The sequence below is a fragment of the Silene latifolia genome, chromosome X (assembly GCF_048544455.1).
Source record: "Silene latifolia isolate original U9 population chromosome X, ASM4854445v1, whole genome shotgun sequence".
Classification (NCBI taxonomy): domain Eukaryota; kingdom Viridiplantae; phylum Streptophyta; class Magnoliopsida; order Caryophyllales; family Caryophyllaceae; genus Silene; species Silene latifolia.
The window spans coordinates 5,964,335-6,035,362 of record NC_133537.1 but is presented as its reverse complement, the minus strand read 5'-3'; the positions used below and the strand labels follow the sequence as shown (position 1 = coordinate 6,035,362).

The following is a 71,028-nucleotide window of genomic DNA, read 5'->3' as shown; positions in this document are numbered from 1 at the left end:
TAGGAATGATCCTTTTTATCTTGTCTCAGTGGGTGCCCCGACCTTGGGCGGAGTACGCTGGAGCGCCTCCTTTTGTGGCTGAGGTCCTTCGACCTAGGAGCTCGGGCCGACTGCTGTTGAGGACGTCGATGGGTCCTATGTGGTACTTGGGCGAGCGTTTGGCTCGTCAGTGCTCACGAGACGTGTTGACGGTTCCCGTCGATCCTCCCAGGACGATGTTTAGGGAGCCTTCTGAGGCTGAGAGGGAGGCGGACTTGGCTGGTGCTAGTGGCGACGACCTTCTTCTCCTTGGCGAGGACTACTCGGCGTTCCTTTACGGGAGGTTGGCGTACTGGCTGGTGGTGGTGAGTATCTTTTATTTTTCCTTTTGATTTGATTTTTTTGAGAATCATGATGAAAGATCATCGATTGATGAGAACCATTTATCTTTGTAGGAGGTCGAGGCGGCGGGCATCGAGCCCCCAGAGTACCCGGAGACCCTTGAGTACACTGACGCGACCAGGAGGACGACGATCTCCGAGCTGCGTGACTTTGACGTAGCTGTGACGGATCTTGGCTCGACGATCGGCGATCGATTCGGAGGGTGAGCCTCTAACTTGTATAACCTTTTGTGTAAGAACACACTTGATTGAGTTGTTAATGTGTTGAGAATTTCTTTTTGAAAATGCAGGTTGCGCCGTCTCGGTTTGTGGCGTTATGGAGGGTGGCCAACCGGCTGCGAGCTACTGCAGTCGAGGCGCTTGTCGGCGGTCGAGGTCGTCAGGTATGAACCTTATACCTATTTCATTTTTGATTTTTTTGATTTTCTGATTTCGCTTGAAACAATTGACATGAGCCAATTTATTGTTTACAGGGTGACCGCGGGCTGGAGCAAAAGTTGACCCAGTCTCGGGAGGAGACAGCTCGCGTGTTGAGGGAGCTCGAGGTTCGGGATGCCGAGATCGCCGCTCTTATGGCGAGAGTTGCAGAGTTGGAGGGCGCCCAGCGGTAGTTTTGTGTAGCTTTTGTCGTATTTTGCACATTTGTACATTGATTTTTAACATTTTTGGACTTTGTTTGGGGCTCGAGCCCCCCAGTTTGTTGTACATTTCCTTCATTTGGTATATATACGATGGCCTGAGCGCCTTTGCTGCTGGATTGTGTTGCTTGTACCTGCAGGTTAGTTTCGAACAGGTTTGGTAGGTGACGGTTTATGCCGTCATGTTGCCGGAAATTACATAGAAAACATGCAAAACGTACATTTGTATATACATGTGGCCTTAATTAGCGCAAAATGAGAGACTCGAGAGAATGCAAAAAAATGCAAAAATTTCGCCGAAAATGACCGGACGGTAGGGAGGGTTACCCCCTAAAAAAAAAGAAAAAAGGAAATTTATAAGTTAGAAATGTAGAAATGAAGTGAAGAAATAGAAATTAATATATACATGTTGAGATTCGCTAAAATAAACGAATTAAATGAAATTTATTTCCTAGAAATGAAAATGAAATTTATTTCCTAAAAATGAAAATGAAATTTATTTCTTAAAAGAAAATGTGCACATGTGTGATATAACGGCAGAAATGTCGATGTCGCCTCGAAATGCGTGCCCGCGAAATTAGGAAACCTGAAACATGGTAATCTTCCCGTATTTACCAAAATAATAACCCGTAGGAATAGAAAATTATTCGTTATGGAATTAGGAAAGATCCAACGCGGAAAATCACAGGAGTGAAGCTGAGGAAGAGGCGCAGCATGAGCTGCGTCCCTTTGAAGAGGCGCAGCAGGTGCTGCGCCTGTTCCCAGGTTGTTCCGTTCTGACGGATATTTGGAAAAAGCAATTAGTATAAATAGAAACGTCGATAGAGCGTTTATTCACACAAATCTTCCGTCTCATCTTTGTCTAAATACATAAAATTCTCAAACAAATTCTTCATCATGAATACTTTGGAGATCCGCTTGAAGGAATGGACCAACGAGTTTTCAAATATGGAGAAGCATGATATTGGTTCTTATAATTTTGGATCGTTGTTGAGTTTGAAACTCATCAAGGTTGTGAAACCGTTCTTGGATGCTTGCCTTGACTACTGGGACCCGAACTACCACGTTTTTGTGTTCCCTGGAGGTGATATTTGCCCCTTTCCTGAAGAAATCGCTGCTATTGGTGGATGGGACCCCGAACATTTGTCTGCCATTCCTTCTACTTCTCAAGGGTACAAAAGCAAATTTAGAGATTTGCTCGGACTAACTAGACTTGAGGTGGACCGTCTAGTTACCTCAAAAGGTGTGAGAATGCTGGATTTCATAGATCGATTCATCAACAGGGCTGACCCCACCGTTTCTCATGTTGCTAGGCGGAGGGCATTTGGCTTTTGCTTGTTGCATGTGTAGGTCTTCCAAGGGCATGTTGATGAAGACTTGAGAGGTGATCCCCGTCTTTTGGGCCTTGTTGAGCAGATGGAGCTGCGCAGGAGCCCAGCTTGCTTATGCTTAGGAGAGATTATATTGGGTTTGGATAATAGGAAATCCAACCGTGATCTGCCGTTCTTGGGAAGTCCCGTAATTTTGCAGGTAAAAGACACCTTTTCTTTTCGTTTTTTTTTTTTTTTTTTTTTTTTTGATGTCTAATACCTGCTTTTGGTAGGTTTGGCTTATGGAGCGGCTCCGATTGATCGAGCCCCCAGTTCATGCGCTTTCCTATCATGCCCGTTCGATTGCGATGAGGACGCGGTTGTACATGGTGGACTTCACCCGGGTCTGCGATTATTGGAAGAACAAGCTGAAGAGTGATGATGGCCCGTTGATTAGGTGGGTCGTTCCGTGGTGGCACCTCAAGTCCGTCACTGGAGTGTCTTCTTTGGATCCCACTAGGTCGGTGCGCATTCCCGGATTGGAGTTTATGGTGTGCATCTTCCCGGAAAGGCTGATGAGACAAGTCGGGCTGAAACAGACGATACCAAGGCTCGATACCGTCCCGCAGACTGCTATGGCGCTTACTACAGAGAGCCGAAGAGAGTGGGCTATCAAATGGGCCCAAAGAAACATGTGGTTCTTGACTTTCTCCGCCAATGCTTTATGGGTGTCGGATTCTTATCTGAGGTGGAGAAAGGCTACAACTCCGGAAGAGCGCGAGAAGTTGAGGAACGCGAGCCCATCGACTACAAGGTGCGCGAGGGAGAAAAAAGAGAAAGAGAAGCATCTGACAGAGGGAGAAGAAAAAGCCGGGTTTCAAGTCGTTCATCCTTCGAAGAAACCGAAGACTACTCCTGTCGCGGAGATGGTGATTGGCAAGAATGGAAAAGCTAGGCCTCGAGAAAGACCGTTGGTGATTAGGTCTGAAGTGGCGCAAGAGCGTCCGGCTCGAGGCCGTGACAAGAAATACGACAAGAATGACAAGGGTAAGGGGAAGATGGAGGAATAGCCCGAGTCTTTATTTATTATTTGATTATTATTATTATCATTGTTGTAATAAAAAGGTGGGGTTTTTAGAATCCTAGCCTACTCTATTTTTATTATGTAGCGTACTATTATTATTTAGAAAATGAATGAAATAAAAAGGTTAAGTGGTTATGAAACCGTTGTGATTTTCTATTTATTATTCTTGTCGAATTTCAAATGCAATGCAAATGTCCTTCTATTTACATTTTAGATATAATGGGTTGAATCCCGTGAAGAATTGCCTATGTATTCACTTAAGAAGCGAAATCAAACCCTTGCGCGTAGTTCGAGTAAATGTAAAAGAATAAGTGTTCTAAGCAAGAGCTTGTAATGAACTTTAGAAAAGAAGCATGAGCTTTTGCTTACTCTGAAGGTGCGAATTTAGTTTATTTGATGATACGAGGATGACAAATTTGTCAAAATGCAAGAGCATAGTGACATTAGCTTATTTCAGCTTGGCCAGGGGCCGTTTATTTAGTGCCACAAGAGCGACACGTGGGGTTACGCGAGGCGCGTTTTCATTCCTATTCTAGGCATAGTATCGTTTCAGTTGGTCAAGGTTTGTTGGGTTTGAAAACTCATTCCCATCTAGGTCTGTGATCCTAACCGCACCCCCTGGGAGTATGGATTTGACTAGGAATGGTCCGGCCCAATTAGGTTTGAATTTTCCCCGTGGGTCGACAGGTAAAAGAGCTCTAACCGATTTAAGCACCAAGTCTCCTTCTTTGATGTTTCTTGGTCTAACCCTTTTGTTGAAAGCTCGTTTGATACGAGCTTGATATGTTTGGACATTATGTAAGGCGCGTAGCCTACGTTCATCCAGGAGGATGAGCTCTTCATATCTATCCCTCTTCCAATCGGCTTCCGGGATTTGACTTTCTAGTAAAATACGCAAGGATGGTATTTCTAGCTCGACTGGTTGTACAGCTTCCATGTCGTAGGTCAAATAGAAAGGAGTAGCCCCAGTGGGCGTCCTGACAGATGTACGATACCCCCATAAAGCAAAGGGTATCTTGCTTGGCCAATCTCTATAGTTGTCAATCATTTTCTTGAGGATTGTGACAACATTCTTGTTTGCCGCCTCTACCGCGCTGTTAGTCTGTGGTCTATAGGGCGAAGAGTGGTGATGCTTAATCTTGTATTTGGCTAGCAATTGCTCGGTTTCAGCTTGGAAATGTGACCCGTTATCGCTAATGATCTCATGTGGGCATCCATACCGACAGATGATGTTGTTTTGTATGAACTTTGCCACATTTTTAGCTGTAAGACCAGTGTAGGAAGCCGCTTCTACCCATTTGGTAAAATAATCGATTGCTACTAGAATGAAACAGTGACCTCCTGTTCCGGCTGGGGTTATCTTCCCGATTATGTCAATTCCCCATGCAGAAAATGGCCAAGGGGATGTCATTGTATAGAGTAATGAAGGAGGGACATGTTGCACATTCCCGAAGATTTGGCAGTTGTGGCAATGTCTTACGTATTTGATGCAATTGGATTCCATTGTGGTCCAATAATATCCCAAACGTGTGATTTTATTTGCCATCATGGGCCCACTCATGTGAGGACCGCATTCTCCGTCGTGGACTTCTTCCATCACCTTTCGTGCCTGTGAATGATCGAGGCAACGTAGGACTACACCAAGAGGTAGTGTTCTTTTGTATAATTCTCCTTGCATGAGAATGTATTGGGAAGCTAGTAGGCGTATAGCACGTTGTCCCCTCTTATCCATATTTGGTGGATATGTACCATTAAGCTTAAAATTCAGGATTGCTTGGAACCAGGGTTCCTGCGCGATTTCCTCTTCATCGGTGATTTGGTGGACATAGGCCGGCTCTGACCGTCGTTCGATGCACAAAGGCATTTCCATCATGTGATCTGGCATATTGATCAAAGATGCAAGTTTCGCAAGAGCGTCTGCAAATTGATTTTCCTCCCGAGGTAGGTGTAGGTAGGTTACGTGATCAAAGAATTGAGCGACTTGGTCTATCCTAGCCTGATAAGGTGCGAGGCTTTCGCTTCGGATTTTCCAAGATCCTGTAACTTGGTTGATGATCAGTGATGAATCCCCATGTACTCGGAGGTTTTTAATGCCTAAGCTCACTGCTGCTTGTAGCCCAATGAGACAAGCTTCGTATTCTGCGGCATTGTTTGTCACCTCGAAGTCGAGTTTGACAGCAATTGGTGTATGCTCGCCTTCAGGAGAAATGAGCAACACTCCTATTCTGAATCCTCTTAAGTTTGATGCTCCATCAAAGTACAGTCCCCAGAGTCTACATCGGTTTGGAGTATATCCTCGTGCGTAAATGACCAAGTATCTATTATTTGTGCGTCATTGATAGGATTTTCTGCGAAGAATTCGGCGACGGCGCGACCTTTTATAACTTTCAGTGGCACGTATTTGAGGTCGAATTCTGAGAGCATCAAGGTCCATCTTGCCAGACGTCCGTTGAGGACGGGTTTCTCGAAGAGGTATTTGACCGGATCCATTTTGGAGTATATTTTGACGGAGTAGCTAAGCATGTAATGGCGTAGCTTCTTCGTTGCCCACACAAGAGCGAGGCATGTCTTTTCGAGTTGCGAGTATTTGCACTCGTATTCCAAGAACTTCTTACTAAGATAGTAGATAGCTCTTTCTTCACTTCCTACAGTTTGAGCCAACATGGCACCCATGGCCGTTTCGGTTACTGTGAGATATAAACCAAGAGGTTGATCTCGTTGTGGTGGCATGAGCACTGGTGGTTTAGCCAATATCTCCTTGATTCGATCGAATGCCTTTTGACAATCATCATCCCACATGGTGTGGTCTGTTTTCTTGAGTTTCTTGAAGATAGGCTCTCAAATCATCGTAAGTTTCGATATGAATCGACTTATATATTGCACTTTTCCCAGGAATCCTCCGACTTCTTTTTTCGTTTGAGGTTGTGGCATTTCGATCCGAGCTTTGATTTTGGAAGGATCTATTTCTATACCTCTTTGACTAACGACGTATCCCAGGAGTTTGCCAGATGTTACCCCGAATGTGCATTTCTGAGGATTGAGCCTCATGTTGTACTTTCGTAGCCTTGCGAAGAACTTGCGAAGGTTCGCAATATGCCCTTCTCTTTCCTTTGATTTGACAATCATGTCGTCTACGTATACCTCAACTTCTTTGTGCATCATGTCATGTAAGAGTGTAGTTGCGGTGCGTTGATATGTAGCTCCGGCGTTGATCAATCTGAATGGCATTACCGTATAGCAGTAGGTTCCCCATTGGGTGACAAATGCGGTCTTATGCATATCTTCCATGGCCATCTTGATCTGGTTATAACCCGCATACCCATCCATGAAGGATAGTAATGCGTGGTCCGCAGTATTGTCTACCAATATGTCGATGTGAGGTAGAGGGAAGTCATCTTTTGGACTTGCTTTGTTTAAGTCCCTAAAGTCAACACAAACGCGGATTCTTCCATCCTTTTTGGGTACGGGTACTATGTTAGCTACCCAGTCAGAATACTCGGAAACTTTGATGAACCCGGCTTTGAATTGCTTGTCAACTTCTTCCTTAATCTTTAAAGCCCATTCCATTCTCATTCGTCGAAGCTTCTGTTTCACAGGTTTGAAACCTGACTTAATCGGAATCCTATGTTCAGCGATATCCCTGTCGATCCCTGGCATATCTTTGTAGGACCAAGCGAAAACGTCTTTGAATTCATTTAGGAGGTTTATGAAATCGGCCCTTTCGGTAGAGCTCAAGGTAGTCCCTATCCTAAGTTCCTGGGGTTCTAGTTCGATTCCTACGTTGATGGGTTCGGTGTCTTCTATTACTGGTCCCCCTTCCCCTTCCCCTTCCTGTAGTATTTCTTTGGCGACGTAGGGAGGTATTTCGATTGAGTCTGGGTCTTGGTCATCCTCAGTATCATCGTAAACAGAATTGCACTCAAGATAACACAAAGAGTAAGCAGAACCTGATTTATTCATATTAAAATTTGAGTAAAGTTGAAACAAAGAAGCCAACCGATCCATGGTCGGTGGCGGCAAAGGGACATGGTTGGGGCATTTCCCGAACTACATGACTACTCGAGACTAAGCTAGAAGAAACGAAGGGAGTGGGGATGACGACAGAGGAGTAGACTCTCTAATGACTTCTCTGACTCCGACTCGACTCGACTCCGACTCGAACTCATCGTCTTCCGTTTCTCCTTGAATATCTCTCCTTCTCCAGTGGTGAGCTTGAAGAGTCTTCCTTGATTGTTGGTCCATTTGATAGATTTTCTCCATCCTTTTTGCTGTTTCGCGTCGGTTTCTGTGATCAACGTGGTGGGGTTGAAGCGATCGTCTTGAAGTATCATGGTAATGATCTCATCCTGCGCGGCCCTAACGAATCGATCTTCTCCAAACAATAGGCTAACGGCTTGTCCGTCTAAGCAAGGTGCTTGACGGGTTTTGACGGTAGGAACCGTTTCTGAAGGGATGAAGTAGCAATCGTGAAAGATCTCGATTCCGGCTAACTTCCTCTCGAGGTAATGCCAAGGTTCGGGAAATCCGTGAAAGAGTTCTAGACTTCCTTCTTGAACAAAGTACCCATTTAAAGTAGGGAGATATGGCCTCATTTGGACTCCTACGTGCTTGCGGTTTTGGACTTGGGCAAGCATTTCGAGAACCTCTTCTTTTGTGGGTTTGTACCCTAGTCCAAGTGGTATCCTTGTTGAGTTGCCTTCCTTGTATGGTGCGAAGGTATTCTTCCGAAGAGGGTTCAAAGGCATTCCAGGGAAGTATCCCTGGGTTTTAAGTATGTGGTTGACCACCAAGTTGGAGTAGGGATTATAGTATAAGGGTGCCAACTCACTTTCTATGACACTTACACTTTGGAAGCCCCCAAGTTCGTATATAGGATCTGCAAGGACTTGATTGTTTGATTGTTTTTCGATTATTGCCTTGATGGGTGACGAAGTGATCGTCACCACTTTGCCATTTAGTGGGATCTTGATCTTTTGATGAAGGGTGGATGTTACTGCTTTGGAAGCGTGAATCCATGGCCTTCCCAGAAGTATGTTGAAGGAAGCCTCGATGTCCACTATTTGGAAGTTAACCTTTCGTTCAATTGGTCCTGTGGCTATGGTTAAATTAGCAAGTCCTACTACTTTTCGTCATGTACCGTCATATGCACGCACACCTTGATTGGTAGGGGTCCAATCCGACTCTTTCATGCCTAGCTTGTATGCCGTTTTGAGGGGTATGACGTTGACCGCGGAGCCATCATCCACCAAGGTCATTGGCACATTCTTCTTTAGACAAATGACAGTGATGTATAGAGCAAGGTTGTGATTAGCGCCAAAAGGTGGCAAATCGTTGTCCGAGAAAGTAATAGGATTACTTAGCTTTGGTGATTCTTGGAAGACCAAGTTGACTACATCTTCAGGAGTGGAGTTATGCGCTACATTTAGCTTGGCCAGAGCTTGCAGTAAAGCTTGGCGATGTGGGAATGAGCTTGCTACTAATTGCCAGACTGAAAGATCAGCCTTTGTCTTCTGTAATTGCTTGAGCAAATGATCAGTGGAGTCATCTTCGTTGTCATTTGGTGTGACAACGTTGGTTGGACCGTTTTGAGTAGTGTTTTGATATGGACGACCCGAACGAGTTAGGTGGTCCACATCTTGGTCCTCACCATTTTGGACTATTTCCTTGACTAGGGAGTTTTCAATGAGATACTCGTCCTCATCATCATCGGCCCAAACCCCATTGACTGCAGCTAGTTCCCTCATTCTCATGATATCATCTTCTAGTCGTATGATTTGATCGACTAGTTTATCAACCACGATGATTATTTCTTGCATAGTGGCATTTTGAGAGAAGATTAGTGGCACATGTTCTTCGGGTGTTGCGTTGGGATTGCGTAAAGTTGTTACCATGTTTTCTAGTTCCCAAACTTGTCTATCCACACTCCTTGCCCATGTAATGAAGTCGAAAATGGTAGGGGAGATAGTAGAGTAGAGCCCTTCATTCTCGATTGCATGAACTTCATTTTCGATGGGAGAAATAAGGTGTGAGCAATCTAAGTTAGATTCATCACTTGTGATCACTAGAACTCCAAGAGGATTCTGAGTGTTGTTGGGCTTACCTCCCGGTGGTATCGGGAGTCGACCATCTTCAATCATGTCTTGAAGCACGTTTTTCAACTTGTAGCATTTTTCTGTGTCGTGCCCCTTGCCCCTATGGTATTCACAGTACGAATTCTCGTCCCAAAACTTGGACTTCCTTTCGGGTTCGGGAGTAGGTCCAATGGGTTGGAGTTTACCTTGCTTCATTAACCTTTTTAGAGCGTTGGAGTAAGTGTCCCCAAGGTTTGTGAATTTCCTTGGTGGGGTAGTTTTCTTGGATGGCTCAAGAAGGTTAACTTCATCGGTCTTACTAGTAGAGCCGTATGAACGACTTGTGGACCCTTGATATCCTCGACCCACCGTTTTGGACAAGAGTCCTTTACGGATGTCATCTTCAATCCTTGTCCCTAGTACGGTCAAATGTTTGAAAGTCTTGATGTTTTGGTATCTCAAATGATTGGCGTAGATGGGCTTGAGATTATCCACAAACTTCTCCACAAGAGTAGCCTCATCCGGGCGTTCTACTAGTTGAGTGCTAGTCTTCCTCCACCTACTTAGGAAGTCGGTGAATCCTTCTTTGTCATTTTGGGTAAGAACCTCTAGAGTACGCATGTTGACTTGGATCTCGACATTATCCGCATATTGCTTGGAGAACTCGATTGCGGCATCTTCCCAAGTAGCGACCTTCTTATGATCTAAAGAGTAGAACCATTGCCTTGGGATGGTATCAAGAGATGAAGGAAAGATCCTTAAGAACATCTCGGGTTTGATGCCTTTGATAGACATGTAATCCTTGAAGGCCCGAATGTGGTTCAAAGGGTTCTCGTGTCCCTTGAACTTAGGGATATCCGTCATACTAAAGTTAGTTGGCAATTTGGAATTGACGGACTCATACTTGCGATTGTTCTCCCTATAAATGTCATCACCCTTAAGGTACATCAATTGCTCCTCTAGGTATTGGAGTCTTTTCTCAGCTACAGTCATCCCCATGAGAGGATTTTCATCCTTGGATTCGTTGTCAGAGTCACGTAGTACTTCACTTTCATGAGGGGGAAACCTTCCCTCTACGGCATAGATACGGCCCTCGATGAGCTCAAGGCGGTCATAGGTTTGTTCTTGAGTAGCTTGCATTTGGGCTAGCGCGGCTAGGATTCAATCATTACTATTTTGAAGTTGGTTGAAGTTTGTTTCATCACTTGATCCGGGCATCTTGGAAACTGGATAAGAGATCGGCGACGAATCAAAACACGATCGACCATTCTAACACACTTGCTAAAAAGAAGAAATGTTTTGACTCGTGAAGTGGGTGTGTGCCACTTGTGTTGAGTGAGTTTTGAAGTAAGACAAGGTCTTTGAAAATGTGTGTCCTAGTCAACTATGGTGTAGTTGTAGGAGTGGACTCGAAGTGAGGTTTTGAAATGGGCTTGTGGCCCGAATTTTGACACGACAAATGGACATAGTTTTGACCGGATTTTGCGCTAATTAAAAGCCCATTTCGAAATTTTGCTTGAAAATGGGTTTGATTTTTTGAAAAATCGTCATGGTTTTGTTTAGAAATGGTGATCATGTAAGGTATACACATTTATACAAGCATTATAACGGGATGCTGAGTGCATTTAAAAGGGTTTTGGTTTAAAGGGTGGGTTGCCATACCGAACCATCAAACCCGAAGTCTGTGGAGAGGCTCGTGCCAAATAAGAGTAAGGCCGATTCCTAGTCCATTTCCTCAAGTAGTGAAGGCCCTTGATACAAACAAGAGTAAGCATCATGGTATGGATGACGTCAATCGCTATCCATCCTTAGGCCCAAATAAGAATTAGGACCGTTTAGACGGGACGATTGGTCGTATGGGTTGGGTTAGGCCTAGGAAGGCCGAATAAAACGGTCTAGGAAGACCGAGTTATGAAAACCGACAATTGTCTTGTACAAACTATTCCCTAACCTTGTTCAAGTTTCACCCTTGGCTACACGTAAGTGTATTATCCCAGTGAGTCGCCAAACCGTGGACAGCGGGGGCCACGGGGGCGCTTGGGAAACAAGCGTTTGCATTTGTATGGAGTCGCCACCAATTTTTATGGGAAATTGGAACCGTTCGAATACCTCGTGCCATGTCAAGACACAAAGTAAAGACATGAACACTAAGCAATCGTTACCCTTAGCATTCTATGTCTAGAATGACTCTCGTGGATGCCAATGAACACGGGTGTTCACAGATATCTGGAGTAAGGGGTGAGGGTACGTATTAGGAAGCTCTTTTGATCGAACACCTAATCCCGCCCGCCTCGATAGCGGCCTTTACTAATGATTAGGGAAGTTATTCGTACTTGATATATCGTCGGCTATATGCATGCAATGCAACATCCAAGTTTTAATCCTAACATGTGAAGATTAGACTAAGTCGGTGAACAATTAATTTAACATGCAATTAATGTCGAAGTAGGATTTATGTTCAATTACATGCGAAAACATACAAACAATAAACGAAATACAATAATTATAAATTACAATAATGAAAATTACAATAATTACAAAGGATTAGGCGATTTATGTCGAAAATACCTTTAAAACGGATAATTTGATAAAAAGGAATAAAAGAATGAAATAACAGGAATTAGCGTGATATTACGGATAATAGTCAAATAATACGTAAGCTAATTAAACTAGGTCAAGGCAGAAACGGAGTTCGTGGACGAACTCGGCCAGAAACAGCGCAAAGCGAGAGTGCGTCCTTTGAATAGGCGCGCGTACGCCGCATTTCCTTGGTTCAGTTCTGGCTGTGAAGCTGTAATTGCAAGTTGTTAATGTTGATTGGTGAATTTAATGATCGATTGATGATATTTACTCGGATGAAAGTGATTAATAGATTATTTAACATGCGAATGAGTCGTGAAAACAGTAAAACATGGATGAGACTGCGGATGCAAACGAATTAATTACAAGATGGAATAATGACAGAAGTGAAAAATATTAATGAGTCAAACAAATTAAATCAATTAATTAGGTTAGATATGATGGATTAATGACGAATATGCAATGAACATGTGAATAAGCAGATGTAAACTATATCAAAGACGAATTCCAGAAACTCAATATTGACGAATTGAATCTCTACAACCCGGAATTGAATTTAATGACGAAAACCCGCAAATATTGGATTATTTGGGATTTAAGTCGGATTTATGATGATTAAAACATATTAACGATGATGATTATAATATAAATGTGAATTATATACTGTTATGAAGAAGAATTAACAAACAAACGAAACAAAAAAGGATTTTGGAACGAATAACGAGAGATTTAACGCGAAGAAGAAAGGAAGCAGAATCGGCGGCCTCACGAAGAGGCGCAGCAGAATCGCTCCTTCAAGAGGCGCGCGATTCTTTGCGTCCTTTCTCGACGGTTATCTACTGGAAATCCGTAAAAAGAGGTTTTAAAGCATGGTTTTAGAAATCGGTTTTAATGGTATTTTCGACATAAACCTTACAATTGATGATACAAAAAGGTAAATACAATAAATAAAAGAGAGATTACACCCTCAGACTTACATGTTGACGAAACGAGAAGGACTAAGATATCGATTAGTGATGCTCGACGCGAATGCAAAGAAAGTGCCCTCGTAAGAGGAAAACGATTAATTAATTAAGTTGATTATTGGTGTAGTTGGTCAAATTGGTCGGTCATGCAACGGGGAGGCTGGTACTCAGAAGGATCCGAGCTTACGTGGTCGAAAGTTCAAGCACGTAGACGCCAAAAAGTAAGAACAAAGTCTAGAATGCAAAGGGAGAAGAGAAGGGCGGACACTCGCGCGAGAAATATGAGGAGCGAAAGCTCCTATTTATACTAGTCACGTGAAGGAATTAGGGTTTCGGAGACTCTTTGGAAGTGAATCTCGGAAAGATATGAAAAAGATACGAGAAACATGCGAAAAGGGCACAGGAAGAGGCGCGGCACCCATGCGTCTCTTGGAAGAGGCGCAGCACCTGCTGCGTCTGTTCCCAAGTGGTTTCCTCCTGCAGAAGAAAGATCTCCGTGTTTGAGTTTTGGTAGGACGGAAATAATTCGGTTTTCCTTAATATCTTATGTGAATATTACGGGAAATTGCTTACTAAAAGATAAAATTTATGAAATATGGAATAGAAATATCCGGAACATTCCAACATTCGACTCGGGATTTAACGGTTATCGAGAAAATGGAGACTCGTTTTAGGCCCTGACTCCGAATGTACTCTAATTACTGTCAAAACGACCGTATCGGGACGTAGATGACAACTAAGAGGTAGACATTAATATTTGAGCAATCACTTGACGATAATATTACGAATTGTCACAAATCGTTCCGCGTACCAAACATGCGGTCCAATCATCACCGGGTGGTTTGCGGAAGGTGCAGAAATGAGGTATCTACAACTTGGATCACTCTTCATAAGATATAATCACGCGTTGGGGTGCCCACAACGGTCTCGGACACCTCCGCCGCTATACGAAATACTTCCTAAGGTTGTCTGTGTTCCAGTGGCTCATTAGAGGCACACCCTCCATGTCTGTCAGCCGGTATGTCCCCGGCCTCATTTCTTCAACCACCATGTAGGGTCCTTCCCAATTGGCCGTCATCTTACCATGGATGTTTCCTTTGTTGGTTGCGGCCGACTTTCTCATGACAAGATCTCCTACTCTCAAGTCTCTTTTGTGGACCCTACGGTTGTAGGCTCTTCTCATTCGGTTTTGATATACTGCCAAGTTGAGCCGTGCCGTATCTCGACTTTCTTCGACCAGGTCTAGGGAGGCTCTCAGACCTTCTTCATTTTCGTCTGGGTTAAAGGTTTGCGTTCTGAACGTCGACACCGCTGCTTCAATTGGCAGGACGGCCTCAGACCCATAGACTAGGTGGAATGGACTGTACCCTGTTGCTTCTTTCTCCGTGGTTCGAAGGGACCACAGGACGCCGGGTAGTTCATCAGCTCATCTTCCCTTTAGATCTTCAACCTTCTTCTTCAACCCGTTCAGTATTGTTTTATTAGCTGCCTCCGCCTGCCCGTTGCTCTGAGGGTGGCAGACGGAGGAGTATGCAAATTTGATACCGAGCTCTTCCAACCAATTCATCACCATGTCGCTCCAAAACTCTCGGCCGTGGTCAAATACAATGACTTGGGGTAGCCCAAAACGAGTTATGATGTTCTCCCAAATCACCTTTCTTACGGCCGCCGTGGTCTTGGCGGTGTACCGCGACCTCGACCCATTTGGTGAAGTAGTCAACGGCGACAATCAGGTACTTCCTTCCTCCGGAGGCCGTCGGAAATGGTCCTAATAGATCCATCCCCCACTGTGCAAATGGTAGGGGATTAAATCTGGTTGCGGGTCTCGGGAAGGTGCATGTATTACGGAGCATGCATCCGACAATTCTTGCACTTCTTGGTTTTTGCCCCGAATCTTTCAGCATGGTAGGCCAGAAGTAGCCGGCTCGGAGAGCATTGTGGGCTAGCGTTCTCGCCCCCATGTGATGTCCGCAGATGCCTTCGTGAATCTCTGTCAGTATAAGCTCCGCGTCGGCTGGGACGACACACTTCAAGAGTGGTCTTATTACGGACCTTCTGTACAGTTTTCCTTCGAACACTAAGTACCTTCACTACTACAGATACAGCCTATAACAACGGGTAAAAACCGTTGTAAAATAAAAAAGCGGACGTTGTTAAAGCGGCCGTTGTAGAAGGTATTTACAACGGTTTGCTTATTTAGGGAAACCGTTGTCTAAAGTATTCACCACGGTTAAAAGCCGTTGTTGTTGGGTGTGCTCCGTTGTGGAAAGTGTTTCAAAATTTTGGAGGGAATAATATAACAACGGTTGTCGTATGTATAACCGTTGTTGTAACTTTCCCTCCAAAATTGTGAAGTCTTTTGACAACGGGTTTATGGTACATACCCGTTGTTGAAATTTTTAGTAACAACGGTTTTATGTTTAATACCCGTTGTTGTAATTTTACCTCCAAAATTGTGAAGACTTTTAACAACGGTTTTATGTTTAATACCCGTTGTTGAATATTATGCGCGGGTATTTGTGAATGTCATTCACAACGGTGTTATTTTTATTAACCGTTGTGAAAGGTATTCACAACGGTTTTTTTTAGTAACCGTCATTATTACAAACTCCTAATGTTTTGAAAAAATAAATTTGTTTCATGCCATTCAAAAACCTGCATATGTCAAGAAAGACCATATACCAAAGACTAAAAGATAAATCACAAATTGGGTTCATCGAACTCAATAGATTCAATTCAACCACAACAAGAAATTTGCATCATATATATATATATATATATATATATATATATATATATATATATATATATATATATATATATATATATATATATATACTTACAAGGAGTTGAATTTACATGAACTAATCATTCCCTAACTTCAACAAAAAATTTACTAATAAGTTGATCTAAACTCTGAGTATCATGCATTTCTAAATATATTCTAAGACGTAGTTGCCCCACATGTCTCTTACCTCGTCTATATCTACACTTGAGTACTTTGCTCAATCTGTTGTGACGGGTTGATTGCATCTTCGGAAAAAACAAAGAGAAGACATTATGGTATATATAGCAACAAGCAAGACAACATTAGCAACATCATGGTATATATATATATAGCGAAAGCAAGACAACATTAGCTCTAATTTAAAAAAAGTAATAAACACATGTTTAAATTATTACTAACCTTGTCTGGAATAACGAGATATCTTCGCCTAATAATCTCCAACATGAACCGACAAGCGTAGTATCCACATTGTATGCTATCTGGCTGGCGAGGGGCCTATTATTACATAAAAAAAAACAGACGAGAGAAGGCTCACATCAGAATCTTGAACTTTAGGTATTGTATTAGTATTAAACAGAGATTTTGCACTTAATGTTATTGTATTTGAGCACGTACCCCTGTTATCGTAATAAAATCAGGGCCAACATCAGAATCTTCCGTGGGTTGATCCTGCTCGTTTGCTCTTTTCTTCTTAAAGGCCCTTTTTTTTAAAAATAAAAAAGGAGGCAGAAACTAATTTTTTTAGGGGCAAAAATATGAAAGAGCTTTTTTCTATAAATAAAAAATGAAAATGTTATTATAAATAAATCAGTATTATAAACTTACATATTAATCAAGTGCTTAAAAGTCTCGCTTGGTTGATTATGTAAAGAGTCCAACCAGAAAACTTTCTTCTTTGTCGGCATGATGTCTGCTAGCACCCAATGAGTCCTACATCAAGAGACATCATCATTATTAACAAGTACATATATTAGGTATGAAAATGCAATTGTAGGGGGAAACGTAATATTAATTTGTTTATTACCCTTTTTCATTATAAGCGCCAAAAATCAGCTTCTTGGTTGTCGCCAATTGCTGAGCAATATAATCTACCCGTTGTTCGAACGAGAAATCCGGAATAAATAAAGATAAAACATAGGGGCACAGGAATCCGTATAGATCAGATGGAATTTTCTTCTCGGGGATCACTTTCAATTTCAATATCCTACATTATTACGATATTAATTCCGGTATTTAAAACACTATCTAGTAGTCAGAATATTAGACTATGAAATTATTTATTAAGAAACTTACTTCATCCAAACAAATATGTGTGATACATCAATCTGGTCTAGGCCACCTATACGGCTAGCGATCCCATGATATAAGCGCTTGCGCTCAAATTTCCTAGAATATCCTCCTCGAGCGGAATAACTATCACTTGCTCGGTGGCTATGCGAAGGCCGACCTCCTCATGCGATCTCATCATCGTCACCGTTCTTACTTTTTGCATGTAATCCTTCCCTTTATATTTTGTGGAGTTTAAACTCCTAACTTTCAGTCCGGAAAGAATGAGTCTTTGATTTTGTGCTACTACCACCAGCCTACACATGTAGTAGATAATTAAAATAATAAAAAATCCAAAGGTAACATATCCTAGCAGTTGGAGTAATAAAAATAAAAGCGTACTTAATTAAATACCTCGTCAACTGCTCTTTTTCAATGATGAGGTAGTAGTAGCGAGTAAGACGACTGGTGGGGACTTAGGCTTATCAGTCTTTTTTGTCCCCTACACAAAATTACCATGCTTCTTATAAATACAGACAAAATATAAATAAAGGGAGCGAGGTTTTTAAAAAAAATGGAGAACTTAATTAAATACCTCATCAAGTTGTTGTCTCGACGAGGTCGTTGACATGTCTGTGGACTTAGGCTTATCCGCCAAAGCCGCCTTTTTTGTTCCCTACAAAAAAAAAATAACATATAAATTTAACATATAAAAACATTCAACAATTAAAAATGTAACATATATATAAAGGTATTTCTTCTAACCCCAACTGCTTTCCATTTGCTCAAAGTGGAGATATCTTCGCCAAGTAGATGTGAGTATCGAGGCCATTGGATGAAACTTCCAAGCGCATCTCCCGAATGGTAATGTCGTCACGAATGGGACAGCGGTTGAAAGTTTTCATGGCCTGGATTGACTGTAGTTATCTCTACTATTCTATGATTCGGCAAAAGTTTTTCGCCATGAACTACGCTTTCAGCTGCTGCATTTGTTTTCTACGAGACCCCCGCCAACACGCACATGTGGCTTTTCGATTCTATTAGGGTCGGCAGAATAATGGCCTCTTGTTTACGGCCCGAAGAATATACACATACATTATTATATCTTTGCAAAAACGCTTCAAAGATTCAAAAGATTTTGCAAAAACGCTTTCGTCTCGGGCCGATTTTTGCACAAACTTGACATTCATATAAATTTAACTAATTAAACACTTCATGCATACCTTACTGAAAACAGGGAACGACTTGAAGGGGATGTATCTTTGTTTTCCATCAGCCGTCTTCTCAAGTTGCATCTCCTTTTCAGACCCATTATTTACCTAATAAAATTAACCATGTCAGAAGTTGGCAGTGAACACACCCCGATCTTACCCAAAAAAAAAAAAAAAAAAAAAAGTAAGGAAGTATTAGGTACACGATCGGCTTTAGTTGTTACAACTTCTGAAGCATTATTAGGTACCTGATCTTTCTGAATCTCGTTGACCGATACTTCCTTCTCATGTATTGCCAAAGTAGTAGCGGCCTCTTCACCAATCTGTTGTACCTTATTATTACCCCTTTAGAAATGACATCCTCCATCATCTTCACTTCTTCTTCGGAAAGCTTACCTCAAAAGATTCAAATTTTAGTAGTACGGATGCCATTAATCAAGTCGCTTGCCAAGAATGTAATGTGTCCGCAATTTTTATCCCAACAATAACATGTGAATTGAACTTAAATGAAAATAATAGAATAAATGTTACCATGTCAGGCGTTCTCGGACTTAGTCTTCCTTTTCTTCTTTATCTCGGGCGTTTTCCCATAATATTTCGTTACTCCAACCTGTAACGGACGCCCCTCAAACGACCTGGATGTTCGGGTCGGCCGATCGCTCTAGCAAGAACGTCATTACGACCACCGGGAGTGAATTTCCCTTCTTCTACCTCTTTCAATACGTTATCCTATAATATATTAAATAAACTTCAAATTATATTTGTGACTAAAATAATAAAGTTAGTAATGAACTCGTCTTAATAAAATAATGCTTACTATGTTGGCCAAAACTTCCTCATCATATTTGTCATGCGACGACCGGGATCCTTTAGGCGTGTGCCCATGTTTATAAGTTACATGCCGATCCACCTCTTTCACTCCCTTTGCCACCTACACATTAACATGGTAACATTTATACACGTAAATGTGTATCAATGCAAGTCCAAGTGTGATTAAAAAAATAAAGTCTCACAGGGCAATAATGCATGCTACTTACGAGGTCCTCTTCTATCTTTCTGTAACCGCCTCGAGAACCATAGAATTTCCCCTTCTTGCATGAAATGTTAGCACGATTTCTTTTGCTAACGGCCTTCAAATAATTATATAAAAGCGCAAGTAGATGAGATAATAAAAAGATTATATAAAGGACTCATTAATTAAAAAAATGATAGGTAAATCGTTAAAAGGCGAGGATATTTAACCTGAAACTTCTCAGTAGTTCTCATCTTTTTGAAAAGATCCCATTCTTCCTGCTTGATGGTGGAACACTTGTTTTCCGGTGGGCTCTTACGCATCTCCCCCGTTGCCTTGTCCACATACAACCAATCCCTAGCAACGCCACACTTCCACTGCTTGTGGACATCCGCTGCCTTATGCATTAAATACTCATCATGGCTTATATCGAGTATAATAAAGCCTTCCTTTACACGAGCCAAGTATAACTCCGCCAATTTTGGATTCAAAGTTCTAACATCATCTAAATGGATAGGCAAGCACCAATCCAACTGGAGAAAAGACCCGCATTTGGACCAGTAGGGAAACCCATCTCACTCCATGTTATTTGGAACGGCTGTTTAGCGGCTATAGCTGCAAGGACTTTCTTGCACTTCGTAGCACCCCTCTCACCAGGCTTATTATCACCAGGCTCATTATTCTTTTGACTTCTTTTACGTTTTTCACCCATGATAATCCTAAAACCCAAATATGAATGATATAGGAAATGAACAACTTAACAACGTACATGCTGAGTATTATCTAAAACCCTAAACCCTAATAGGAATGAAAATTTAAAACAACAGATTGAGCTTCTAAAATCCTAAACCCTGATAAGAGGAGTAAAGTAGATGATGCGGGATGATAAAGATAACAAAGAAGACGAAAAACAAACAGATGCATGAAAAAGAAACAAGATGATCGTCTTAAAACCCTAATGACGAAACACAAAATTAAAGTGAACATACCTGTTGATGATGATGATAAAGAGAACGAGCAGGATGATAAGGGAAGGCAACGGAATCTGGGCTTCGGAAACCGGGCAACGGCGGCGACGAAATGTAAAAAGCGAGGAAGAGAGAAGAATTAACTCAGGATACCAACGGTTGAACTAATAATAATGTTGTGTGTGTTTGTGTATGGCATGCTGTATGGGTTTCTATATTAGTTTTTTATTAAGACAAACTATTGACAACGGGTTCTCAAAGAAGAACCGTTGTTATATGTTAATAACAACGGGTCAATAAAAGTAAACCGTTGTCAAAAGTTTATTACAACGGTTAAAATATACCCATTGTAATATATTTTCACCAAATTTGCGCCAAAATGAAATATGTCAAAAAAAATAATTGACAACGGGTAGAGGTACTACACCCGTTGTTGAAAGTATTAACAACGGGTAATATAAATATAACCGTTGTTATTGTTGAACCTCTTTTTTTTTTTAAAAATTATCAGAATTCCATTACGGTCAAACTGTAACAATACATACCGCAACATTATTCAGCAATTTCAACACCAAAGATCCACATCTAATAATAAGATCAAGAAAATAAGACAACACCAAAGATGCATGCATACCGTGTCCTGATGAACTATCTCAGGATCGGGGACGTTTCTTGGATGTCATAGTTTCTTCGTTAACCCAAATACCTTCACCATGGTCATCACGCATATAGATGCTTTCAGTGTCCTCATGATCAGTGTCAACATCGTCGAAATAAGATACGATGGTAGACCGATCCATTCCCTCAAAAACGACATCCTGATCATCATCACCATTATCGGATGGACTACTCCTTCTTTTCCTTATAGACAGTACAACAGACCACTTCTTATCCATAGGATCGGTGACATAGAACACTTGTTTAGCTTGGGATGCCATTATGAAAGGATCATCCTTATTATTGCCAACCTTACCCAGATTGACCAACGTAAGTCCCATCTTATCCTTTCGGACACAATGGATGTTGTTATCAACCCAGTTACATCGAAACAAAGGCATTGTGAAATCAATGTAATCTAGTACCAATATTTCCTGAATAACACCATAATAAAGGCATTTTCCCCAAATAGGCTTTTTATCTTTTGAAGTAGCAAAGTGCATTGCCTCAAATTCAGAACTCACACCACTATTTTGCATTGTGCTCACCTCATCTTGCTCGCGGATGTAAAAAGTATATCCATTAATGGCAAAACTGTTGTAAAAGGTGACCCTGGCATTTGGACCTAAACCAAGACGTAGTAACCTAGGAGAGATGTCATCACCAGTTTGATCAAGATAATCGTAAGACAATATTCCTAAATCACTCGAAACGTCTTCGTATGCTCGTTCGCAATCCACTTCTCGGTCTTGTTTTGGTGATCGTATTTGAGCTCATCTTTGTGTTGTTGAATATAAGGTTGCACCTCATCTTCGTTGTTTAGCACATACATGTGTGCTAAATGCAACATTTCACGTGTCACAATTTTTTCAACCCGGCCCTAATACCTTTTCCGGTCATCCAGTCACTATGACGATTCTTAGGAACGCCAATCAACTCCTTCGGGGAGAGATGAGCGTAACAATATGAAAGAGCTTCGTCTAAAATAGCGCGTTCAAAATACAACCTTCCTGGACGATACCGATTAGATGTATAGTCCTTGTAGACTTTCATCAATCTTTCGAAAGGATACTGGTATCTCAAGTACACGGGCCCAAGGTACAAAATCTCCCTAACCAAGTGAATGGTCGGATGAATCATGATAGTGAAGAAAGAGGGTGGAAAATACATTTCCAACCGACAAAGAGAGGTTACAACGAGGTCCCGCAATGAATCCGCGTCATCGGGATCGATGACTTTCTCGCATATGGACTGGAAGAAGAGACAGAATCTAGTTATAGCATATCTTACCTTTTCAGGTAAAATGGAACGAATAGCCACAAGTAGTAATTGTTGCATCAAAGTGTGACAATCATGTGACTTTAACCCTGTGAGTTTTAGGTCTTGCATCGACACTAGGCTTTTGATGTTTGACGAATAACCATGTGGCACTTTAATTCCATTCAAGCATGCACAGAACTCTTTTCTCTCATTCCGTGAAAGGGTAAAAGGTGCTGGCGGTAAAAATGTACGATTACCTCTCTTCTGTGGTGCCAACTCTAGCCTAATACCCATCATTTTCATATCTTCCCTAGTCTGCGCGTTATCCTTTGTTTTACCAGGAACATTCAGAAGGGTATTGATAATATTATCACAGACATTTTTCTCAATGTGCATGAAATCGAGGCAATGCCTGACCTCCAGGTCAGGCCAATATGGAAGTTTATCAAAAAATATGGATCTTTTCTCATACCCACGAGTAGACAATTTAGAGCCGCTCTTCTTCCCATAATCTATCTCAATATGCTTTACTTTCTGATAAACTTCATGCCCACTCAAAATTCTAGGAGGTTGACGAAGTTCTTGTCTTCCATTGAATGCTTTCCGCATCTTGCGATAACAATGGTCATGATACAAGAACCTCCTATTTCCCATATACACATACTTACGAGAAGACTTCAAGTATTCAGACTCGATATCCTCCCCACACAATGGACAAGCCTCTTTCCCATGAACTGTGTGCCCAGAAAGGTCGCCATAAGCCGGATAGTCAGTTATTGTACACAATAACATCGCTCTCAAATTGAAAGTTTCGTTCTTATATGCATCAAATACTTCTATCCCACTATCCCACAACAATCGCAAATCATCTAGAAGAGGTTCCAAATATACATCTATATCATTTCCAGGTTGTTTAGGGCCATAAATTAACAACGACAACATCAAATACTTTCTTTTCATGCACACATATGGAGGTAAGTTATAAATAGCCAACACTACTGGCCAAGTACTATGTTGGCTACTCATGTTTCCGTGTGGGTTCATTCCATCAGTGGACAGCGCTAGACGTAAGTTTCTAGGTTCATTGCCGAACTCGGGATACTTAGCGTCGAACGATTTCCATTGCTTACCATCTGCCGGGTGTCTTAGATTTCCATCATTTATTCTTCCTATTTCATGCCAAGTTAACATTTTTGCATCATCGGGATTCGCATAAATCCTTATGACTCTTGGTATCAATGGAAAATACCACAACACCTTAGCCGGGATCCCTTCCTTATCCTTAAAACGCCACTCCAAACATTTAGGGCAATTGGTTAAGTTTTGATATAATTTCCGATACAATATGCAATCATTTGGACATGCATGTATTTTCTCATATTTCATACCCACTCCTCTTATTAGTTTTTTCGCCTCATATGTCTTAACAGGTAGAACATTACCATCAGGAAGCAACTCCTTTATCAAGGCTAAAAAACTAGTGAAACACGTGTCACTCACCCCATTTGCCCCCTTGATATTATACAACTTCACCACAAATAGACATTTTTGTGAACTTACAACCAGGATACGAGAGGTGCTTCGACTCACACAACTTCTCATACATGTTGTTAAGGTCATCCCAATTACTAGTGTCATCACCTACATCTTCAAAAGCAATGGACTCATCATCATTCTCTTCATTATCTATAGACCCAACATTCAACTTCTCTACTTCCAACTCTTCCAACTCAAAAAACTTGGCAAACTCAGGATCATCAGTTAGCCTTTCGTGTACCTCAACATCATCTTCTTCAGAGTTATTCTCTTCCTCTAATGATTCCCCATGAAAAATCCAAAGTGTATAGGATCGACTAAATCTCCACTTTTCTAGGTGTATTTTAACGTCCGGAAAACCCATATAGCTAATATTACCACATCTTTCACAAGGACATGCAATACTAGAAGAACCTTTCAAATTGTTCGAAACGAATTCATAAAATTCAGCTAAACCATCCTTGTAGGTGCGGTCACTCATATTTGCATCAATCATCCAAGTTCGAGTCATTATTCTACATTCGTAATAATAGGCAACTAATTCAGAAAATACAATAATAGGCAAACAAATAAACGAAATTCAGGAAAGCAATTAAGCTAAATTATCAACAAATTAGATAATAACCGATCCTATATCTAGTTATAAGCGTTGCTAAGAAACATATATATATATACCTGATTGATAAACACGATGAGGGAGAGAAGACGTGACAAAAGTGACGGAGATGAAGACAGAGAGACGATCAGGGAGGAATGGAGGATGATATAGTAGCAGTATTAGCTTGTGTTTGTGTTTGTAGCGTATAGCAGAATAAAGCAATATGTTGTTCTTAATATTTTCATAATATTAATAACAACGGTTATTGAGTCTACAACCGTTGTTAAAAAGTATTAAAAACGGGTTCTAATATAACCGTTGTGATTACTTTTCACTAATTTGGCGCCAAACCATTAACAACGGTTAAAATTTAACCGTTGTTATTAGTTTTTTCATTAACAACGGTTGTTTAAGTATGACCCATTGTTAAAACAAATAACAACGGCTAACAACACATAACCGTTGTAATTAAGTTTGGTAAAATTCGCGGAATAAATTCTACAACGTGTTTTGATGATTTTCGTGAATAAGCGTTGTTAAAGGGCCGTTGTGGTTGCCTGTATTTGTAGTAGTGCTTGCAGCGATCCTTCTTATCTTCTGAGACAGACTGCGGTCCTCCGGCAACTCTTTTGTCAGCTTGTATTTCATTATCTGAGTCATCCACGTCGTCTCGGCTTCGATGTCGCCCACCATGCCGACGGTCTCAGTGATGCTTTTAGCATTCCTGATGTCCACCAGCACGGTTCGACTGACATTTGTGATGCTTGAACTGGCAAGTTTTGAGAGAGCGTCGGCTCGGTTGTTCTCGGACACGGGATGCACTTTGTATTTGGAAAGATTTTAATTTTGAGGTGTCAGCTTTTACCCTCTCTAGGTACCTTACCATCCCATCGTCTCGAGTCTCATACTCTCCTCGGATTTGATTAGTCACTAAGAGCGAGTCTGTCTTCAACACAATATGCTCCGCCCCGGCAGCTCTAGCTAACTCGACTCCAGTTATCACCGCCTCATATTCGGATTCGTTATTTGAGGTCGAGAAGGTAAACTTCAAGGCGTACTCAAACTCGTTTCCGTTAGGGCCGATGATAAGGATGCCGGCTCGAGCTGTCGCCGTGGAGGACCCGTCGGTATACACTTCCCACACGCCGGGATGGGATTCTTCTTGATATGTGCACTCAGCCAGGAAGTCTGCAAGCGCTTGCCCCTTTATCGAAGGCCTCGGCTTGTACTGAATGCCAAAGCCGGAGAGCTCCACCGCCCATTTGATAAGTCTGCCGGATTTTTCGAATTTTTCCAATGCTTTCTCCAATGGCTGGTCGGTTAAGACCGTCACGGGATGTGCGTCGAAGTAGGGTTTCAGCTTCCTTGCGGCAACGATGACGGCGAGGGCTGCCTTTTCGATTAGTGGGTAATTTCTTTCGGCGGCCAACAGTGTATGGCTAATAAAGTAAATCGGGTATTGCTGCTTATTTTCCTCCCTGACGATTACGGCACTGACCGTGGCCGAGGTAACTGCTAAGTATAGATATAGCGTCTCCCTCAGCGTCGGCCTGGACAGGGTCGGTAGTGTCAGAAGGTGGGCTTTCAGCTGCCTGAAAGCCGTGCTCTACTCCTCCCCCCAGCTAAAGTTTTTATTCCCCTTCAGCACTTTAAAGAACGGAGTGCTCTTGTCGGCCGACCGAGAGATGAAACGGGCGAGAGCCGCCATCCTTCCGGTCAGCGTCATAACCTCTTTTCGATTTCTCGGCTCCGGTAGGTCTAGTATTGCTTGGACTTTCTCCGGATTGGCATCAATTCCCCTGGCGCAGACAAGCACGCTGAGGAACTTGCCGGCCCGGACACCGAAGTTGCATTTCTTTGGGTTAAGCTTCATTTCATATTTCCTTAGTGAACAAAATGTTTCGCTCAAATCGGCTAAGTGCTCGCTGTCAGACTTACTTTTTACAATAGAATCGTCGACGTAAGCCTCGATGTTTCGCCCTTTTTGATCTTGGAACACTTTGTTCACCAACCTGGTGTAAGTTGCGCCAGCTTTCTTCAAACCGAACGGCATCATTTTATACATGAATGTGCCGTGTATGGTGATGAATGCGCATTTAGGCATATCTTCCTCGGCCATAAATACCTGATGATACCCTGAGAAGGCGTCTAACAGGCTTAGCATAGTGTAGCCTGCCGTTGCGTCAATTAAACTATCTATTCGAGGCAAGGGATAACAATCTTTAGGGCACGCTTTATTAAGATTGGTAAAATCAACACACATCCTCCACGCCCCTGACGATTTCCTCACCATTACAACATTTGCTAGCCACTCAGGGTAAGTACAAGGCATGATAAAGCCCGCCGCTAATAATTTGTCTACTTCAGCTTTGATGGCCTCATCCTTTTCGGCCGAGGAGTTCCTCATCTTTTGCTTGACCGGCCGAGCGGTGGAGAGTACGTTCAGCTTGTGAACGATCACCTCCCGGCTCACGCCTGGCATCTCGGCCGCTAAGTATGCGAAGACATCTTTGTTCTTCCTTAGTAGGTCTAGGAGATCAGCTCTGAATTTTGGCTCCAGGTCGGCACCGACAGTTACGGTGCGCCCTGGGTCAATTTCCACTTCCTCGGTCTCGGCTCCTTCGACCATGCCGACATTAGTATTCATCGGGTCGCCCTCCTGCTGTAAGGATGGGCTCTTCCCTTTCTCCGACTTCTTCGCCACTTTGAGGGATTGCATGTTGCACCCCCTGGCAGACACTTGGATATTGACTATTTCATCTCTCTCGTCCTTTGAGACGAGCTTTTGTGCTTCCCCCGGTCCGAGACGTACATCAATGTCAGGGCCCGGATGGACATCACTGCATCGGCCTCGCTCAAAGTGACTCGGCCTATGAGAACATTGTAGGCAGACGAACCGTCGATAACCACGAACTCAGATAAAACATTTTTAGCCGCATCCGCTTGGCCGAACATCACCAGTAGTCTGATTTACCCCAGGGGTACCAGGACGGCCCCAGAAAGTCAGATAGCGGGTTAGTGCGGGGCTCGGTCTCCAATCTTCGGACCGAGATTAAGAAAGCATTCCCGAACATGATGTTCGTGTAGGCGCCCGTGTCAATCGGGCACCTTTTGACCAAGTGGTTAGCTATATCCAGGTGAACTACAAGCGGGTCGCTGTGCGGGGCGACGACTCCCTCGTAGTCCTTCTTTCCAATGGTTATATCGGGGATGGTGGAAGCGGGGATCGCTGTTTTAGGCACAAAGTTGATGGCTTGGTACAACTCATTTAGGTGCCGTTTGTGCCCATTAGCTGACCCACCGTTCGCGTTTCCCCCGATGACAACCTGGATTACTCCCATCCGTTGGAAAACTGATTTTCTATTCGCCCCATCGGCGCTTGTTCCTGGGCCTCCAACTACATACTTGCTGAGGCTCCCCTTTCGGATTAGCTCTTCGATGGCGTTCCTTAGATGTCGACAGTTGTCAGTTTTATGGCCGGTGTGGCCGTGGTACTCGCAAAACTGGCTTGTGTCACCGTCCCCCCTCGCCTTGAGGGGCCTGGCCCACTTCTGTCCCTCGTTCTTGCTTAGGGTAAAGACCTCGGCTGGAGAGGCGACCAGGGGGGTGAGACTGCTGTACCGCTTTTGGTTGTATGGTCCCGAACTCCCCCCGGCGCCCGCCGAGTGCTGTTTCCTATTAAATCTCTCGAGCCGTGACCTATTCCCGTCACGGCGACCTTCATCTACGTTGTCCCGGCGGCTCTTCCTCTCTGGGTGCCCAACTTCACTATGGCCTACCCAGGTTTTGTGATAGTCCTCCACCTTTACGGCTCGGTCGGCCATCTTTCCGGCGGAGTCTAGGTTGAGATCTTCGCACTTGATCAGCTCGTTTTTGAACTCGCCTTTCGGGAGGCCTTTCATCGCCGCGAAGGCCGCCCGATTCGGTGTTCACTCACGGATCTGCGAACCTTAGCATCGAACCTTTTCACGTAGCTTCGGAGGGACTCGTCCTCCCCCTGTCGGATAGTTAGGAGATCTGATGTTTCCACGGCCCTTGTCTTGTTGCAAGCATACTGGGCTATGAAATTGTCTCTCAGGTCGGCATAGCAGTATACCGAGCCATTAGGTAGCCCCTTGTACCAACTATGAGCCATCCCATGGAGGGTCGTTGGGAAGACTCGGCACCACACCTCATCAGGCTACTCTCATACCGACATGTACGACTCGAAAGCCTCGGCATGGTCGGTTGGGTCGCTATCCCCTTTGTATGATAAGGGCGGCAGCTTCAGCTTAGTCGGCACAGGGATCTCTAGGACATAGGTACTGAGGGGCTGTATGATCACGTGTCGAATGACACGCGGCGATCGGCTCCTCGCAACCTTAGTCCGGCTTCTCTCCCTCTGGCGGGAAGGGCTTCTGGTCATTGTCCGACTTTGGTGAGTCGGACTTCTTTCATTCCTTCGGGGCTGGCCTCGTTGTTGCCTCGGCGACGCTGTCCTCCCGCGAGTGGGGGAAGGACTCAGGTCTGCCACTGGCACCACGGGCTCTGCCGGCGTCCTAGCATGCCCAACTCCTTGTATCGCTCCGGTCAAGTTGTTCGGAGTCACTTTATGGGCTCTGGTCACCTGTGGATGCGTTGCCGTCACCGTCGTCGTGACAGGGGTAATCGGCGTACTACCCATCAGGTCCAGGAATAGCTTCAATTTGGCCGCATCGACCACATGTCCCATGACAGTGACTTGGTCGGTAGCGGTGTTTCTGGCTCTGTCGGCATCCCGAGCTCTTTCGGCATCCCGATCTCAGAATTATGGAACGTGTCATCCTGGAAGAATGCAGTTCCCTCACTCACAGTTTCTTGTTGCTTTGACATCTTCTTAGCTCGTTGAATGGTTTTTTTTTTTGTAATGTAGGTGACTAGCTTTTAGTATCTGTTCCCCACAGACGGCGCCAATTGTTCCGGGTGTAATTCCGGAGCAGGATTATGACCACTTGAGTTTGTAGAATGATGTCGTTGCTTGTCTCTTCCTTTCGCTCTTTCCTGTAAAGATGAACAAACTGAGGGCTCGGCTTGGTACCGAGCGTACTCACTCCGACGCTCAAGTCAGTAAACTTAGAGAGATAAGTTGTGTGTTGAACTTGGCAAAGTATATTGTAGAGAGATAACGGAGTTTATACCAGATATTTCAGTTAGTTTCTCAATGAGAGATGATGAGTATTTATAGACTTTCACCTTTTGTCACGTAGTGGCCAAGTGGCGTAGCAGGTGGAAAGACTGTCTTACCCTCGGCCGAGGGACCCATGACAGGCGGCGGGCTGGTTGACTCCATGCCGAGGGGACCGGATGTGAGTACACGGATATGCCTCTCGGCCGCTAGTTCTTGAGCCGAGACCCAAGTGACAAAGTGGGCGGGCTTCGTCGGTTAGGTCGCTTTTCCTTTGACTTGTTGTCTTTTGGCTTTGACCTTGGTCAATATGTTGACTCGGTCAACGGGTGCAGAATATGCCCCATCAATTGTCGAACACTACCAAATTGAAAAATTCGATCAAATTAGACAAAATTCTAACTCGAAAACATTATTTTTGGCATTCAACATACATTATTTACTATATTTAACCACCGCCAATTGTTTAGATTAGCTACTAACACATTTATTTTAATTTTTTTTTACTACAATTTTGACTAGTTTGGCCGAGATTGTGGTTAATTTGGATAAAATTATGATTAATTTGTTTGGCATTTTGACTTATTTGTCGGAAGTTTAGTTAATTTGGAAAAAAAATTGTCGAATTTGCTCATTAATTTCAATTTGGTAGTTTTCGACAAAAGTAAAAAAATATTAGGTAGTTTATCGCAAAATTAAAAACTTTAGGTAGTATTTATGAAAATAAGGTAAATATTAGGTAGTTTTTGACAAAAAAACTCATTTAATTTTAACCCAAACTATATAATATTTGCATTGAGATCCCTTAATCGGATCCATCACACGATGCTATTGATTTAAAACTATATAGTATAATTAATTTGTATAACTTTCTTTAATTACATTGAAGTCCCTTGGTTTCTGGATTTAATATAGAGTAAATTATTAATAACTCCCTTTTAAAATACACTTTTTAAAACTTACTCCCTTTTAAAAAAAAGTTTAAAAATTACACCCAAAATATTGCAAAAATTTAAAAATTGCTACCAAACCCCTATATTTGCATTTTTATGACAAAAATACCCCTTATTTTTTTTAAATTTTTCATATTACTACCCAACTCCATTACAATTATGCTCACCCTTCAACCACCCAAGGACTCCACAGCTAATCACCACAATCCTCCGCCAAACTTCACCATATAAGAAATAAAATAAGGGACATTTTTGTCATAAAAATGTAAAAGTAGGGGTTTGGGAGCAATTTCTAAATTTTTGCAATATTATGGGTGTAATTTTTAAACTTTTTTTTAAAAGGGAGTAAATTTTAAAAAGTGTATTTTAAAAGGGAGTTATTGATAATTTACTCTTTAATATATAGTATTGATTATTATTATTATTATTATTATTATTATTATTATTATTATTATTATTATTATTATTATTATTATTATTATTATTATTATTATTATTATTATTATTATTATTATTATTATTATTATTAAGTTTTTCAGGGATATTGTCTGTTTGATACAATTAACATTCGTGTTAGATCATATTGATTGAGGTTACAAACTTACAGGCCATGATTGCACCCTCAGTTCGAGAGTCAAGTCGGGTTCAAATAGAGTCAAATTTGCCAGATTTATCCACGATATAAAAATAATTTTTTTCGAGCCAACTATTGGATTTGTTGTATCAATTTGAGTTGAGAGGTGACAATTAGGATTTGTGTTGGATTAGGTGGATCCACTTAAAAAATTGGAGAGAGGTGAACGGGTTAGGGATAACTCACTGAGTCACTGTGAACGGTCCCAATAGAAGGGTTGATCGGATTGTCTCGCTAAAGTGGCCACCTCTAGAGTCGAGCTTGTTTAGGATGGGGTAGATGTGGTAATATAAATTGGTTTAATGTATTTTATTAGTCGTTTGGTTCAGTGTATAGGAATGAAATGAAATTGAATGAGAAATCATAGCAGTATGGGGTTCTAATTCCATTTCTTTAAAAACTTGTTTGGTTCATTTTAATACGGTAATAAGCATGAAAAAAGGAGTTGGAATCAAAGGGGAAGAAGAGGTAGGTATGAGATTCCAAGGGGTTGGAATGCAGTTAGAATCCATTGGTTATCTAACTCCATTCCAAAATCACCCAACCAAACACTTAAATGGACTCAACAATCCAATCCATTGCAAAGTAACCAATCAAACACCTTTAAGTCTTTCGGGAGTGGTTACTTCAAATCAACATAAGGGGAAACTTTTTTTTTTATTAGGTAAGAAAACTAGGTTGATCCTCTAGGATAGGACTAACCTATCTCATCCTTTCGAATGAGGGAGGTAAGTTGCAGGCACCGGCTATCAAACCACCTCGAAAGAGTTGGACATGAATGTCCAATAGAAGCCATGAAGTCAGCAACCTTGTTGACTTCACGAAAGCAATGTTTAATTATCACTTCATCGAAAAAATGAAGGTTTAATTTCACATCCTTAATAATACTAGAAATTTCCCAAGGAATTTGCCAAGTACCTCGAATTGAGTTAATAACACATAAATTATCACCCTCCACAATTAACTTTGAGATTCCTAAATATTTAGCTGCTAAAATACCTTCTTTTAAAGCGAGAACTTCCGCAACAAGGATACTATTGGATCCGCACTTTTTTGCTCCTAACAAAACGACTTTACCATTGTGATCTCTTATAGAATATCCTAAAGCAGCTTTATTACCCATTATTCTCGATCCGTCAAAATTTAGCTTTAGGAAATCGTTTCTAGGTTTTTCCCACCAAATTTCTTCCTTACTAGAGTTGTTTCTAGCTGACTCTTCTATCTCAGGATTGTCGAGATCCTTAAATCTAGTCACATTCCAGGTCTTAGTGTTATTATTACATAAAGTAATAAGTTTGTCGATACTTAAATTAACATTATTAAATATAATATCATTTATATGAAACCATGCATTCCACCAAATAAAATTAATCTTAATAAAATCATCTTTTGGAATTAAATCTTTGAGATAATTAAGTTTCGTTAGAAAACTTTGACTTGCAATATTATCGTATATTGCCAAAAAAATTGTTAAAGCTAATGATATTCATGTCTTGGATGACCGATGCAATCAAGTAACACTTGAAAAAGAAATTATCTCTATTTTCAATTGGATGATTGCACAAAACACATTGAGGTGGGACAATTATATGATTTCTTAGAAGCCTTCTTTTCGTAGGAAGACCATCTACACAAGTTTTCCAAAGAAAAAATTTCAGTTTTGGAGGAACATTTAGTTTCCAAATCCTGTAAAATTCACATTTGTCAATATTTCTATTGAACAAGCCTTGTGCTAACCATGTCGCTGTTTTGGTCGAAATTTTTTCATCCACAGACAACCCCCAAAGAAGGGCATCTGGAATATCATTGTGCGGCAATGGAATATTAACTATCTGGTTAACAATATCATTATTTACTATATCTGATAATTTACTGACATTCCATTGTTTATCAGGGTTATGAAATCTCTAACCAAAAGATTTAAATCAAGGTTACTAAGGCTATCTATATTTCTAGTAAGAGGATAAGAAAAAATCCAATTGTTAGTCCAAAATTTGATATTGCTACCATTACCTACCTGCCATCTCAACCCCTTTCTAAACATGTCCCGAATACTCATGAGTTTACGCCATTGCCAGGAGCAAACTGAATTAGGCTTATGTTCAAAAAGTGAACAATTTCTCAAATATTTCTTAGTTACCACTTTGACCCATATATTACCCTTTTCCATAAGAATTTTCCATAAAAGTTTCATTTGGAGGACTTTATTAGCTACTTCAGAGGATTTTATTCCTAATCCACCAAGAGACTTTGGTAAACAAACTTTTATGCCAACCATTTAAATTAGGAGAAGGTTGTGAAGGATTCTTATTCCATAAAAAATCTCTATTAATTTTGTCTAATTTGTTATGGATACTTGAAAAAAAAAGGGGGATACTGGTTGAGATATTTTGTAGTTAACAATTATAAGTCTAGTTAATTTTGTAAGTTAACCATAGTCCATAGGCTAGTAGTTAAGCCTTAAGTTCATGTTCTTTTGAACTTAATTTCAGTTTTTATAAGCTTTTTTAAGTTCAGTTCAGCTCAGGTCGATTCAGTTCAGTTTAATTTTATATTTCCTATAAATTCAGTTCAGTACAATTCAGCTAATTTCAATTCAAAAGAATACTTTGTGAGTCACACTCTAATGTTAAACGATGATGCTCATAGACTCGAACTAAATTCTAAGATATTTTTTTTCTGAAGTAGATCATCCGGTGTAGTAGGGATTTGAGTAAAGTAGGATCACTAGGATAGTAAAACTCTTCCTCAAGAGTTTAAAACACAATTGTATTTTCAGGGCTCGAAATTCGAGCCTGAGAACCTCTGGTTAAGGTAGAACAACTCTTTACCGGATAATTACGAGTTGCTCTATTCGACTCTTGTGTTAGTCTCGATCACATATATCAGTTCATTCTGATGGACAGGTTTTTGACAGTGATTTTTGTAGAAAATCTAGATAATACATTTATTTAAGATATCAAGCTAATGTTTTGTCCACATAAATCTTGTAAATTGTGAGGTTGACATGATAAAGAGGAAACTCCAAATAAACAACTTGAATTCAGTAAACAAATTCAATGTCTTTGACTTGGCTTTCCCCTTCAAGTTTAATGATCAGTAACCCATCTTCTGAACTGTGTGTGAAATCTTGTGTCGCTGTGTCGACAGTACAATGTCGTGGTTTTGTTCTTGAATACGCTCCAAAGCGGCCATTTCCCCGTGTTCTTATCTTCACAATGCTTCCATTCTGGTATTCTCTTGATTCCAAGGTTTCTACTGCTCCTCCGGAATTGTACATGTCAATTAATCCTATTGGCGCAAAATGGACAGTATTCTCAAATGCCTGAAAATACATTGTAACACGGATTCATAAACAATGCAGAAAATAAACGAATGGAAGCGATAGCATGAAAGAGAGCGATTCTGATTACTAACCCTGACAGGAGAGACTGTAAATAGTTCACATGACAGCTTCCCTAAGGACACATCCACTTTTCCGTCCTTTGAAACTATCGTAAGGGATCCTGCAAGGCGGTGATTGGTTTGATTACTAGTCGGTTAGTTAACAAACTACATAAGCTAGAGTATTTAGTAGAACTTCACCTGAATTGAACCCATATACAGCACAGTCACCCAGCCACTTATCACCTGCAACTTCTTCCAGAAATTCGACATCTTGTGGACTTACTTTGCCAGACAGGAGTTCAGGTATCGAAGTCCTTAGAGTGTTCTCGGTCAATGGCCAAGTACCTACTCCTTGGCAGTTAAATACTCCAATAACCCCTGATAAGTTGTTCAGATTCCATATCTTCAGTAAACTGTCCAGCAGGAATCCGAAACAAAAACATAAGAAAAGATCCGAGTGAGTGTTACAGTATATCTATATTACCTCGACTCTTTACTTCGAGTGCTGTATTCATGTCCGAAACAACACTACATAACTGAATATGACTCTTATGCAGACTAGAGTAAGATAGAGGTGTTTGACTACCTTTCCCCATCCATGACAGGGTCTATGAACAAACAGTCTCGAGTAGGACGGCCAGCAAACCTAGCTCGCAGAATTGAACCATCAGATAATACAAGTCTCTTTAGAATCTCAAAATCATGGCTGCCAGGCTTGTCACTGCAATCAAATAGTCCAAATTCAGACACACCGTCATTTCAATGTTATGGAGGAAGGGACAATTATATCGAAAGACAATTTCATTTTGGTGGTTGTAACTGTAAGTGTTGATTTTCTCACCTAACATACACTCCACAGCCACCTATTGCTCGGGAAGCAGCATGAAAGTCTGCAGCATAATGGAGGCTCTGAAACATTGAGATTTTTAGTAAGAATCAGAAGTATTTTTCTGGATGAATCACGAATAAACGACATCATAGTGTAAAAGATATGAATATCTTACTTGGAACATGTCCCAATCAGGTTGTACTAACTCTCCAAGGATAAGACTGTTGAAAGACACACCGGCAATGTGCACTGTCTGAAACGTTGGCTCCCGAGGCATAAAATCTTCATACGCTCTAGCAACCGCACTCTTCTTTGAACTGTCAATCAAAATATTCAATCAGTTGCCACTTATTTCATGTAGTGTGTTGCATTATACATATTATTGTACGAGATCAAATGTAGTACTCCCTCCGTCCATGAATAAACTTTCTGTTTCCACAAAAAAAATAAGGAATATAGGAAGACATGGATAGAAATGAGACGGTCTCGTGTAAGAAAAGCAAACTGAAAAACCTGAACAAGGAGTCAGTGTTATGAGACATAGAGCAAATGAGATTGTTGTTTCCGAAATTCTTTTCAACAGCTTCTTCAAGGCCTCTCAGGTAAATGGAAGTCATACGAACACGACCACCATAGCCTGAACCGATGGTCTCCACCACATTCTGAATATCAACCTTGACACCATCCACACCGATACTTGCTAGGTAGTTATGGTAGTCACTGTAAAAATCACTGATCTTCTCGGGATCAATTACCCCCATCCCGTATTTTTCAATGCCATCCATAGCGACATCTCTAAGGTTCCCTACATTACCAGGAGATTGAACAGGATGAACAAGCTTAGGACTGTATTTCTGCAGAGCTTCTGAGGATGGCAGGACCCCTCCCCAACATCCAAGTACAGCGTGCCACACGTAAATGCATCTGTATCATCCAAACAGCGCGCATGTCAGCTAGTTTAGTTGGGAAAGTTAAACAAAGAACTCAATTTTAGCAAACAGTGAGACTTGCAGTCAGATAGATTATTACTTCAAGCCATATCTCATTTTTAAGAAATTGAAGAACTCGGGTAGTGTTGTGTACTCATCTGTCGAGTTCAGGTATCTGAATTTATCGTTTTCCTTGATGTCCCTCAACCTTGTTGCAAAACCAAAACTATAAACCGACAGAATTCAGATGAGTTAGAATATCTTAAGGAAACAAAACTGTCATATACTCCCGAAACCATAGCTTACTCTGAACTCCCAGAGTGTTTCTCTGCTTCATTTTGGAATTCATTGTAAGTATCCTGCCATCCATCATCAATGACCAAGAACCTTGGCGTAAAACCTCCCTGCGATAAACTGAATTTCACCAAAAGAAATGCATTGCATCACATGAATTGCTGAAAAAACAGCAATTTTCTTCAATCTGAACTCTGAAGCATGATGCTGCTACTTAATTCAGAAGAATCGACAAATACCTTTCGAAACCCTGTCTGATTCCTTCTGGGTTGACCTCTCTATAAAAAGCATCCCAAGTGCACCAACCAAACCAGTCTAAATGAGCAGGAAGCTGCTTGTAACAGTCATTACAGAAATTAAATTAGAAGTGCATCCCATCTTGATATAGACTAGGAATTAAACGAAACTTGATTCGTCAGCATAATTATTTCACCTTTTTATCGTCTACATGATTAAATGTACCTTTGTGCTCTGCCAGTATCCTACAGGTACACAAGAAAAACACTTAACAATGCCTTAATCTCAAACTGAACGGGAATTGGCTAAGACGATTCGTTGAAGCTGTGTAAAATAATAAAAGAAAAAGAGGTCAACACAGATTTTTCAAAACACATACTTGATAGAATTCTTGATTAGCTCATAGGGGTTCTCTCCAAAATTTACAAATACAGATTCAGAAACGTGTGCTGTTTGGACATCAGGATCTCCTAAATTCATGATCGAAGAACAGATATATCAGAATAATCTAAAATCAGATGATAATGACAAGAGTAAGCAGTCGGGCATGTCAACTAACCGCTTTCAAGACAAAACTGAAGTTCATTAGTTTGAGTACCCTGCAAGCTTGACCGGAAAGCGCCTTCTAAGACAGGCAAAATCAAAATATAGAATGTGCAGTTATCTTTAACTTCTAACAGCAATAACTGTGTTTCCGGTCTTAAGTCACTTGCAGATGTCCCAATTCTAGGCATCATCCACCATATCTTGAATCGGAATAGTGACAGAAACTTGTATCCCCTGCAACAGCCATTCAAAATTTCAAGATACTGTTACCATACATACAGACAGACTATAATAAACAAAAAGAAGTGAACCAGTTTACTGCTCACTTTAAGGCACCAAGGGTGAACACAAGCCGAGAGCCGGGAGTAGGCGAGCTGGCACCCAAGAAAACAGACCCAGACGGCGCAGGAGAAAAGACAACATTTTCTGGGATTTCAGTGAGTACAACCTTGCCATTGACAGACAAACAATCGTCTTCAATGATGATGGCCATGCTGTTGAGCTCTTCAATGCCTGTGGCTGTGTAGTATGTGCACTGTAATCATATAACTCAATCAAATGTAGCTTTTTAAAAGAAAGTAATAATCATTTTAAAACACTACTAAACAAAATCAATGCAATGATTTAAAATCAAATGATGAGATGAGTGATGCAGACTTTTACTATTATAAATATTCCCTCCCTCACTCAAATGCCCATTGGGCTTGAAGAGTAGTTGGTTGTGCACCGGCTCCCACGTACCGTGCTGGTATCCACTTCCAGAGTTTTTGAGGGGTTTTGAGGTTGTCAGGATTCGAACCCGTGACCTTCGGTCACACTGGCTCTGATACCATGATAGATGAACCATCTCAACCAAAACCTTAAGGTGATGGTTGAGGCCCAACTATTATAAATATTCCTATTAATAGGTACAGGAAAAGCCAAAAAGGAAGTGACTTTTATAAAGTTTAAGTGATAATTGTGATTGTAGTGCTGAATTGACAAATTAGAATACAAAGTGTGAGGTTCGGCTATTTTATACAATGTATTCAGGTTTTGGCTTAAACGAAGTGCGTGTGAGCGTGTCATGCCATGCCAATATAGATATACCTTCTTTATGTCATCTTTGTTACGAGTAAGCCTGTGTCGTTTTCTGATATATGTGAATTATGCATAGATAGCGGTAAATTGGTTGCAAATGAGTGAATAATTTTTACATTGGTTGCTGAAATTGGTTGAAGTCTGTAACTTCAGAATAACAAAAAAAACAAAGGAGACATTATTCCAGTGTTACATCACACATAATTCTTCCCTTGAAAAATCTACAGAAGTTGGAACAACGTCTTTCATAGAAAGCAAGACATATGGTATGTGAACAGTTTGCAGGAAATTATTCTGACATAAACATCTCATTTTCAGTACACAAATCTGATGTCTTTCACCTGGCAGTCTCCTTCAAGCATTATTGTCAATAACCCGTCTTCAGGAGAAAATGTAAATTCTTCGTTTTTTGTGTCAACAGTACAATACCTCGGCGTTTTGCTTGAATAAGCACCAAAACGACCACAACCACGTGCTTTCATCTTTACAATGCTGCCCCCTGAGCCTGCTATCGAACTCCATGATTCAATAGCCCCTCCAGAGTTATACATGTCGAGTAATCCAATCGGAGCAAAATGGACTGCTTCACTGAAGACCTATGAAAAATCAAAGATATACATACAATTAACATTAGTCTAGTGCCTCAAAACCTTCCCTCTAACCGGGTTAGGGGAATTAGATGTATGCAGTGTTACCCATTTGTCGAACACACAAAGACGGATTTGAATGACCCGTAATGAATATTACAAAACTAAGAATATCTTCGTAAAAAAATAGAGTAAGGCTAACTGCTAACCCTGATCGGACAAACTGTGAACAATTCACATTTTAGCATCCCCAAGGACACCTCCAGGTTTCCAGTCTTCGAAACTTTGTTTAGCGACCCTGAAATGTATTTACGACATCAGTGAGACACTTAATCTCTAGTAACTTAGATTCTGAAGAATGTATCGGAAATTTCATAATACAGAGGTTTTAGTAGTTCTTTTACCTGAATAGAATGCATATACAGCACAATCACCCTGCCACTCATCACCTGCGATGTCTTCAAGAAACTCGACATCATTAGGACTCACTCTGCCAGATATGACTTCAGGTGTTGACGTGTCTTGGAGATTATCGTACCATGGCCAAACACCAACTCCTTGACAGTTAAATACTCCGATAATTCCAGATAACTGGTTAAGGTTCCATATCTTCAGTAAACTGTTAAGTACCCCTCATTAGCCGATAACAGAGTTTAGAGTTTAAACTATTAACTAAGACAGGCATTAACTTACGTTATCCCATCCATAACGGGATCCTTGAATAAACAGTCTCGAGTAGGCCGACCAGCATATTTTGCCCTCAAAATTGACCCATCAGGTAAAACGAGCCTCTTCAGAATGTCGAAATCATGATTTCCTGGCTTGTCACTGAAATGTTGTCAGTAAATTAAATCCTTCAGATTCCTAGGACACTTTTGATTTTAGAAATAAATTGTATAATAAGTATCTCACCTGACGTATACTGAACAGCCACCCACTGCACGAGAAGCAGCATGAAAGTCTGCAGCATAGTGAAGGCTCTGAAGACAACACAAGATTTCGATCTTTCATGCACAGGAAGTAGTTAAACTCTAAATCAGACTCTTAATAACAGCATTTGAAAGTTACTTACTTGGAACATGTCCCAGTCAGCCACGCCAAACTCCCCGAGAAAAAGACTGTTAAAAGACACAGCTGCAATATGCACTGTCTGAAGATACTGCTCCCGAGGCATAAAATCCTCATATGATCTAATAACCGCAGTCTTCTGTGAACTACAAATCAAAATATTCAATCAGAAGCCATCTCAAAGTACATGACATCGTCTTACTCAACGTGTAAATATTAGAAGACCGAACCTGAACAGGAGGTCTGAGTCATGACTCATAGAACAAATCACATTATTGTTTACGAAATTCTTTTCAACAGCTTCCTCAAGCCCTCTCTGGTACATTGCAGTCATACGAACACGACCACCATAGTTAGAGCCAATGGTTTCCAACACGTTTTGGATATCGACCTTGACACCATCCACGCCAATACTAGCAATATAGCTATGGTAGTCATTGTAAAACTCGCCAATCCTCTCAGGATCAACGACCCCCATCCCGTATTTTTCAATGCCATCCATGGCAATATCTCTGAGGTTTCCTATATTACCAGGAGATTGAATAGGATTAACGAGCTGCGGAGTAAACTTCACAAATGCTTCTGATGATGTCAAGACTCCTCCCCAGCATCCAAGTATAGCGTGCCACACGTAAACGTATCTGTATGATACATTCATAGATTATTACTTTATACATTCATGGTTCACAGTATAAAAGATGAATACGTTGAGCTTTACTTTAAATCGTATCTTTGTTTCAGAAATTTGATGAACTCAGGCAGCGTGGTATAGTCGTCTGAGGCCAAGTCTCGGAATTTATCATTTTCCTTGAAGTTTTTCAGCCTTGTCTCAAAGCCAAAGCTACACAATTTTAAATTATACAAAGGCATCATTAGCAATAGCATATATGGAAGTAACAAAACTGTCATAGACTGCTATAACGAGAACTTACTCAATGTCTCCAGTCTGCTTTTCATCGTCTTTCTGGTATTCGTTGAAAGTCTCCTGCCATCCCTCGTCAATAACTAAAAACCTCGGTGCATAACCCCCTTGAGACAAACTGCAACCCGGGAAATTATTACTAATTAACTGTTCATTTCTGAATGCAATAGACGAAAACTCGGCCTGATTATACCTTTCAAAACCCTGTCTGATTCCTGCTGGATTGACGTCTTTATAGAATGCATCCCAAGTACACCAGCCAAACCAGTCTAAATGTACTGGCAGCTGTCGGTAACAGAAGTTAAAGCAATCAAAGGCGTTTGCCATTTGAAATACACACAAAAAAGTGAAAGAAAACTTGGTTTCTCAGAGTTCAATTTACCTTTTTATCATCTAAATGACGAAATGTACCTTTGTGCGCTGCCAGTATCCTAAAAATGCAGAGAACATCGCCTTCAGTAAAAATTATTCATCATTAAAAAACAGGTAAGCTGCTGCATTCTATAGAAGACACATACTTGATTGAATTCTTAATAAGCTGATATGGGTTGTCTCCGGAATTTATAAAAACCGATTCAGATACTTGTGATGTCTGAACATCAGAATCTCCTGAACAAACATTCAGATACACAATAGCATCAAAAGAATTATCAGACACACTGGTAGCTTCAAATTATCGAGTAAGAACGAGTAGACTGGTACAACAACTAACCGCTTTCTACACAGAATTGAAGTTCATTTGTTTGAGTTCCCTGCAAGCTTGCTCGGAAAGGTCCCTCCAAGACAGGCAATACCAGAATATAGAAAATGTCGTCGGGTGATGGTTCTCCAGCTTCATTTAGAACAACATACTCTTCTTTAGCTTCTATTAGCAGCAACTGCGTTTCTACACGTACATCACTTCCTGATGTTCCGATTTTAGGTGTCATCCACCATATCTTAAATCTGAATAGTGACAGAAAATTGAATCCCCTACAACAGCCATTCATAAATTCCAAAGATTATTAACAGTCTTTTTGATAAATGATAAATCGGACGTAGAGGGAGTACTAGACAAAGAAGGGTGCTACTCACTGGAAGGTACCGATAGAGAACACATGACGGGAGCTGGGAGTCAGCGAGCTGGCACCCAAGAAAGCAGACCCATATGGCGCTGGAGAAATGGCGATGTTTCCAGGGACCCCGGTGAGCACGACAATCCCGTTAACAAGCAAACAGTTATCTTCAATGAAGATGGCCATACTCAGTAGTCTTCCCACTATGAGCAACTAATGCAATTAAATCATACTCAATCACACACTTTAATATCATCTATTATTATATCATTCTAAACATAATAATTAAAGCAAGGGAAATATCACTGTCAAAATCAAATGACGTCGACTTTCGTGGTGTGTTACTATGATAGGCAGGGTAATAGAAAGTGGAATAAAACTATTTGTAAAAGAACAAGCTTTTAGGCCTATGCTTACACTGTTGGTAAGTATACTTTATGACTTTAATCAGTAACTTACAGAAAGTTTTGGCATTGTAATTGGGTATTGAATAAACAAATGAACAAAAAGACAATACCACTATATGTGAAACAGAATGCTACTGCTTCAGCTGAGATCATATGTGAAACAGAATGCTGAATTTGTGATACCATTGGAGAACTGGCACCGACGAGAGCTGGACTCTAGTGACAACAATCTGATATTGTTAAATAACCTCATATTTGCCTCTGTCAACTCTCCATTTACTAAAAAATTCGGACGAGCGAGAGTTTTACCAGTCATTTTGCTTTAATCAATTAAATCTAATTCTAGACTTGTTGAGCAGGTTCAATCCTAGACCTAAATTTACGAGTGAGGCCGTTTCAAAACATAAGTCAAGTCTATACTGTTCGCTATCCGCGGTTTTTAAGATCAAATCTATACTGTTCTTCCTCAAATTCACATCACAGTCAGACTCAACCCTAATAAACCAATACAGTTTAAACCCTAAATTGATTAGTCTTTAATCTTCAATTTCTCCTCCAAATTCAATCATGAAATTGAGGCCGGCGCGCTAAATTAAAGAACATATAACACCGATTTTTCGTATATATGTAAAAACAGTATTATTACACATATGATCAAATCACACTACTAATCTCTACAATATTACTATCAAATCTCAACCATTTGAACTAAACCGAATCCATTGAGTTACAGTAGGAATACCATCATTCAAAACAAAGAACATGTAATACCACGGTGGCGCGACATTAGCTGATGGAGGAGCCTCAACTTCTTTCAGTTTCTCCTTTGTTCCCACCCGGTTCTGCGGTCTTTGCAGTCCGTCGTGAAAACCGGACTCTGATACCAAATGTCACGGTCCGGTACTTTGAGCCGAAACGTGGCGCGCACCCTTGTCTAATCTCGCGACAAGAATGCAAGCGAGAGCGTCAAGCACTATCACCCACTAGCGCATTCGTAATTGGTCTCAGTTTTGCGTGTGTCGGGATCCTAGTCTCAATCATCAACAGTCAAGAGTCAAGACACACACATGCTCGTTAGTCGTTAGGAGGACCGAAGGCAACAATTCGTAATAAAGCAATCAACAAGTAAATAAGAAAGATTTTGGTGGGAAGCAGATTAATTGACTAGTACCATTCATAAAGACAAATTTGATATTACATATCGATACATTGAGTATTGAGTGTGCAAAATAGCGATACATTTATTAAACGCAAAACGTATCTTAAATAAAAAAGTTAGCTCCAAGACTCGACACGCAGGATGTAGTATTAGAGTACTAATAGAAACTAAAAACAGAAATGAAAATACATAAATGCTTAGTGCATAAATAAAATGTACGGGTTCGAAGTGAACGGATCGCATGCGCAATTTCAGGAATTATGCAACTGAATTTTGGTAAAATTGCAGCTCCTTACACTTGGCCTAGAATGGGCCCGTATTAAGCGGGCTGGGCGGGACAGACGAGCCTATTTACTTTTTTTTTTCGTGGGCCAAGCGAGTCGGGAGCTCAAAACTGAGCCCGTGCCCCACTAGAGTAATGAGTCTGGCTAGGCTGGCAGGGTGGTCAAAATTCAGCCCAATCCATGGCCGGGCTAAGTCATCTAACACCTTTGTCCAGCTTTACTTGTGAGACTATTAACCCCAAAAAAATAGTTGCTCATTTGAAAAAAATACTTATAACTCACGTAGATCTAGTCCATGATTTTATTGATAAAATCATCTTATCATCTCGTACCAAAATATATTTGACATTTTGACATACTCTAAGACTAATGGTGGAGCTAGAGGCTAACAGAGGCGGCCGCCTCCCTGCGGATGAAATTTTCGAAGTTTTAGTTAAAATTTTCGAAATTTTTTCGAAGGTGCCTTATGAAATTAGTCGTTTGTCTCCCCTAAAATTTTTCGCCTCCTAAGTTTAAATCCTGGCTCCGCCACTGTCTAAGACCCTGTTCTTTTGGAATGAAATTGTCTGAACTGAACTGAACTGAAGTTAATGGAGCTGAACTGAACTTAATAGAGCTGAACTGAACTGAACTTATAAGAACTGAAATTAAGTCCAAAAGAACATGACCTAATACTAGAATGTAGCACGCGACCCAATGTGTCCGAACTCCGAAACCAATTACTCCCTAGTTATTTACTGTATTTACATTTGGTAATTTTCAAACGTAAACAAATGATGGAGATGGAGCGGTGTATCTGAAGAAACCCAAAGTTCCACATATGAGGGTAGTCCCACATGGATAAAAAGGAGAAGAATTACCACTTACTTTATAAGACAAGAGACTACTCCCTCTATTGCCAATTGGTTTTAGAGTGAAACCTGAAACCTCCTTAACCTTACGAAGCGGACTCTCTCTCCTCCGTTCGGGTGCGACCCAGACCCGTTGTTAAATTTAGGTGCTGTTTGGTCTAATTTATGTGAAATAGCTTTTACTTTGTAGAATGAGTTTCTTCATAAACTAATTTTTGAAAAAGTTGTGGTTGTTTGACCTAACTTTTGTAAAAGTAGTTTCTTAACAAATTGATGTGTTTGGCCTACTACTGCTTTTTAGTTTTTTTTTTTTTTTTCATAATCCTAAGAGTTTTTGGGAGAAGTAGAAGCAGAAGCATCAATTTGATGCGTCTGTTTCTAGTAACTTTTTATTAACTTTTGACTTTTCAAAAGTAGTTTTTTATCTCCCTAAATTATAGTGTTTGACCCTGCTTCTACTTTTATAATTAGAAAAGCACTTAAAAAGCTTGACCAAACACTTTAACATGGTATTAGAGCCCGCCAAAGTTGCTCGGTTGAATTTGTCCGTACCTATCTCAATCATTCGACCCGGAGTCCAAAGTGATAACTTTTTTCAGTTTCTTAACAAGATAAACAAATTAGAACCGGAAGTGGATAATTCTCAGCAAAGAAAGCTTGCTAACAATGGAGGCCATCGGACTGTCAATTTTCCCCAAACCCACAATTTCACCTTCAAATTACTCAAAATGCATTTCACTTAATTCCCCAATTGCATACACCTTCAAATTACCTGATTCCTTCAATACCCAATTTAACCCACTTCGTAAAACTCAGGTATCTTCATAAAATTTCAATTTTTCTGCTTAAAAATTCTATCTTTTTCTTAATTTTGCATGTTTTTAGCAATTTTGATGAATTTTATGAATTGGGTATTTGTTTGTTTTTGGTTGTTTGGGTGCTTTTGTTGTAGAATTGGAGAGTAGTTAGAATGCAAGTTGTAGGAGAAGAGTATGAACTTAAGCAAATGAAGGACATGGCCGCTGCAAGAAAAAGATGGGAGGCTTTGGTAATTATTCCGTTTATTTTATCATTATAGTAAAGTTTTGTTGTTAATACCGGGTAAAACTGCGTACATTCGACCCTACTTATTGCATAACTTGTGGGAGCCCTTGTATAGTGTAATGTTTTAATGTTGTGTTGAAGCTCCATTTTTTTTTGATGGTGTAGTATGATACAAGTGGGTGTTCAATTTTGGTTTGAAGTGATTTTGTACTTTCCCATTCATCATTCAATCATATTCTTTACATTTGCTTTTAGTACGGATTTTTAGGCCATCAGATGCATGCGAATTTTAAAGAGTATTTATGTTGTGCTAATCATACATTTAGACCCAAAAAAGGAAACGTAATAATCTGTTGAACATATCGAAAAGGAAAAATGAAATGTAAAGAAACGGTTGAATTGGAGGGAGTAAAATTGGAAAAGAACGATAGTTTTGAAATTGAATTTGTTAGTGTTCTTTAGCTTAATAAGATGTTCGGTTTCAAATGTTGTTTATTTGGCTATTGCATTGTATTTAGTAACTCAGTGTCACATAATTTGCACCCCGCTCTGAAATGGGAAACCGATTTGGGATTGAGATATTCTAAGCTTAGATGTGCAGGATGTATTAGGGGAGTTAGTGAATGAGTGAATTCTGTAAAACTGATTGTATTAGTAGCATATCACTATTCTATTAGAATGCCTAAGAAAACTCATTTTAGACGGAGTTACATGTGAGATCAACCAATTATGCATATAATTAATGTGGAAATGTGGAATGCATGATACTAGTTGATGGTCTCACGTGTGAGACTGTCTCGTAGAAGATTCAATGTTGAATGTGTATACTGATTACTGTCATAGAGACGATCTGATGGTTACTTTGCATGAAAATTGAACTTTCGTTGATATGTGATAGTCTGATTGTGGAAGCTAGTATGAAGCTTGTAGCTGTGACTCCTCTGAGGCTTGGGGGTGAGAACTTTATTTTGCCCCTCGGCCTTTAATACTCTTTTCTACAGGTAAGATCTGGAAAAGTTAAAGCCTTGACGCCAAGGGAGGCTGGGTATGCTATCCAACTGTCTTCAAAGACTCTGCTTGATGTTCGTCCTGAATCAGAGCGCACTAAGGTAATTTTGTCTGAAGTGATTAACAACTTCTTGTCATGGAAATAACTTAAATTCTTTGTAGTCTTTATTTCTTGTTGCAATTTTATCCTTTTTTTTTTTTAATTACAAAATAAACATTAACTTTCTTAGGATAGCTAGGTTTTTCAGCTTTCACATTAATTTGACGACATGCCTTTGGTGGTGAAACCTCAATCCTCCTCCTTTGTTACTATAACTGTCATTAACCATGTCTATTTCAATTTTGTAGGCATGGGTGAAGGGTTCAGACTGGATACCAATTTTTGATGTTGATAACGGCCTTGATGTTGGGAGTCTCTCGAAAAAGGCCTCAAATTTCATGATGGGTACTTTTCAGTGCAGTTCTTCTTTTTCATTGCTAGACATACAACCAAGTTAGCATGTTAAATAATTTAACCACACACTTGGAAACTTTCTGAATGCAATATGCTACTGCAGCAAGTTTTGGTAGAAACCTGATAAAAAAATATATTAATTTGTATGTTCGTTTGTTCTTTCTTTGAGTGACTCGTAGTTTGCTCTAAGAAAAGACACGTTTTTCAAGTATTCAGAGTTTTAGACAGGCTATCTTTTCCTTCAGCATCTTTTTGTGTTTTGTGTAGGAGGGTGGTGGAGCGGTGTACCTACTCTCTCCTATAATAAGTACATTTCTAGCCATGCCCCATCAAATTTACATAATATCCTGTTTCCTTATTGTAAAGGGAACACGAGCATAATTTTCTGCTTTCGTTTGTCTTTTTAGCCAGTTCATATCCAAGGTTCAGGAGAAATTCCCAAAAGATACAGACCTTATCGTGGCATGCCAGAAGGGTTTAAGGTATAGCTAGTATCTAATGTTTTTAGTGGAAATACCTCTCTGCATTGAGTAGTATGTTGTAATCTGAGTTATCGACGTCTTGAACTCTCTCCAGTCTGTACGGTCTATGTCTCCATGACTATTCAGTATTCTGTGATTTGAAGGTTTGGGCGTTTGGCGGTATACCAAATATCAGTTTTTCAATTAACAAGGCCTCTTTTGTAAAAAAAACTAAATTGTGCTATAGTTACTCATAAATATGTTAATTAGATCCGCTATATTCTAAAGATGCATAAGCTACTAGATGAAACATTGATGTAAATCCCCAGAAATCATACAAATATGTCAAAAATTTCAAATTATGAGCCTTTTCCCTTTTCTATACCTTCACACCATTGAAGACGCTTGTGTCAGATCATTGGCTGCTTGTGAGCTACTTTGTAATGCTGGCTATGAAAATGTTTTCTGGGTTCAAGGAGGGCTAGAAGCTGCTGACGAAAAGGTACTTGTTTTGGTACAAAAGTGACAAATGTTTATACTTTCTTGTCCCATTTTACGTTATAAGGAGCCTGACTAATGGTATGTTCTCCAAACTTTTAGGATTTCGAGAGAGAAGGCCCTCAGCCCTTTAAGTTTGCTGGAATTGGAGGCCTTTCGGAGTTTCTCGGGTAACTATTTTATCTAAACTATACGCTGCCATCGTATTTGTGTTCAGAGAAGAATTTTTTTTTTCTTTTTTTTTTTTTCAATTTCCATTTCATATCTTTTTGTAGTTGGACTGACCAGCAAAGAGCTGCTGCTGCTAAAGAAGGATGGCAATATCGATTAGTCTTCTCTGCACGTCTGGTACGTGCACAAGCAAGTTATTTGAATGATAGCGTGTCTTGTATGAGAAGGTTTCACTTGTAAGACCTGTCCAAATCCTTGTGTGTTCATCATCTAGTCATTAAGTTATTGGATTGGTGGTCTCACAAGACTTTTTCATGCCTCATCTGTTTCATAAGGTTCTTTACGTTTGCTCAAAAAACCTCTCATGGAAAAAAAAAGCAAATGTAAGGAACACGATGAGATAGAGGGAGTATAAGTTTTCAGTTCGTGGTCGAGGATTTGAGGCCATTGTCTACTTTTTCCTATCTTATAAAATGAAGCATATCTCTCTTTCCTGCTCTCTCCTGTTGCAGATCGGATTGATTTTTGCTGCAGATGCTTTGTTTCTTGCTGTTCAGCAAGTCCTCAAGAAATAAAGTCCTTGTGATGTCCGTGCTGTTGGAATCACTCGTTGGCCAATTGGAAGCGGTCGCAAAATTCTGGTTTCATTTATATCTTTCAAAATCTAAGCATTTTCATGCCATTCACATACTCCAGATATTTGTATGTAACCATGTATCATATGGTGACCTGAATTTTGTAGCTAGATGTAGGATATGAAACAAGAACTATATGATATTAACTCATATAAGTATATTGGAGTATAGAGACTGATGTAATGAACCGTCATTGTATGAGTTATTGCTTGCTTATAATGCAATGATTGATCTTTTTATCCTTTTCATGAATTCCTAAGCTATGGCCACAAAATGTATGTGTATATGATGTGGAGGTTTTTGGTCATGGACGTGGTGTTATGAGCATTCAACTGTTTGAACCATGATGATACAAGGCACGGAATGGTATGTCTTATGCATTGTTATACTTGAAGCTGCAGTTAAATCCAAGTTGTCTATTTCAGCATGCGGGGGAAGCTCCCAGCTAAGGCTGCAGATAAGTAACAGTAGTAAGCGTATGCTTTTTAATATTTTTAGGACTCTTAAGCTCCTATTGGTCTATGGCAAGCGTGGTATGAGTACTGTTACAGGGGGTTACAGGCAGCAGACCAGTTAATATTAATCTGCTCCAATAAGGGACTAACATCAGACAGAGAAGTATATTTAGATAAAGGAAATGTTATTTGCTAATTGATATTGATACTACAGGTTTATAATACATGCAACCGTACAAACAGTCGCTGACATTCATTTACCGGGATTTACTGGAGTTGCGACAGCAACAAGAGGAGTCTTCCTATGCACGGTAAGTCCACTGCACTCATTGGTGTCTAAAGACTCACCTTCTGCTCCACCAGGCAATGTCCAATCGAAATTATGGATGAGGTTTGCTAACACTAGCTCAATATTTGCAACGGCAAATGTTCTTCCAGGGCATATTCTTCTACCTGCTCCGAATGGAATTAACTCAGAGTCCTGCCCCTTGTAGTCTATTGAAGAATTCAAAAACCTGCCTGGAAAAAATTTCTCAGGGTCATCCCAGGAGGCAAAATTTCTATGGATTGCCCATGCATTGATAATAACTAAAGTTCCCGATGGAATATCATAGCCGTTAATTTTGGCATCTTGTGTAGACAATCGGGGTACCAACAAAGGAATAGGAGGATGCAGCCGAAGTGTCTCCTTGATTACTGCTTTCAAGTACTTCATCTGCTCAAGATCGTCTTCAATTACATATGACTTTGCTCCGGTAATTTCTCTCACCTCGTTCTTCAATTCTTCCATCACCATTTTATGTCTTAACAACTCAGTCATAGCCCATTCCAGGACTGCATAAGTTGTATCAGTTCCAGCAGAAAATACGTCCTGCATGAATCAATAATAAGATATGCATATTCTATTTCTAGCTTTTGAGTATAAGATGCACGTTTCGCTACTAAATTGGCATGAACATGTATTTGCATAAATTGCAAACTCAAGCTTGTTACTTCTCATGCATCTAAGATTTCTTTTGGTGGTTATTTTAATTGATGCATCTAAGATCCTAATTCAGATATTTGGAGTATGATGCATAATCTTGGCCAAGAGCTTAAATGCAGAGTAAAATGTACGGAAGAAGATGCATCATTTGGGGTTGACTCAGGTCATTCTGGACCGGGTTATTTTTACGCGGGACTGATTCAGGTTAATAATTTTAGATCAGGCCAACATCGGGTCTAGCAAAATACGGCCCATTTGAGGCCTGATTGGAGTGTTTTGAGTTATTTGTTTTGGTCTATTTAGATTTCTCGGATCAGATTTTTCGGGTCGGTCATTCGGTACGGGTAAAAGGTAGGGGCCGGGGGAAACCGATGGAAAAGATGCAGTAGAGGGATGAAATCTTACCAGTATGATAGCTTTGATGCTGTCTCTTTCAACAGGAAAGCCAATCGTCTCATCTTCTTGGACATCAAGTAGAACATCTACTAAATCCTTTATTTTCTTACATTTCCCGCTATTACGACCGTCCTCGTGCTCTTTAAGGACCCCTTCAAGAAACTCATCATATTCTTTAGCAACCTTATCAAGCTTAGCATCCCACCCATCCAGTTTATCAGTCCAACTTAAGAAAGGAATACAATCCCCAACTCTAAACATGCCTAACATCTCCTCAAACTCCTTTAAAAGCTTCCTAAACTCAGCACCGCCTTCTCTTTCGCTGTATTTCCTTCCGGATGCGACCCTACATATGACGTTACAAGTTAAAGTCATAACCATATCACTGAAATTTACTGGTGTTGATGATGATTTTTCAATTTGCTCCATTAGAAGTACCATCTCTTCTTCTCTTACACTACGAAACGATAAAACCCTTTTGGTATTCAAGAGCTGAAGAACTCAAATACTCTTCATTTGCCTCCAATATTCACCATATGGTGCCGTTGCCACATTCCTACAGTTATAGAGAAGCTTTTTGGCTGTTTTATTTGCTGCTCTGCTTGAAAATTTAGCATCATGTGTCTTCATGATCTCACTAGCGGCTTTTGCAGATGAAACAACAAGAATCGGTCTTTGCCCGAGATGAACCATCATGAGCTCACCATATCTTTCAGAGAGGGATCTGAGTGCGCGATGAGAGGACGTCCCAAGTTGATGGAGGTTGCCTAAAATCGGGAGCTTTGATGGGGATGGAGGCAAGTTTTTGTTGGAACCAGATTTGGTATAAAAAACCCATTTGTACAGGAAATATATGAAGATGATCAACGGAAGAACGGTTAAGGGTTGCAAACAGAGTAATCTCAGCTGCTCAAAACCAGGTAACATCATTTTTGTTTGGAGATAAGAGTTTGCTTTGATGATCTTTGTTCCTCCTTTCGAGCATACAAAAGTCTTGAATGTCTGCTTTGATTATCCAAGAACTATTAAAAAATGCTTAGTGCCTGTTATTGCTAGTTTGTCACCATTCACATTAAATATTATATATGTCATGGTCCATGGATTTTTTAAATAGTCATTATTTTAAAGTATTTCATATAGTTTTTCTTGTTTATAAAACTCGTATTTTACGGTAACATTTTAGCGTCATACGGCAAAGGAACATAACTATGTAAACTTCACATATGACTCTGTGCAATATAGTGATAAGCATCGACTAAAATGCATAAACAATATAATGAAATTGTTTTATTAGTGAGGCCTTGACTTCGTTGAAAATGCTATTGAAAATGAAGAGATACACTCGTAAAACAACATGACATAAAAAACAATCAAACATAAGGCAATCTTTTAGGTATGAAAAACACTTGCATAATTTTTTTTTTCTCCTAATTGCTAAAATAAGGAGTCGGAATGGCCATAAGAGGATTTTGTCTGTAGACTGCTGTCCCAAAAGTTTCAGCCATGAAAGAATCTCCTTGCATCTCACTAGGTACCTCCCAATCGAACATGCCAGCAAGATTTGCCAAGATTAGCTCAGTTTGCATACTCGCAAATGCCATACCTGGACAACCTCGTCTTCCTGCTCCAAAAGGAATAAGCTCAAAGTTATTTCCCTTCATGTCTATTGTACTGTTCAGAAACCTCTCTGGCCGGAACTCCTCTGGTTTGTCCCATGAAGCCGGTTGCCTCTGTATGGCCCACGCGTTGATGATAACTTGTGTCCCTGCAGCAATGTCATATTTGTGGACTCTAACATCTTTAGACGCTTCTCGAAATAGCAAAAGGGGGGCTGAAGGATGTAGCCTTGCTGCCTCCTTGATTACGGCTTTTAGGTATGTCATGTTCTTTAGATCATCCTCGTCAATAATTGATTTGCCTTTGACATATCCCCTCACTTCGTCTTGCAGTTGTTTCATGATCTGGGGATGCTTAAGCAGCTCCGACATTGTCCATTCTATTAGTGTCGCAGTTGGCTCGATTCCTCCAACGAGCATGTCCTGTATAGGTAATATGCCACAGTTTTTATTCTTTATGACAAATATAAAATCTGGTAGTTTGACAAACTAATCGGTAACTTTTTGTTCCTACTTCAGACTTTATTGAACTGTAACTCTACAAGCTGAAGTAACGGGCGAAAATCAGAAGCTACTGTAGTTGATGGCTGTAAAGCTTCATTGGGTAAGTTCCTGATCATTCTACTACAGCTAAATTTCTACTGGAATGTTATATAGAATGATAGTATAAAAAACTTATCTAAAGCATCTTAGATGAACAGTATATGGAATCGAGTTCCTGAATCAAGAATGAAATTCAAGAATAAATTGATATGAAGGCAATATCTTACTATAAAATAATTCGAAATAGTGAAAAAAAAGGAAACTTACTATAAGAATAGCTTTCACATCAACCCTCGTAAGGGATGGATTAGTCCTCTGAAAATCGAGCACAACGTCTACCAGGTCCTGAACTTCGTCCTCTATAGTGCCCTCATCCCCAATCTGACTTTGTATATTTCGTCGATCAATATGCTCCTGAACTATCTTGTCAAGAAATTCATCAATCGCTTTTGCAACTCTAGTGGCCTTACCCACCAAACCAGTCGCCTGATCGATCCAACTCAACCAAGGGATGAACCTTCCGACACTAAAGGTTCCAAGTGCTGCAACAAAATCATTCATTAACTTTTTAATGTTTCCACACCCTTCCTCCCCATTATATTTCCTTCCAAAGGCTGCCCTAGACACCACATTATTCGCTAAGCTTGCAAAAGTCTGTCAAATTCACTGGCACAAATGGCGCTGTTTTCCTGATGCGTTCGACGATTAGAGAGACTTCTTCTTCTCTGACTTTCCTGAAAGACTGAACCTTTTTGTTGCTTAACATATGCGTCACACATAAACTCTTGATCTGCCTCCAATACTCTCTATACTTGCCGAAAGCAATATCCATACCATCATAGAAGAGAATGGAAGAGACCCGAGATTCAGGCCTGTTTACGAAGACAATGTCATGGGTTTTCATGATTGCTTCAGCTGCATAAGCAGATGACACAACAAGTGTAGGCTTGCTGCCTAAGTGAAGTAGCATCAGGTCTCCATATTTCTTCGATAACGACCCAAGTGATCTATGAGGCAGTGCACCCAACTGGTGAAGGTTGCCTATAATGGGTAGTTTTCGTGGCGACGGTAATTGGTTCTTGGTATATAGCAGTTTGTAGAGTATGATTATGAAGCAAAGGAAGGGAAGAATAATGGCTATGGGATGGAATGGAAGTTTTTCGAAGAGTTGAACAAAAACAGTAGCCATTTTTCAGGTTTGCTTCTCTTACACTGTCAAAAGTTCTAAAAACACTGCTACATTTTATAGAAACCTACCAATGTTGCTTCTATGTTTTTTAATTTTTTTTTTTATGAAATTAAGATCTAATCTGAATCTCGACCCCTTTCGAGCTGTCTACATATAAATAATTAGTTCGTTATGGACTTCAAATATTTAATTAGCTGAGTCGTAGTGGTTGCTCATTTCATCTGCTAAATTACGAGTACTTATTATCATCAACGATATTACAGCAAAAATCCTACAGTATTACAATCGGTTGTCCATGAAATTAGGTTGTCATGTTCTAAACAGTATTACAATCGGTTGTTCATAACCTAACGTATTATTTTTCTTCTTAAAATTTGTGCCATTTAAAAATGCATGGAATTCACATAAATAAATAAAGTACATTTGAAATATAATCAAGAAAAAGTAAAAATTTAAAACACAAACAATCAACGAGTTTTATATAAAGAAACAACTGTTATATTAAATTGTGTTGCGAGAAATTTAATACTCCTTTCATTCACTTCAATTTCATATATATTTCAGTAATATACATGTAGTATATACTCATATATTAATGATATACTCGTATATTAATCAACACAAATATTCAAATACGGAGTATATGGAATTAAACGGAGTGAGTATGAAATTGGTTACTCTTTCCGCCCAAGTCATTTGTTTATCTTTGGTTTTGGCACAAAGACTAAGAAGATAGGAGGGGATCATTTGTGGGTGATGTTATTAAGTGACAAATAGACAATAGACTATGTAAATGATCAAATTAACTTTCAAAAATATTCCCAATATAAATAGGCAGCTAGTTTTGCTATAGACGGATTTAGCTAAAGACGGGTCAAATAACTTGAAAGTGGTGACATTATGAGATTTTGTGATAAATAGGTAAATAAACAACGAAGGTAATATATTATAATTAAGAAACGTGCCAAAAGTTTATAAGCACATGGTTTAAGGATGTAAAAAGCTGCAGAAGCAGGTAATGCGTGGGCTCATGCCAGCAGTAGTTAGTAGCTGTTGTGAATCCTACCGTATCTCCTACCCATACGATAGTCACCCTCCAAATCCTTGGTATAAGTATACTTTAGCCTATTTATAATACGGTTTTTCTAACACGTGTCATCAGGGTACACATTAGGAGCCTAACTAAAGAAAGAATTAAAACAATTTTAAGTAAATATGATATGAATGTGTTGATGCTTATATTTCTTAACTTAGGCTCCTAATGTGTATCGTTATATATGTCAGACGTTAGAAAAAACCGTTTATATTATAATCATAGCATGTGGAGTATCATAGTATATTTGTAAGTATTTTTAGTGTAGTCTAGTGACAAATATATGTAAAAGCATCTTATGATTCTCTAGGACAGCTGGTAGTACATGTATTTGAGCTCAATGTCCAAGTTAATACAATCCATCTCATTGTAGACGGTCATTATCCGTCTAAAGCTGTAGACGGATAGTGACCCTCTCACAAAATGGAAGTGGGAGGAGGGCAAGTACCGTAAAAAACAACTTAAAATCAATAACTTGATACTAATTGCTAAAATAAGGAGTCGGAATGGCCATAAGAGGATCTCGCCTGTAGACCGCTGTCCCAAATGTTTCAGCCATGAAAGAATCCCCTTGCATCTCACTAGGAACCTCCCATTCGAACTTGCCAATAAGATTCGCCAATGCTAGCTCAGTCGGCGTAGTCGCAAACGACATACCTGGGCAACCTCGTCTTCCTGCTCCAAACGGAATAAACTCAAAGTCATTTCCCTTCATGTCTGCTATTGTAGTGTTCAGAAACCTCTCTGGCCGGAACTCCTCTGGTTCATCCCAGGAATCCGCGTGCCTCTGTATGGCCCACGCGTTGATGATAACATGTGTCCCTGCTGTAATGTCATAGTTACGAACTTTGACATCTTTAGACGCTTCTCGAAATAGCAAAAGGGGAGCTGGAGGATGTAGTCTTAATGCCTCCTTGATTACGGCTTTTAGGTATGTCATGTTCTTTACATCATCCTCGTCAATGATTGTTTTGCCTTTTGATAAATCCCCTCACTTCGTCTTGCAGTTGTTTCATGATTCGCGGGTGCATAAGCAGCTCCGACATTGTCCATTCTAGCAGTGTTGCAGTTGGCTCTACCCCTCCAACAAGCATGTTCTGCATAGGTAATACGCTAGTTAGTCGACAATACGAGCAATGAGTCAATTACTCCCTCCGTCCCAATCATTTGTTTACCTTTGATTAAAATACCCCTCACAAAGAATAAAAAAGTTGAAACAAATGAATGGGACGGAGGGAGTATAAATCTCGTAATTAGGTAGACTAATCAGTAGCTTTTGTTCCGACTCAATTATAAATCTCGTAATTGTGAACGAAAATGTAATTCAGTGCATAAATAGTGAAGAATGAAATTTACCAGAAGAATAGCTTTCACATTATCTCTTCCAAGGGATGGATTAGTCCTCTGAAAATCGAGCAAAATGTCTACCAAGTCCTCGTCCCCAATCCGACATTGCGAATTTAGTCGATCTATATGCTCCTGAACTATCTTATCAAGAAACTCATCAAATGCTTTTGCGACTGCAGACGCTTTGCGCAAAAGACCAGTCATGTGATCGATCCAATTCAACCAAGGGACGAAAGTTCCGACACTAAACCGTCCAAGTACTCCAACAAAGTCATTTAACAGCTCCTTAAGATTTCCACACCCTTCGTCTCCGTCATACTTTCTTCCAAAGGCCGCCCTCGACACCACATCATTTATCAAGCTTGTAAAATCCTCAGTCAAATTCACCGAAACACCAGGCTTCACCATTGTCGATTTCCTGATCCGGTCAACCAGTAGATAAACTTCTTCTTCTCTGATTTTCCTGAAGGACTGAACCTTTTTGTTGCTTAACATATGCGTAACGCAGATACTCTTCGCCTGCCTCCAGTACTCTCCATACTTGCCAAAAGCAAGGTCAATACAATCATAGAATAAAATCGAAGCAACTGGATATTTAGGCCGGTTTGCGAAAATAATGTCATGGGTCTTCATAATTGCCTCAGCTGCAGTAGCAGACGATACGACAAGGGTAGGCTTACTGCCTAAGTGAAGCAGCATGAGGTCACCATATTTCTCGGATAACGACCTCAAGGATCGATGAGGCAGGGTACCGAGCTGGTAAAGGTTGCCTATAATGGGTAGTTTTCGCGGTGAGGGGATTCGATTATTCTTGGTGGATGGCCATAGGTAGAGTAAGATTATGAAGCAGAGGACGGAAACAAGTGTTGTAGGATAGAAAGGAAGATGTTCTAAAAAATGAGCAAAAACAGTAGCCATTTTTCAAGTTTGATTTTGGTAATGTAACAAAGTAACGACGTAACTAAATACTAAAAAAGAAAACGTAAATAATTCAGCGTGATAACCAATAAATAAAATATGTAAAGAATTCATTAGAATACGTACTAAATTGGGATTTTTTTTGTCAAAAACTACCTTATATTTATGGGTATTTGTAAAAAAAACCTTTCTTGTTTTAAACTACTCTTTACTTTGTCAAAAACTACCTAAGCTCAGGATATGACGAGATTTGATCGATTTAGTGACATTATCCTATCTCACATGACTCTGTTAACATCAAACAACAATGATCAACCGCATAAAAACCACAATTTAACTTCAATTGACCAAGATTTATGTTTTTCACATTTCAATAATAACTATGAGCATCTATTAAAATTAAGCGTAAGTACATCACGACTTCCAAAAATCTGATCTAGACATGATTTAAACATTAAAGAGTCGTGTGAGATAGTTTAAAGTCGAAAAACTAACCCAATTTGTCTATACTCTTACTTAGCATAGCTAGTTATTCACTAAAAATAAAGAAAACAAAGGTAGTTGAAAACAAAAAAAATTAATATAGGTAGTCTTTTTACAAATACCCCTAAATATAAGGTAACCTTTAACAAAAAAAAACTCATATTTTAATTTAAAACCGGAAACGGGCCAAAAGTTTGATAAGCACAAGGCCACAAGGGACATGGGTTAAAGAAGGTAGAAGGCTACTGTACAAAAACAGTGAGAAAGATACTTTGTTATTATTTGGTTATCTTGTCGGAGTAGTTGATAATGGGTTCTGACGAGTGACTCTTGCCACTATTATTATTATTATTATTATTATTATTATTATTATTATTATTTTTATATTCTCTCGGGTTTTCCTCAACTTTTTCATTTTCTAAGATATATCTCTTTTTTCTTGCAAAAAAATTTTGACCGTCAGTAACTCTTGACTACAAATTCAAAATACGATAATCCTTTTTTTTTCTCCAAATTGACCGTCTTTTAAGAGGTCTTCAGTTTAAAAAGAATTCACCGACGTCTCAACTCGTTGTCGAGAATTATGGTCGGTCAAAGTTTATTCGTTAAAAAAACTTTGACCAATCATAACTACAGGTTACGAGTTCAAAAACGGTGAATTTTTTTTCAAATTCAAAGCTTTGACGAGATAATTATTGTCGGTCAAAGTTTTTTTTGTGAAAAACGAGAGTTACACCTTATAAAACGAAAAAATTCAGGGGTACACGAGAGAATATCTTTTTATTTATTTATTTATTACGGATTACGGTATTATTTTTCGAAGCTTTATGGGAGATTAAAATATTTAGATATGTTTTTTAGACTGAAATTGTTTAAGCAAGATTTATACATGTAGGTTTTCATTGATGAAAATTGGGTCTCGATTTGCAGTGAATTAATGCTAGGAAAAAATAGTTTAATATTCAAACACGATCGTCGTAGATAAACAACTTTTCTTCATCGCTTAGATTCCATATTATACATTTCATTTGACGATAGTAATAAAAATCGTGTTAAATGATAGGGAAAATGCACGCGGTGTCCTTGAAGTTTCGAATTTTGCCCGAAATACCCAATTTTTTGTTCCGGAAAACTTTAAGCGGCTATAGCTCGTGTCTACGAATTCAGAAAGTGATAATTTTTTTTTTCAAATCGATCATCTTTCCGAGAACTACGATTTGAAAAAAAAAATTGTTGTATTTGGATCCCGTGGCTAGGAGTTTTTGTACGTCAAAGTTTTTTTTACCGTACAAACTTTGAGTGACCATATCTCTTGGTCACGAATTCCAAACACGACAATTTTTTTTTTCAAGTCGTAGGTCTCGAAAAGATAATCAATTTGAAAAAAAAAATCGTTACTTTCCGAGCTTGTAAACACGAGTTATAGCCTCTTAAAGATTTCCGGATCAAAAAATTGGGTATTTCGGGCAAAACATCAAAGTTCAAAAGCACCGCGTGCATTTTCCGTAAATGATATAATGGACTCACACGAGATTAGCTACATAAAAAACAAGGAAAAAGACGTCTTAGAAAACTATTTTACTTTATTCCGTCATAGCACAACTAACATGACAACATAAAATGCTTTCTCCTAATTGCTAGAATAAGGAGTTGGGATGGCCGTAAGGGGATATCGCCTCGAGACTGTTGATCCGAAATTTTCATCCATGAAAGAATCTCCTTGCAGTTCATCAGGCACCTTCCATTCGAACAAGCCAACAAGATTCGCCAATGCCAACTCAGCATTAGCGATACCAAATGACAACCCGGGGCAAGCTTTTCTGCCTGCTCCAAACGGGATATATTCAAAGTCATTTCCCTTCACGTCGATTGTACTGTTCAGAAACCTCTCTGGTCGGAACTCCTCTGGTTGGTCCCATAAGCTTGGGAGCCTTTGTATAGCCCACGCGTTGATGATAACCTCTGTTCCTGCGGCAATGTCATAGTTATAGACTTTGACATCTTGAGATGATTCTCGAGGTAGCAGAAGGGGAGCCGAAGGGTGTAGCCTTAGTGCTTCTTTGATAACGGATTTTAGGTATGACATGTTCTGTAGATCAGCCTCATCGATAAATGTTTTGTCTTTAACAAATCCCCTCACTTCGTCTTGGAGTCGTTTCATGATTTCGGGATGCAGAATCAGCTCTGACATTGTCCATTCTAATAGCGTGACGGTCGTCTCCACTCCTGCAACAAGTATGTCCTGTACGGGTAATACACTAATTAACGGTGACAACTTGAACCATGATCGAGTTTCCGACATTTAGTCCATAGGAATGAACAATTAAACTACAACTTCCCTAGTTAATGACTCTACTCGAGCTTTCATTAGATGAGAATCCTGATGAATTTTACGACATCTAAATTTCTAGTCGAAACGTTAATAGTGATTAAAATTGTTGGGTTTGTGCCTTGATTATGTTAGTCGCCGCTTCGAACGACTATGCGGGGGTCTGTCTTGGGCTTTATTAGGTCATTCATTCTATATTAGGTCTTAGAGAGTATTATATAAACTCTCTAAGCTGCTTATCATACCGTCTGAATCTGTAATCTGAAAACTTCTCACATATCAATAAAACTATCTCCCTACTTCCCTGTGGACGTAGTTAACACACAGTTAGTGAACCACGTAAATCTGTGCGTTGCTTTCTTTATTGTTCTTTATTTGTCTTTCTTGCTTCTGTTATAACAAAAACCATCCAGATTAGGCCGTGACAGTGTTTCATGACCGAGTTACAAAAGTTTTGAAGGTTACTTCGACAACATGTTGAGGCGGTATCAACAACATATATAGAACAAAATTCAAGATTAGACCGAGGCCACTGATGTCGAAATCATGGCGATTACAACGTCTTAAATCGACTAACAACGTAAAGGAGTAAAAGAAATTACCAGAAGAAGAGCTTTCACATTAACTCTCCCAAATGATGGATACGTCTTGTGATAATCAAGCAAAATATCTACCAAGTCGCGATCTCTGTCTCCTTCGAAGGCCTCATTATCCTGATCAATCCGACTTTGCGAATTTAGTCGTCGATCAATATGCTCCTGAACTATCTTATCAAGAAAAACGTCAAATGCTTTCGCAACTGCAGTCGCTTTACGGAACACACCCCTCATATGATCGATCCAACTTAACCAAGGGACATAAGTTCCGACACTAAAGCTTCCAAGTACTCCTACAAAATCCGTCAACAACTCCTTAAGATTTCCACACCCTTCCTCTGCTTCATACTTTCTTCCAAAGGCCGACCTCGACACAAGATCGTTTATCAAGGTGGTGAAATAGTCTCTCAAATTCACCGACACACCAGGGTTCATCAATGTCGATTTCCTGATATTTTCGACCATTAAGGAGACTTCTTCTTCTCTGATTCTCCTTAAGGTTCGAACCTTCTTGCTGCCTAGCATATGCATCATGCATAGATTCCTGACTTGCCTCCAATACTCTCCGTACTTGCCAAAAGCGAGTTCAATACAATCGTAGAAGAGAATCAAAGCGACCTTCGATATAGGCCGGTCTGTGAAGACAATGTCATGGGTTTTTAAAATTGCCGCAGCTGCCTTAGGGGACGATACGACAAGGGTAGGCTTACTGCCTAAGTGAAGCAACATGAGGTCTCCATATTTCTCCGATAACTTCCTCAATGATCGATGAGGAAGGGTACCGAGCTGGTGAAGGTTGCCTATAATGGGTAGTTTTCGCGGTGAGGGTAATTGATTCTTGGTGGATAGCCATGGGTAGAGTATGATTAGGAAGCTAAGGAAGGAAAGAAGAGCTATGGGATGGAATGCAAATTTTTCTAAGAGTTGGTCAAAAAGAGTAGCCATTTTTCAAGTTTGCTTCACTTATATTATTGTCAAAAGCTTTTAAGAGACTGCTACATATATAGAAAGTTACAAATCTTTCTACTTTTGGGAAATGTAAGTGTTTTTGGAACTTACTTCCTTTGTTCCTTATTTTTTGAGCAGGCAAAATCAATCCGACTCGAGTCATCTCATAAAAAAAATGGCTGATCCGAGACCCAAAATTGACTTGAATTATGTAAGCTGAAATCCGAATCACCTGGCTCAACCTGAGTTTTGTCGCCCCATACCTAATCCGACTCGAAACCACTCGACCCAAAATGACTTAATAACAAATCAATCGAATTTGTCCAACAATGACTAATTCGAAAACACTTAATTAGACGCATATCCTGATGTGGATTTACGTGAATCTATGCAACCAGCGTAGTCGGAGTAATCTACTACTTCAAGATTCTCAGTCCGTCTATACATAAGCATGTAATCCTTAGTACCTTGAAGGTATTTCAACACTTTCTTTGCAGCCTTCCAGTGATCAAGACCTGGGTTACTCTGATATCTTCCTAACACTTCAACCGCATATGCAATGTTAGCATACATAATGCTACCAATAGCTGAAGCATATGGAATATTCTTCATTTGTTCCTTTTCAATGTCATTCCTGGGGCACTGAATCACTGATCCAAGCAGAACCGGTCATCTTTCACAATTGGTACTACACTCGGTGAACAATCTTTCATCCTGAATCTTTCAAGTACTTTATTGATATAGGCCTCTTAAGAATAAAATAACGAATATCAAGCCTAATGTATAAATAAGTAATTGTCCATAACCCACTTTTTTCTCTCTTAATCACTGACCGACACAAACCCGAAATAACCCGACCTGAATCAACTGGCCCGGAACATGAGAGACCCAAACAAATCGATCATAATTGGCCCGATATAAATTTAACCCGATTGACCAGTTTGCCAAATCTACTATTGTACTCTCTCCGTCTCGGTCAATTGTTATCTATTTCCATTTTTTGGTGTATCACTCATTTGTTATCTATTTCCACTTTTGATAACTTTACACAAGTGGAGAAGTGGGTGTGTGATGTGTGCAAGTGTAGATGTGAGAGAACATCTTTGTTTATTATTATTTTTCTCTACTTTTTCTCATTTCCTTGGTTTTTGTGCCGAAATAAATAGATAACAACTGACCGATACGAAGGGAGTATACATTTTTCATTTGCTCACATGTTTTAGAAAATGTATACCGCCAAATGGAATGAATGAATTATTACAAATTATTTTGGGTGTCAAATATTTATCTATATACGCAAAAGTAATAAATTAGCCCCATTACTTTAGTTAATCGTGAGATCAAACCCTTAAGTTTTGATTGTAGCAATTATGCCCCATAAGTTATGTAAAAGGTGAAAGTAATCCCCTTACCCAAAATCTCATGAGAAATTCATTTTCTCATACCACAAAAACTCATTTAGGTTATATTTTGTTTAAAGAAAAGTGCAAAATTCTTTTTTTTTTTAACAAAGAATATTTTAAAATTCTAATAAAATAAAAACTTTAGTTTTATTTTACTTTTTTTATTAAAATATCACTATTACCAAAAAAAACTAAGCACGTATATTTTTTGTTTTTCTCATCTTTTCACAAAAAAAAAAATTTAAAAACTTTATATATATATTTTTTATTTCGTAAAGAATTGTTAACAAATTAAAGAAAAATATTTAGTTCTTTAATAAATCATAAATATTTTTATTTTTATGAAATAATTTAAAATCTTCTCTAATTGATGCTAATTCATTTTAAATTTTGATTTCACTATTAACGTTTATTTTGATTTTATGTATATATTGTAAAAAGTGTAATCAATTTACTTATGGAATATGATATATTGAATTTATCATTGGATTTTGTTTTTTTTTTTTTTTGGTGACGAGGAGGTTGGATCCTCCCCGGATACAGGACCCCACCCTGCTAGGCGCCTGTACCATGTGAGTTCATTCCCGCGGGGATTATTCCCTCTCCGGGCGTCAGGTCCCCAGGAAAGTGTTCATCTAGGGAATCGAACCCAGGACCTCGCAATTCATCCTTAGGAGGCTTTGAGGTCACCCTGGAATTCCACTAAACTCACACATCTTGGGTTATCATCATTGGATTTTGGTAAGGCCTTAATTTCACCTTTTGCATAACTTATGGGGTCTAATTGCTACAATCCAAACTTAAGGGGGTTTAATCTCACGATTAGGCAGAGTAATGGGCTCAATTGCTACTTTCGCATATCTATATATATTCACCCTTTTAGACGTATCTTAAATTTACCTTTATTTTCTTTCTCCACCTCATCAAATAATCGACTCTTACATCGTCCAAGAACATAATTGACACCATTAATTAAGAGTAAATTGAGAGGGGAAATGGAGAGAATCTAAAGTGTATTTTCTAATATTTTGTTATCGGGTTTTTTTGGGTTAAACATAATTTAAAAGTCTTTATACCAAAAATCAATCATTTTACCGTATCAGGTCATTTTTAAGTCGGGTCACTTTTTCTCGCATTATTTTGATATGATTGCGCTTGTCACGGGGTGTACTAAATAGTAAGGGCTATGTGCAATATATTGATATTGATGTGTGTGCTCTTTTTGTCTTTGTCACAATGTGGAAGGAGATAGAGATAACTCAGATAAGAATACTTTGTATATACGTAAATCATTGCAACACCACGAGTTAGCGCAATTTAGAAATCATAAAATCCAATCGAATCGATTAGTGGGAAACACAAAAACCAATCAATCGGTTAGTTAATATTTTTTATTTTTTTTACTTGAGAGTTGAGGATGAGAATCTAAAGCACGACCCGACGACTGACACGACCCGTTTTTCAGGATAAAGACTCACTCGTTATTTTAGAGTCAAAGCCTAACCGGCTCGTTCGACTTATTAGGGATTAAACATAAATTAAAAATATTATTAAAATATTAGTTTTATATATTATATTTGAAATACTGAATAATAAGTTAAGTGTTTTTTAACTACTAGGTTTTACCAACTACTACTAATTTAATTTTTCTGTAAAATCTACTACCACATTATTTGTTTCGGTTAAAAAACACTACCAAATCTCTCCTTTACCCTAAATTTGGCCTAAACAGACCCTTTTACCCCTCATTTATTTTTTTTCTTTCTTTTCATTAACCGGAGTTACCTAAGCAATTACCTCATAACCTACATTCATTCTTGAACCTGTAGATCAGTTTCTCTTCTTCTAACTTGCGGAATTCAGAGGGCGTTTGGTTCAATAGCATAGAATGGAATGGATTGGAATATGAATCCATAATGATATGGGGACATGGGGTTCTAAATCCATTCCCTCATAAACTTGTTTGGTTCATCTTAGAATTGTAGAAGGGAGGAATTGAGTTTGATAGCAAGGGAGAAGTTGGGTAATATGAGATTATAGAGGGTTGGAATGGAGTTAGAATCCATTGGGTATCTAACTCCATTCCAAAAGACTCCAACCAAACATTGAAATAGAGCAAATCCATTCCAAAAGAGCCAACCAAACACCCCCTCATTCTCTTCGAGCTGAAGTCTTATTTACATGTATGTTATTCAAGACTTTTTTCTAATCTAATTAACCTAATTAATTAGTTAATTAAATTTTGTGTCTTTACAATTTAGTAGCAGAATTTAAAATTAATTTCGATTATTGTGTTTAAAACTTTATTTGAAAGCATCAATTTCTAAAACTTTAACCTTAATTTTCGAATTCTTAATTTGTTGATTTTAGTGGGTTTAATCTTTATAGGACGGCTATCCCTTTTAATATTGACATGAGGCTTCATTGTAGGCTTTGTAGCGGTTATTTTACATGGACTAAGGGTATAAGTGAGTATACCGGACCTCGTCTGAGGGTTAGGTAGAGAGAGAATTTTCTCCCCCTTCTCTCTACCTTTCCTAATTTCAGAAAAAAATCAATCTTTTTCAGAAAAAAATCAACCAACCGCCTCACCGACTCACCGCTTCTCCGCCTCTCGGTCTTGTTTGTTCGCTCCACCAGAGAGGTCTGTTTGTTCGCTCCGCCTGAGAGGTGATGATCGTCTTGAGGCTGATCCCTGTTTATTTTTCCAAGGCTTTTATTTATATCACAGGTTTTTTCTTGTTTTTTTCCTTCTTTGATCTCTGTCTTATCATCTAATACTAGTTCCCCTGTTTTACTCTTTGCTTGTGCGTTTTAATCAAACTTCTCCTTGTTGATATTTGCTGGCGGTATAACCCGGGGTTTTGTTGCTTTCTTAGATGGAGTATCAATTTCTTCTGTTTAATCTTTGTGATTTGTTTGTTGTGGATGATAATGGTGCTGATGATGATGACCTTGCTAAGGTTGTTATGGAATTGGGGGTACCTTCCATCTCCAATATCCATTTGGTGAAAGACGGGGGGAACTCCCTTTTCAGGGAAGGGAATTTCTTTTTAGCTGCTCGTCACTACACTCGAGCCCTTAAACTTGTATGTTTCCTAGGCCTTCCACCCGTGCATGACCAGCCCGTAGCCACTTCCCTCTCCCTCTCCCTTGTCCTTAATTTAGCGGGTTGCGAGTTGAAGCTTTCCCAGTATGGTCGGGCTTGCTGTTACTGCACTTTCGTCTTATCTTTTGATCCGAGCAATGTTAAGGCCCTTTATCGCAGAGGCCTGACCTTTAAGCATCTGAATCTTCTTAACAAGGCTCTTGATGACTTTGAACATGCTGTGAAATTTGACCCGCATAACAAAGATGTTAATCGAGAACTCCATTCTGTGGCTGATCTTTTATTTTTAAATGTTAATGAGAATCGAGTCACTTATCCTTTTAACCCTTTCGGTTCAGTTAAGAAAGGTAAGAAACCTTTAATAGCTGATGATAGGGTTGATAAGTTTGCAATCCGTGCTGAATTGAATGAAGCGTCTTGTAGTTCAGCTCCTTTGGTAACAGATCACGTTTCTCTTCCTCGTGCTGATATTAATTCTAGTTCAACTGTTATTAGTGAATCCGTAAACACTACTGCAACTGGTTCTGATCCTTTTATGGAATCTGAAATCCTGTTTGAGACCACTGATCATGTCCCTAGTCTGATCTTTGATAGCCTTAATGAGGCTGCTCCAGCTTTGTCTGCTAAAGGTGATTTTAATTCCTACAACTCTTATACCTCAAGACCTGCAAAATACTCATCCTCCAACAAAAATCATCCTAAAAATAATTTGCGGTTGTCGTCCCAAGATTATGAGAATCTGCTACTTGGGAGGAATCTCCTTTTTTACAATCCAAGATCTTTGTCATCTCTGAGGGTTCGTCCCCTCATCTCTACAAATTCTATTTCGACGGGAACTCCCCATGAAGAAATTTCAAGGGAAGCAGTAGTTCCCATTCCCATTTCTTATCCTGTACCTGAAGTGCGCCATCAGCATTCGTTTTTGGGGTCTGAGAGTGAGAGTGATGAGTTGTGTCATGAAGAGACTATTTCACATATTGGCAAAAAGAAAAGACTTTCATCTGATTCATCTGTGGTTAGTATGGTATCCACAGTTCAGTTTCAATTTATTGCAGTCAAGGAGAACTCGAGGAGGAAGTGTTGTCGCAAGGTGGAGCATTCCATTCACCGGAGTCGATTGGTTATGCCTGATGCTAGTTCAAGGATGAGATCGTTGGGTTTTGTCAACAAATTACCTTTGTTTTTTTGCAGGTACACAGAAAAAGTCGCAGCTGTTGAATATGCTAAAAGAAAGGAAGTTGACTTGCTCCACTTCGAGGACTATTATCATCCGCGTTTTAAGAAATGTCGTCTTTCAATTTCTGTTAGTTCCACTTGTAATTTTAGCCCCGTTACTTCCGATACTAGTAATTTAGGGGTATCTAATTCCCCAATGTTTGTATGGTAATTAGTTATGTTTTTCTTGCTTGTAATCGTATAGTGTGTAATCTCCTCTTTGCTAGTTTATATAAATTAGTACATGTTTGTCTAAAAAAAAGTGAGTATACCGGTGGAGTGCTTGTACACTTACTGGGAATTTGAGTAATAAATTGAGTTATTGAATTGCATACTAGTAATAATGGATGAGAATTGTCTATGACAATGGATGACAACAAGAAAAAACAGGATTAAGATGTGGAGTGAGACTAGACATAAAGATTTTAACAATCTCGAGAATTACGAGCCAGCTAGAAACACTACTAGTAAGAAAGAAATCTGGTGGGAGAAATCTAGAAACGGTTTTCTAAAACAAAATTTTGACGGATCGAAAATAGATGACAACAAAGCTGCTTTAGGATACTCTATAAGAGATCATGATGGTAAAGTTGTTTTGTTGGGAGCAAAATAGTGCGGATCTAATAGTATTCTTGTTGCGAAAGCTCTTGCTTTTAAATAAGACATTTTAGCCGCTAAATGCTTAGGAATTTCAAAGTTAATTTTAGAAGGTGATAATTTATGTATTATTAACTCAATTCGTAGTACTTGGCAAATTCCTTGGGAAATTTCTAGTATTATCAAGGATGTGAAATTAGACCTTCATTTTTTCGATGAGGTGATAATTAAACATTACTTTCATGAAGCCAACAAGGTTGCTGACTTTATGACTTCTATTGGACATTCATGTGCAACTCTTTCGAGGTGGTTTGAAAGCCAGTGGCTTCAACTTACCTCATTCATCCGAAAGGATGTGATAGGTTGGTCCTACCCCAGAGGATCAATCTAGTTTTCTTACCTTATAAAAAAAAACAAGAAAAAAGAGGAGGAGAGAGAAACTTACTAAACAAGATGAAGAATAGAAAGATTTTTTTTTTGTCAAACACAATCTTGAAAAAAAAAAGTATTTTCAAACACCAACTTTAAAAAAAAAAGTTTGTTAAACAAAACCTTTAATATTTTTTTTTCTGTCAAACACGACTTTTTGGCCGGATTCCGACAACTTCCTAATAACCTGCAATGGGGTGACTTTCAGTCTATATTTGAGATAGCAAACGAGGTCGGTTTGAGGTGTTTTTGGACTCGTTGGAAAGGTGGAAGTATATGCTTTTCAGAGGTTATCAGTACGGTGGTCAAATATGGCTTTATGTGGGGTCGAATGGTACGTAAAGTAAGACTGTTCAGAGAAAGGGCTGTAAGTCTGGGTTTACAGCGGGTGGTCGGGGGTTTTCGTGGGTCTTTTAATGGCGTTATGATGTTTTGTTTGATCTGAAATTTGGTATGTAGGTTGGGGGGAGTGCAAGGTATGTCGTAGTTGTGTTGTTTGTGGTGGTCGTTGGTTACAAGTTGTGGTTCGAGGGGAGTGAATTGACTCACGAAAAAATCATACTTTGACTTACATCAACCCTTTGTGACCAGCCTTACTTTACACACCAATATACCCCACATAAGGCCACCTTTGATCACCGTGTTGACAACGGCTGCAAAGCCCATACTCCCACCTTTCGAACGAGTCCAAGAATACCTCAAACTGACCTCGTTTGTTATCTCAAACATCGACTAAAAGTCACCCCATTGCAAAAACTCTCGCCAAAATGCTCAGTTCTTCGTCCAAAATATCGTGTTTCACAAAAAACATTATTAAAGGTTGTATTTGACAAACTTTTTTTTTAAGGTGGTGTTTGAATTTTTTTTTTTTAAAATGTTGTGCAGTTGTGCTTGACAAAAAAAGTAATGACACTGAAGAATACAAATTATCAATGAGAATTGTATTAAAAGGGGGGAAGAGGTAAAAAAGAAAGTCATTTTATGACTTAAGAGGAAAATTCAAATTGAACGGCACAGATTGAGCATTATGACTTAATTATGAGATTTGATAATGTTTTCAAACCGAAGTAATAAACAATGTGGCAGTACTCCGTAGTTTTAAAGCAAAAATTATGTTGGTAATAGTTCTTAAAACCTTACATTACAAAGGTAGTAGTTATCAAAAAACCGTATTTTAATTTTAAATTAAAAAATAATCAAATATCAATTTTATATAACTTTTGTATCTTTTTTAAATGAAAAATTATGAAAATAGTTCAATTGTAATATAATTATATAATATGATTTAGTTTTAAAAAAAACTAGGTTTGATGCCCGGCTACGCCCGGGCTACCTTTATTTACCTTTTAAAATTTATTTTTCTATGAAATATGATTCGCTAAATTTGGTTAACACATACATTTACAATTTATATCTTGAAATTATGATGAGATGTAAAATTAATCAACAAATTATGAGACACGTTCACCACACCCGCGGTTAATATTATTACTTTCACTACATCCCTGCTTAATACTATTACGTTCACTACTTTTTCGGTTACGGTTGTTTCTTTAACTACTACTATTTTTACGGTTAATCCGTTAGTTTTGTTAAACTCATATATTTAAATAAATTAATATTTTTCTAAAATCGAATTGTTAATTAATTTTTCATACTCTCTCCGTTGTTTCTATCGTTACTTTCATTGCCTATGTTGTGACTGCTATTACTTTCACTACTTCCGCCGTCATTATTTTTTCTTTCACTACTCCCGCATTTATTACTGTTAATTTAGTATGACTTTCACTACTATTGCTACTATTGTTTCTTTTACTACTCACATGGGTGGTTACTATCATATTAGTTGATGATTATATAGTTGTATTAAAGTTAAATACTTAAATAAATCTGAAATATTAGATTAGAATATTATTTAAGAGCAGTCATTATTATTTACTAATTAAATTACAAATCTAATGAATTATGGGAATATTATATTTTTTGGAAATCTAAAATGATTTATTTACCTTTTAATAGTTTCCAAAATATAACGACTTATATTATATTTGTGTATGTTAAATAATTAATACCATAAGTAGGGCCTGTTTATTTAAGGAAACTCACCATATTCTGGTGTTCTCTAAATTTATATTTCAAACAAAACTATATAATATTTATGTTGAAGTCCCTTGTTCAGGTCCATCACACAGCGCTAACAATTTAAAACTATATAGTATAATTAATTTGTATAGATTTATTTAATTACATTGAAGTCTCTTGGTTTCTGGAATTAATATATAGTACTAGTATTGGTGTCCGGCTTCGCCCGGGCTACCTCTACTTACCATTAATTTTTTTTTTCATTAAATAAAATTACTTAAAGTTGCATAACGCATAAATTTATCATTAATATAGTTTTCTATGAGATATCCTAA

The 71,028-nt window shown here is 39.3% G+C and overlaps 4 protein-coding genes, 2 long non-coding RNA genes and 3 pseudogenes across 7 annotated transcripts; 1 reads left to right on the top strand and 8 right to left on the bottom strand.

Annotated features, from left to right (window-relative positions):
* Positions 1–16,221: 16,221 nt before the first annotated feature.
* Positions 16,222–16,703, bottom strand: LOC141621167 (uncharacterized). The gene is made up of 3 exons (XR_012532124.1): positions 16,642–16,703; positions 16,432–16,516; positions 16,222–16,311 (listed from the first exon to the last, which is right to left on the bottom strand). It is a non-coding gene; the product is annotated as an uncharacterized LOC141621167 (long non-coding RNA).
* Positions 16,704–18,983: 2,280 nt separating this feature from the next.
* LOC141621166 (uncharacterized) lies at positions 18,984–19,388 on the bottom strand. The gene is made up of 3 exons (XR_012532123.1): positions 19,331–19,388; positions 19,111–19,224; positions 18,984–19,022 (listed from the first exon to the last, which is right to left on the bottom strand). It is a non-coding gene; the product is annotated as an uncharacterized LOC141621166 (long non-coding RNA).
* A 14,586-nt stretch (positions 19,389–33,974) lies between these two features.
* LOC141622531 (putative galactinol--sucrose galactosyltransferase 2) lies at positions 33,975–37,868 on the bottom strand. The gene is made up of 14 exons (XM_074438571.1): positions 37,603–37,868; positions 37,290–37,510; positions 37,110–37,200; positions 36,927–36,975; positions 36,733–36,824; positions 36,506–36,613; positions 36,300–36,425; positions 35,784–36,194; positions 35,446–35,587; positions 35,283–35,350; positions 35,028–35,162; positions 34,640–34,854; positions 34,472–34,560; positions 33,975–34,379 (listed from the first exon to the last, which is right to left on the bottom strand). Exons 1-14 carry the CDS (start codon positions 37,767–37,769, stop codon positions 34,098–34,100), a joined length of 2,196 nt encoding a protein of 731 aa, XP_074294672.1. The 5' UTR covers positions 37,770–37,868; the 3' UTR covers positions 33,975–34,097.
* A 565-nt stretch (positions 37,869–38,433) lies between these two features.
* Positions 38,434–43,526, bottom strand: LOC141622530 (putative galactinol--sucrose galactosyltransferase 2). 2 transcript variants are annotated; one of them, XM_074438568.1, is made up of 15 exons: positions 43,138–43,526; positions 42,008–42,201; positions 41,646–41,905; positions 41,452–41,542; positions 41,316–41,364; positions 41,127–41,218; positions 40,944–41,051; positions 40,730–40,852; positions 40,242–40,652; positions 40,016–40,157; positions 39,856–39,923; positions 39,637–39,771; positions 39,348–39,562; positions 39,153–39,241; positions 38,434–38,952 (listed from the first exon to the last, which is right to left on the bottom strand). In XM_074438568.1, the coding sequence occupies exons 1-15, from the start codon at positions 43,141–43,143 to the stop codon at positions 38,671–38,673; spliced, it is 2,265 nt and encodes a 754-aa protein (XP_074294669.1). In that variant the 5' UTR covers positions 43,144–43,526; the 3' UTR covers positions 38,434–38,670. The 2 variants fall into 2 exon arrangements, with proteins under 2 accessions (XP_074294669.1, XP_074294671.1); XM_074438570.1 differs by having other exon boundaries at positions 43,167–43,496.
* Positions 43,527–45,275: 1,749 nt separating this feature from the next.
* LOC141622535 (rhodanese-like domain-containing protein 11, chloroplastic) lies at positions 45,276–49,212 on the top strand. Its single transcript, XM_074438572.1, has 10 exons — positions 45,276–45,505; positions 45,642–45,737; positions 46,735–46,842; positions 47,090–47,186; positions 47,463–47,502; positions 47,603–47,677; positions 48,071–48,158; positions 48,257–48,324; positions 48,430–48,502; positions 48,838–49,212. Exons 1-10 carry the CDS (start codon positions 45,356–45,358, stop codon positions 48,898–48,900), a joined length of 858 nt encoding a protein of 285 aa, XP_074294673.1. The 5' UTR covers positions 45,276–45,355; the 3' UTR covers positions 48,901–49,212.
* Positions 49,213–49,668: 456 nt separating this feature from the next.
* Positions 49,669–51,723, bottom strand: LOC141622536 (cytochrome P450 736A117-like; annotated as a pseudogene).
* A 432-nt stretch (positions 51,724–52,155) lies between these two features.
* On the bottom strand, positions 52,156–54,151 carry LOC141622532 (cytochrome P450 71A26-like; annotated as a pseudogene).
* A 1,497-nt stretch (positions 54,152–55,648) lies between these two features.
* Positions 55,649–57,579, bottom strand: LOC141622533 (cytochrome P450 71A26-like; annotated as a pseudogene).
* A 2,013-nt stretch (positions 57,580–59,592) lies between these two features.
* LOC141623391 (cytochrome P450 736A117-like) lies at positions 59,593–61,855 on the bottom strand. Its single transcript, XM_074439508.1, has 2 exons — positions 60,917–61,855; positions 59,593–60,227 (listed from the first exon to the last, which is right to left on the bottom strand). The coding sequence occupies exons 1-2, from the start codon at positions 61,853–61,855 to the stop codon at positions 59,616–59,618; spliced, it is 1,551 nt and encodes a 516-aa protein (XP_074295609.1). The 3' UTR covers positions 59,593–59,615.
* Between the last annotated feature and the right edge of the window lie 9,173 nt (positions 61,856–71,028).

Excerpts from the sequence above, each read along its gene's own strand:
- LOC141622530 (XM_074438568.1), bottom strand. Across the intron at positions 41,365-41,451 it reads CTTATTAAGAATTCAATCAA|GATACTGGCAGCGCACAAAG; the intron begins GTATGTGTCTTC and ends CTGCATTTTTAG. Across the intron at positions 39,563-39,636 it reads CCCGTTATGGATGGGATAAC|TTTACTGAAGATATGGAACC; the intron begins GTAAGTTAATGC and ends GGTACTTAACAG.
- LOC141622531 (XM_074438571.1), bottom strand. The coding sequence starts at position 37,769 with ATGGCCATCATCATTGAAGACGATTGTTTGTCTGTCAATGGCAAGGTT. Across the intron at positions 36,426-36,505 it reads AAACACTCTGGGAGTTCAGA|TTTTGGTTTTGCAACAAGGT; the intron begins GTAAGCTATGGT and ends GTCGGTTTATAG. Across the intron at positions 35,351-35,445 it reads CTGATTGGGACATGTTCCAA|AGCCTCCATTATGCTGCAGA; the intron begins GTAAGATATTCA and ends TCAATGTTTCAG.
- LOC141622535 (XM_074438572.1), top strand. The coding sequence starts at position 45,356 with ATGGAGGCCATCGGACTGTCAATTTTCCCCAAACCCACAATTTCACCT. Across the intron at positions 45,506-45,641 it reads ACCCACTTCGTAAAACTCAG|AATTGGAGAGTAGTTAGAAT; the intron begins GTATCTTCATAA and ends CTTTTGTTGTAG. Across the intron at positions 45,738-46,734 it reads GAAAAAGATGGGAGGCTTTG|GTAAGATCTGGAAAAGTTAA; the intron begins GTAATTATTCCG and ends TCTTTTCTACAG.
- LOC141623391 (XM_074439508.1), bottom strand. The coding sequence starts at position 61,855 with ATGGCTACTCTTTTTGACCAACTCTTAGAAAAATTTGCATTCCATCCC. Across the intron at positions 60,228-60,916 it reads ATGTGAAAGCTCTTCTTCTG|GACATACTTGTTGCAGGAGT; the intron begins GTAATTTCTTTT and ends TTACCCGTACAG.